The sequence below is a fragment of the Martes martes genome, assembly GCF_963455335.1.
Source record: "Martes martes genome assembly, chromosome: 13".
Taxonomy (NCBI): domain Eukaryota; kingdom Metazoa; phylum Chordata; class Mammalia; order Carnivora; family Mustelidae; genus Martes; species Martes martes.
This window is the reverse complement of record NC_137901.1, coordinates 60,574,266-60,646,354: the sequence shown is the minus strand read 5'-3', so window position 1 is coordinate 60,646,354 and position 72,089 is coordinate 60,574,266. Positions and strand designations below refer to the sequence as shown.

The 72,089-nt window shown below is 37.4% G+C and overlaps 2 protein-coding genes across 4 annotated transcripts; one reads left to right on the top strand and one right to left on the bottom strand.

Moving 5' to 3' along the window:
• Window positions 1–14,786: 14,786 nt before the first annotated feature.
• On the bottom strand, window positions 14,787–36,270 carry PSMG2 (proteasome assembly chaperone 2). 2 transcript variants are annotated; one of them, XM_080821229.1, is made up of 7 exons: window positions 36,104–36,270; window positions 32,023–32,194; window positions 28,442–28,500; window positions 24,679–24,797; window positions 23,655–23,828; window positions 15,936–16,056; window positions 14,787–15,100 (listed from the first exon to the last, which is right to left on the bottom strand). In XM_080821229.1, exons 1-7 carry the CDS (start codon window positions 36,158–36,160, stop codon window positions 15,008–15,010), a joined length of 795 nt encoding a protein of 264 aa, XP_080677355.1. In that variant the 5' UTR covers window positions 36,161–36,270; the 3' UTR covers window positions 14,787–15,007. The 2 variants fall into 2 exon arrangements, with proteins under 2 accessions (XP_080677355.1, XP_080677354.1); XM_080821228.1 differs by lacking the exons at window positions 14,787–15,100; window positions 15,936–16,056 and adding an exon at window positions 22,251–22,565.
• A 111-nt stretch (window positions 36,271–36,381) lies between these two features.
• CEP76 (centrosomal protein 76) lies at window positions 36,382–71,499 on the top strand. Of its 2 annotated transcripts, XM_080822213.1 has the most exons (13): window positions 36,542–36,810; window positions 37,870–38,025; window positions 39,071–39,152; window positions 39,784–40,008; window positions 41,167–41,352; window positions 43,326–43,423; window positions 43,778–43,906; window positions 48,490–48,678; window positions 53,084–53,250; window positions 54,529–54,862; window positions 56,749–56,966; window positions 57,538–57,580; window positions 71,248–71,499. In XM_080822213.1, exons 1-13 carry the CDS (start codon window positions 36,748–36,750, stop codon window positions 71,386–71,388), a joined length of 2,031 nt encoding a protein of 676 aa, XP_080678339.1. In that variant the 5' UTR covers window positions 36,542–36,747; the 3' UTR covers window positions 71,389–71,499. The 2 variants fall into 2 exon arrangements, with proteins under 2 accessions (XP_080678340.1, XP_080678339.1); XM_080822214.1 differs by lacking the exon at window positions 71,248–71,499 and having other exon boundaries at window positions 36,382–36,810; window positions 57,538–59,152.
• Window positions 71,500–72,089: the final 590 nt, after the last annotated feature.

The following is a 72,089-nucleotide window of genomic DNA, read 5'->3' as shown; positions in this document are numbered from 1 at the left end:
CTTAAATGGAATTACTGCCACGTTAAACAAAAGTTTCATCTGCACCTCTTTTTGTATCGTATCTGATTTATCTTCTCAAAGGAAAAGAAAACAACCATATTTCTGCCAACAGAAAGGATTTTCCCCCCATAAATATACCCAGTAGAAGTATCCTTTAAAAATCATATAAATTTGGGTTGCCTGGGTGGCTCGGTCGTTAAGTGTCTGCCTTTGGCTCAGGTCATGATCTCAGGGTCCTGGGATGGAGCCCCACATCGGGCTCCCTGCTCGGCGGGAAGCCTGCTTCTCCCTCTCCCACTGCCCCAGCTTGTGCTCCTGCTCTGGCTGTCAAATAAATAAATAAAATCTTTTTTAAAAAATCACATAATTTCAAGGTCAAAGGAAACAAAAACCAGCCAACCGACAAGAAAGTTGAAGGGGGGATATAAGATTTAAGATTTTTATTTAGGTTAGAAACTAATCAGTAGAAATAATAGATTTCTAAATTGATATACCATTCTGCATTGTGTAAATGACATCTTTTTTTTTTTTTTAAAGATTTATTTATTTATTTATTTGACAGAGAGAGATCACAAGTAGGCAGATAGGCAGGCAAAGAGAGAGAGAGAGGGAAGCAGGCTCCCTGCTGAGCAGAGAGCCCGATGTGGGACTCGATCCCAGGACCCTGAGATCATGACCTGAGCCGAAGGCAGCGGCTTAACCCACTGAGCCACCCAGGCGCCCCTGTAAATGACATCTTAAGATGCTTAGATTTTTGTAAATCAAAATGAGGTATAATTTACATATTAAAGAAGAAAACAGTCTAACAGTTCCCTCTACTGGATATTTTAATAGAAAGCTAGACATAGTAAATTCCTGCATAATGGTAATGCACAGGAAAGTCTGAGAGGGTACTGGACAAACTTGCATGGTGGTCTCTCTGGGGAGAAGGAGGCATGGGGGAAAAGGACGAGCTGAGGAAGCATTTTATGTCTGTATCCTTTAAATTTTTTTGGTGACAGTATATTCATCACTTATATAATTAGAGAATTTTTTTAAAAATATAAAATTCTATATACAATATGATGTCAATTTTGTTTTAAAAATGTATATATATGTATATATGTGCACATATGTATATGTATATATATACACATACACACACACATATATTTTTTTAAATAAATATTTGGGTAGAATTACACCACAAGGTCAATGGTTTTTAATTTTGGCTGTAAGGATTATTGTCTTCTTTCTGCTCTTTTGTATTTTCTAAATGTTTTATAATAAGCAGGCACTGGTTTTATAATTAGGAAACTATTCCATTTATCAATGAAAAGTTTTAAAACCCTAGTAAATATTAGGTACATAAAAATGTTTTCTATCAATGAAAAAGATGTTGTTTCAACTCTTGTCATGTTACTCCATCTCTGCCTTTCACAGTTATTTAAGTAAGTGTTTATTTCTTTTTTTTTTTAATTTATTTATTTGTTAGAGAGAGAGCTAGCAAGCACAGGCAGACAGAGTGGCAGGCAGAGGCAGAGGGAGAAGCAGGCTCCCCACCGAGCAAGGAGCCCGATGTGGGACTCGATCCCAGGACGCTGGGATCATGACCTGAGCCGAAGGCAGCCGCTTTACCAACTGAGCCACCCAGGCGTCCCAGTAAGTGTTTATTTCTTAAGAATAAATACATATTGCAAGATATGGAAATTTAATGCTCAAAATCTACCAAGTTGTATGACTGAGATAAGTCATGGAATCATATGCAGGTAGTTCCCAAATTGTTTATGGATTGTGCGTTTTTATCATGTGCTTGTTTAAAACTCCAAACACTTCACCATAGGAATAGTGCTCTAAAATGTACTTCTCAAGTTGGCCCACACAAGTCTACCTTACCCAAAGTATTGCTAACCTAGTGTGTTCATTGCAATAAAAGTAGTGAACAACATGTACAATGAAGAATAGTAAATAAGATGTCCTTATTAGTGGTACAACCCAAATGAGAGCGGGGACTCTTGGCCTGTAAGCTGATTTAAAGTTCCTCAAACCCCAGTACTGAGCTGTAAGGAAACACAAGTTTCTAGATTTCTGTGAATTCATAGGGACCTATTTTCTTATGGTGTAAAGATCAAAACAGTGCACTCATATTGCAATGTGGGTATGACTCAAGATTCTGTTAGGGGAGGGACACCTGAGTGGCTCAGTTAGTTAAATGGCAGACTTTCGGTTTTAGCTCAGGTCATGATCTCAGGGTCCTGGGATCGAGCCCTGGATCAGGCTCCCCTCTAAACAGGGTGTTGGCTTAAGGATTCTCTCTCCCTCTCCTGGTATGCCTCCCCCCCATCACAGGCTCTCTCACTCTCACTCTCTTGCTTTTTTTCTCTCTCTAACATAATACCCTTAAAAAAATATTCTGTAGGGGAGGAGAAGAGGGAAATTACATCACTCAATTTAAAGATTCATTTTATTTATTTTTTTAAAGCTTTTATGTATTTGAGAGAGAGAGCACGAGTGGGAGAGAGGCAGAAGTAGACTCCCCACTAAGCAGGGAGCCCAACACAGGGCTCGATCCCAGCACCCTGGGATCATGACCTGAGCCAAAGGCAGACACTCAACTGACTGAGCCACCCAGATGCCCCTAAAGATTCATTTTAGATGAAAAACTTAAGTGCATCAAAGGACTCTATCAAGAAAGTAAGAGACAACTCATAGAATGGGAGAAAATACTTGCAAATCAAATATCTCAAGAGGGTCTGTTATGCAGAATTTAAAAAAAATTTTTTAAGGTTTTATTTATTTATGTGTCAGAGAGAGAGAGTGACAGAGACAGCACAAGCAGGGGGAGCAGCAGGCAGAAGGAGAAGCAGACCTCCAACTGAGCAGGGAGCCCAATGTGGAACTTGATCCAGGACCCTGGGATCGTGACCTGAGCCGAAGGTAGACACTTAAACTGACTGAGCAACCCAGGCATCCCCAGAATTTTAAAATTTACCAATAAAAAGATAAATACCCAAATTAAAAATGGGCACAGGATCTGAATAGACATTCCTCCAAAGATATACAAACAGCTAATAAGCATATGCAAAGATGCTCAACATTATCAGTCGTTCGGGAAATGCAAATCCAGACCACAGGGAGGTACCAATTTCCACCCACTAGGATGGCTACAGCAAAGATGTGGAGAAACTGAAACCCTCACCCCTCACTGGAGATCATCTAAAATGGTACAGACCCTGTGGGAAACAGTTTGGCAGTTTTTCAAAAAAGTTAAAAGAGTTACCATATGATGCAACAATCCAACTCCTAGGTGTTTATCTGCAATGATTTATTTTATGTGTCAATTTGACTGGGCCCTGAGATGCCCAGATATTAGGTTTAACATCATTCTGGGTGTGTCTGTGAAGGTGTATATGGATGAGATTAACATATAAATTGATAGTCTGAGTAAAACAAATTGCCCTCCCCAATGGGGATGGGCCTCATCCAATCAGTTGAAGGTCTGAAGGGAACAGGAAGACTCAATTCACTATCTCTGCCTGACTGAACTGGGACATCAGCCTTCTCTTGCCTTCAGACTAGACTTGAACAGGAACATACACCCTTGGTATCCTGAGACTCCAGCTACAGACTGCAGATCTTGGGCTTCTCAGAGCCTCCATAATTATATGAGCCAATTCCTTACAGTAAATCAATTAGATATATATATATACACAAACACACACACAGAGACATATATATATCCGATAAACTGTTTTTCTAGAGAACTCAGACTAATAATATAGTATGTAAAACACATAAAAGCGGGGGCGCCTGGGTGGCTCAGTGGGTTAAAGCCTTTGCCTTCGGCTCAGGTCATGATCCCGGGGTCCTGGGATCGAGCCCCACATCGGGCTCTCTGCTCAGCAGGGAGCCTGCTTCCCTTCCTCTCTCTGCCTGCCTCTCTGCCTACTTGTGATCTCTGTCAAATAGATAAATAAAATCTTAAAAAAAAACCACATAAAAGCGTATGTTCATATAAGATTTTGTACATAGATGTTCAGAACAGCATTATTTATAACGGCAAAAAAATAGAACAACTCAAATGTCCATCAACTAATGAATGGATAAAGAAATCTTGGTACAATCAATAAATGGAATATTATTTGGCAATAAAAAAGAATGAAGTACTAATACATCGTAAAACATGGGTGAACCTTGAAAACATTACGCAAAGTGAAAGAAACCAGAAACAAAAGGCCAAATATTCTATGACTCCATTTATATGATGTGTTCAGAAGAGGCAAATCCATAGAAACAGAAAGTAGAGCAGTTGTCGCCAGGTGTTGGGGAAGTGAAGTGATGTGTTTTTTGTTTTTGTTTTTGTTTTTTTTTAAAGATTTTATCTATTTATTTGACAGACAGAGAGCACAAGTAAGCAGAGAGGCAGGCAGAAAGAGAGAAGGAAGCAGGCTCCCTGCCGAGCAGAGAGCCCAATGCGGGGCTCGATCCCAGGACCCTGGGACCACTACCCGAGCCGAAGGCAGAGGCTTTAACCCACTGAGCCACCCAGGCGCCCCCGAAGTGATGTTTTTTAACTGCTTGTAAAATTCATTAAGCATGAGTAAGGGGTTCCTTTGGGCGGTAAAAAAGATTCTGAAGTTGATGGTTACACAGCTTTATGACTATACTGGACAACACTGAACTATATATTTTAAATGGTAAATTTTATGATACATAAGTTACAAAATTAGAGAGACAGACTGGATAATTTGTAACTCCTGATCATCCCTTTTCTCTTTTGCGAGGAGTAGGAGGAAATTAATGGTGTTGGGTCCGTATAATAAAAGGCCCAATGGATGATCTATTTGATGAGTGAGCTATTTTGGTTAATGTTTGTAGCCTAAGCCTTATTCCTGAGATTGCTCTGGTTTTTAAGAACGTTCTAAAAGCATTCCTGCGTAATTAAACAGAACATACTGAATGTAATGCAATTTTGTTTTTAAGAATGCAGTGCTCTTGGGGGCGCTTGGGTGGCTCAGGGGATTAAGCCTCTGCATTTCGCTCAGGTCATGATCTCAGGGCCCTAGGATCGAGCCCCACATCCGGCTCTCTGCTCAGCAGGGAGCCTGCCCACCCCCCCCCCCCCGGCCCTGCCCCTCTGCCTGCCTCTCTGCCTAGTTGTGATTTCTGTCAAATAAATAAAATCTTAAAAGAAAAAAAAAAAGAATGCAGTGCACTCCTACGAGGGGGCCATCTGTCCAATCTTGGGTTCTCTTCCCAGAAACGAAGCAAATGTGGAAGGTCTGGACCCTGAGCCATTTCCATACAAACTCCAAAGCAGATCCTGGGCATTTTTGGTTAGCTAAATATCTGGTAGCTATGTGTTCTGTCTTTCTCCTAAAAGTGAAGTGTAGATATTCTATTCTGGTTATTTGAATCCAAGAGGTTTAGAAAACTGAGGTTTTGGGGGAGCCTGGGTGGCTCAGTCGGTTGGGCGTCTGCCTTCTGCTCTGGTCATGGTCCCGGGATGCTAGGATTGAGCCCCACGTTGTGCTCCCTGCTTGGCGGGGAGCCTGCTTCTCCCTCTCCCTCTGCCCTCTCCCCCCCCGAGGTTTGATGCGACAGTGACCTCTAATAAACAGCTCATGTCCTCTTTAAGCTCATCCTCGTGTCTACCCATTGGACGGCCAGGTGTTTTATTCTCTAATATACACACACAGGACACAACGGAAATGAATGTATTTTTAACAACCTGGACCACGGAGGATGGCTTAGATTTAGTTCTCCTTATTTCACTTCTCTCACGTCTGTTTTGGTGTGCGCAGAAGACCTCCCTTCAAGGCGGAGAGGCTCCGAGTGAATGTTTCCTCCCCCGCGTATCACGTGTGTGCGCCTGCGCAGAGCTGCATGGCGCACAGGGCGTGAAGGGGGGGCGGGGCGCTGGTGGCTGGCGCAGGTGGAGTGCGGTGCGTTCCAGACAAGCTGGGCAAATCGCTACAGCAGCTGAGTGCCTGTCCTGTGGCTGTCGCTACGGGACCAGCCATGACCCCAGAGTAGAAGTGGCCTGGGCAGCCCTGCTGGGGCCCCAATTCATTTCTAAAAGCATTATCGCTGCGCATTCATTCTTTGCTTCCAAAATCCTATGAAAATTACCAGGTCTAGGAAATTTGGTAGCATCAGTGCCAAATCTAGACTTTTCAGGAATATTTGGATTGTTTGAGAGTGAGAGGTCTGCATGCGTCAAGTGCAGCGCAGTTTGGAACTGGAAGACAAAAGACTACCCAGGTTCGTTAGCAGAGCCACACGGGCAGCCAGGGGAGAAGGGAATTAATGGAGGTACATGTCTACAAGGTATAAGCCTGGGGGAAAAAAGGTTCAATTTGATAATTCTGTCTTACCCTCTGTCTCAGCCCGTTCTCCCCTGCAGCACTAGCCACAAAGCTTCCCATCTGTCGCTCCCAGGTTCCTTCCCTCCTCCTTAGCGACCAGCTTCTCGTTTCTCCTCTGACACGTAGAGCAATTTAGCTGCTTTGATTTCTAACCCTAATACCACAGTATTAAAAGAGCACACACGTGTGATGATAACGAGTCCCCAGTACACCCAGTAAATTTTGCTCATTGTGAATTTTCACTGGGCTCTCGCATATTTAAAAAAAAAAAAAAAATCCTGCGTATACAATTGTTTATTCACTCCACAAACATTTCTGAGCAGATACTAGGTATCAGGTGCTGGCATGCAAAGATCCAGGGCAGGGTGGAGAGTAGGTGGTGAGAGACTCAGGCCACTAAAACTACCCCGATGTCTTTTCCCTGGCTGATTGCCTTTGTGCATGCTTCTCGCTGCCGGTGTGCCCCTCCCCCTCCCTCTAGCTGTATGATTAATTTCCACTCAACTCGGACATCACTTCCTCAGACCATCCCAACCAAGCTATTTACGGGTCATCTCCTCCCTGTTCCTATAATACATGCGTATTTTTATCTTTACATCTGCCACAGGGAACTGAAAAGAACTCCCAAAAGGGGGTTGGGGGAAGCTCAGAGTAGACCATATTATTTTTGGTATAGGCTTTGAGCTTCAAGGATTTGATTTTTCTAATTTAACTTCTAAAAAGGAACACAGATGAATTTTGGCATAAACACAGAACACTGATCATTAGATGAGACCTGGACTGGCTATGAAGGCCCCACCGCCTGCCAGTTAACCTGCCTCCCTGGGTCACCATTTGTACACTCATCATTGTAGGGTCAATGGCCTGTGGGGTGGCATGGGGGACAATGGCTTGGGAGAGGCTTCCGCCCTGGGCCAGAGTGGACAGAGGGAACCTGGCCAGAGCTGCTTCTTTTGGGGAGTCGGCATGTGGGTCACCAGAAGCAGAGAGGAATGTGAAGCAGAAACAGAGCCCAGAGCGAGGCAGGCAGTCCGCTGGAGGAGCAGAAAGAAGCAAGCAGGCTGAGCTCTGTCCTGCTGGCTGAATGTTACGTGTGGTTCAGGTGTCACTGGGACTAAGACCATGCAGATCTCAGCTTGCAGTCCCCAGGAAGCCCGGCAGCACATCGTCTGAACTTTCCTTTGCCCCTGGATATCTTTAGGGGGATCTCATCAAAACTCATCTTCCTTCTGACCTGTGTCAGAGAGATATTTAGATGACATCTCTGGTGGTAGGAAAATCAATACACTAGAAAGGAAAATCCTCAGGTTAAAAAAAAAAAAAAAAGAAGGTTTTTTTTTTTGAGAAAGAGAGAGAGTAAGTGAGCATGGGGGTGGGGAGTGGCAGAAGGAGAGAGAATCTTAAGCAGCTGCAGGCCCAGTGCAAAGCCTGACTTGGGGCTCAATCTCATTACCCTGAGATCATGATCTGAGCCAAAATCAAGAGTCTTAAGAGGCACTTAACCAACTGAGCTACCCAGGCACGCTCAGAAAGAGGCATTTTTTGAAAAAGATTTTTTATGTTTATTTGAGAGAGAGAGAGCAATTGAGAGAGCACAAGCAAGGGGAGGGGCAGAGGGAGAGGGAGAAGCAGGCTTTCCACGGAGCAGGGAGCCAGATGTGGGACCCTATCCCAGGATCCCAGGATCACGACCTGAGCCAAAGGCAGACACTTAACCTACTGAACCACCTAGCACCTAGTGCCCCCAAAAGAAGCCTTTTAATCAGAGTTGCAAAACTTCTGTGGTTCTCCACCTTTTTTTTTTTTTTTGTCTTCTTAAGATTTTATTTTAAAAAGTTGGGTGTCTATATATACATGTTATACTCTATACCGTTTTTGGTAATTATTACTTTTTTTTAAAGATTTTGTTTATTTATTTGACAGAGAGATCACAAGTAGGTAGAGAGGCAGGCAGAGAGAGAGGGGTGGGGAAGCAGGCTCCCTGCTGAGCAGAGAGCCTGATGCGGGTCTCGACCCCAGGACCCTTAGACCATGACCTGAGCCGAAGGCAAAGGCTTAACCCACTGAGCCACCCAGGCACCTGACAATTATTACTTTTAATTTTCCCTAAAAACTTTATTCCCCCTATAAACTTTATTTTATTGTGGCAAAAGACATAATACTTGTTAATATCTGAGTAGTACAATCTTCTAACTAATACACATATTGTTGTAAACATAATACTTGTTAATATCTGAGTAGTATAATCTTCTTAACTAATACACATATTGTTGTAAACAGATTTCTAGAACTTTCTCATCTGGTGGGACCGAAACTCTGTCTCTAATGAACAAAAACTCCTTGATTGTTCCTTTCCCCAACCGGTGGCACTACTTTCTGTTTGTATTTCTGTTGTATTCTGTTCTACTTTCTGCTTGTATGAGTTTGATTACTTTAGATGCCTTCATATAAGTGGAATTGTGCAGTATTTGTCTTTTTGTGACTGGCCTATTTCACTTAGCATAATGCGTTCAAGGTTCATCCATGTTCTATCACATGAGAGGAGTCCCTTCTTTTTTTTTTTAATATTTTATTTATTTATTTGACAGAGATCACAAGTAGGTGGAGAGGCAGGCAGAGAGAGAGAGAGGAGGAAGCAGACTCCCTGCCGAGCAGAGAGCCTGATGTGGGGCTCGATCCCAGGACCCCGGGATCATGACCTGAGCCGAAGGCAAAGGCTTTAACCCACTGAGCCACCCAGGCGCCCCGAGTCCCTTCTTTTTTAAGTTTGAATAATATTCCATTGTATATATAGTCTACATTTGCTTTATCCATCCCTCTATCCATTTAGAACTATTTAGGTTGCTTCCACATCTTGGCCATTGCGAATAATGTTCCAGTGAAATATCTCTTTGAGATCCTGTTTTCAATTTTTTTATATATGTACCCAGAAGTAAGATTGCTGAATCATATGGTGGTTCTATTTTTTATATTTTTAGGAACTTCCATAATATTTCCCATAGTGGCTGCACCATTTTAGAATTCCATCAACCGTGCAAAAGGATTCTAATTTCTTTACATCCTCACCAAAACTTGTTATTTTCTGATGTGTGTGTGTTTAATTGTGGCCATCCTAATGGATGTGAGGTGATATCTCATTGTAGTTTTGATATGTATTTTCCTGATATTTAGAGACATTGAATTTGTTTTCATAAGCTTATTGGCTATTTGTATATCTTCTTTGGAGATGTGTATTCAAGTTCTTTGCTCATTTTTGAATTATTTAGGCCTTCTGGATATGGATTTATAGGAGTTCTTTATACATTCTGGATATTAATCTCTTATCTGATATAGTTTGCAAATATTTTCCACCTGTCCTATAGATTGCCTTTTTATTCTCTTTTGTTGCACAGTAGTTTTAAGTTTGATGTAGTCACATTTGTCTATTTTTGCCTTTGTTGCCTGTGACTTCTGTGTCATACCCAAGAAACTCTTTCTCATTACAATGTCATGAACATTTTCTCCAACATTTTTTCTAAGAATTTTGTACTTTCAGGTCTTGGGTTTAGTTCTTTAATCCATTTTGGGTTAATTTTTGTATATGGTACTAGGTAAGGGTCCATCCTTATTCTTTCGCATGTGGATTTCCAGTTTCCTGACACCATTTGTGGATGAGATGGTTCCTTCTCCATTGTGTACTCCTTGCACCCTCATTGAAGATCATTGGGTCATAAACCATATGTGCTTATTTCATAAGCACATATGTCATATGTTTATGTCATAAACATATGTGCTTATTTCCAGGCTCTCTGTTGTGTTCTATCGGTCTATATGTCTGTCTTTATGATAGTTCCATTCTCTTTTGATTGTTGTAGCTTTTTAATACAAATAATACAATACTTTGAAATCATGAAGTGTGAGATTGCCACTTTGTTCTTCTTTCTCAAGATTGTTTTGGCTATTTGAGGTCCTCTGAGATTTAATATGAATTCTGGGATTTTGGGCCCAAAAAATCCATTGGGATTTTGATAGGGATTGCATTGAATCTGAAGATTGGTTTGGGTAATATGGACATTGAATAATATTAAATATTTCAACCCATGAACACAGGATGCCTTTCCATTTATATATATCTTTTTCAATTTCTATCAGCAATATCTTATAGGTTTCATTTTATAGTCTTCACTTCCGTCTTTTGCCTCTTTGGTTAAGTTTATTAGTATTTTATTCTTTTTGATATTATTGGGATGTAAATGGGATTGTTTTCTTAATTTCCTTTTCAGATTGTTGTTAGTATGTAGTAATCCAGCTGATTTTTGAGTGTTGGTTTTGTAACCTGCAACTTTGCTGAATTCATTTAACAGTTCTAGCACTTTTTGTGTGGAATCTCTTGGGTTTCCTACATGTAAGAACATGTCATCTGCTAACAGATACCTTTTTCTCCCTCCCTCGGTCTCTCCCTTCCTTCATCTGCCAATTGCTCTGGCTAAGACTTCCAGGACTATGTTGAATATAAGTGTCAAGAGTGGGTATCCTTGCCTTGTTTCTGATCTTAGAGGAAAATATTTCAGTTTTCCACCATTGAGTATGATATTAGCTGTGGGCTTTTCACATATGACCTTTATTATGTTTAGGTACTTTCATTTTATTCCTAGTTTTTTGAGTGTTTTTTTTATGAAAGAATGTTAAATTTGTCAAGAGCTTTTTCTTTATCAGTTAAGATAATCATGTAATTTTGGTCCTTTCTGTTAATGCTACATTACTTTCTTTTGTTGAATTGTCCCTGAATTCCAGGGATAAATCTTACTTGTTCATGGTGTATAGTCCTTTTAAAGTGCTATTGGTTTGGATTACTAGTATTTTGTTGAAGTTTTGCATTGACATTAATCAGGGATATCGATCTGCATTTTGTGTTTTGGTATCAGAGTAATGCTGGACTCATAAAATGTGTTAGGATGTATTCCCTCCTCTTCAACTTTTGGGAAAAGGGTTGGGTTTTTTTGTTTTTGTTTTTTTTTTTAAGATATTATTTATTTATTTGAGAGAGAGAGAAAGAAGAGGAGGATCAGAGAGAGGGACAAGCAGAGTCCACACCAAGCGTGGAGACCAATGCGGGCCTGATCCCATGACCCTGAGATCACAACCCTAGCTGAAATCAAGAGTCAGCCACCTAACCAACTGAGCCACCCGGGTGCCCCAATTTTTGGGAAGACTTTGAGAAGGATTGGGGTTAATTCCTTAAATATTTGGTAAAATACTCCAATGAAGCCATCTGGTACTGGTACTTTTCTTTGTTGGGAACTTTTTGAATTAGCAAGTGACTATTGATTAGTAATTGATCATTAATTCAACCTCCTTACTAGTTATAGGTCTGTTTGGATTTTCTATTTCCTCATTATTGAGTCTTACTAGATTGTGTGTTTCTAGGTATTTATCCATTTCTTTTAGGTTATCCAATTTGTTGGCATACAATTTTTCATAAGTCTCCTATAATCTATTGTATTTCTATGGCATCAGTTGTAATTGCTCTTTCATCTTTGATTTTAGTTGAGTCTTTTTTTTTTTTTGTCTAAGGGTTTTGGGGGTTAGAATTTCAACATACAAATTTTGGGGTAAACATTCAGAACATCCATAGCACTTACTATTGCCGTTTTGTTTTTTCTTTTCTTGCCCCTTTTCCTTTTGTTGACTTTGTGTTCCATTGATGTTTTTGTGTTGACATGCTTTGATTCCCACCTGCCCCCCTCCCCAATTTTCTTTTGTGTATCTTCTATGGGTGTTTTTGTAACAGCACTCCAGTTAGTCTTAAAGGTTAACTTGCTTCAAGTTAACACACTCCTTACTTGCTGACATAAGACCCTTGTTCTGTAACAGAACTAATTTACTTTGAGATTTGCAGACCATTGGCCTCGAGGAGTGAAGAACCAGAACTTTCCCAGGCCACAGAGGCCAGTAAGTCTGTTTGAAGCCACCTCAGCTTTCTGATTGGCCCAGCAATTTTTTTTTAGCAAAATGTTGTTTTTTTTTTTCTTTTAGGTTACACAAATGATTTTACTGACCTCCCTTGGTGTATCTGTAGACCCTGCCCTCCTTTGCAGGAAGAACAGAGCATTCCTACACAACACAAAACAAAGAACTGCAACCCCCTTGCACAACTCCAGGGCATTGAGATGTTTATAGGTGGAAACATCAGGTTTACACATAATCAAGAAATGTTGCAGGCTGCTGCACTCTCTTTACTGATTAACTACCCTAAACCCGTTTAAAACTCCCACGCCAGAAAGAAACCTGGCTTGGCTTTTGGATAAGAGTCTGCCTTCTTCCCAGGTGGCTGACCTCCTGAATAAAGCTCAAATTCCTTTCCTATCAAAACTTTTCTCATGTATGTGCTATGGTGAGAGCTGTGAAGTGTGTAAACCTGGCGATTCACAGACCTGTACCCCTGGGGATAAAAATACATTACATGTTTATAAAAAAAATTAAAAAAAAAAACTTTTCTCATGAGTGATGATCTTTCAGGCAACAGGCAGCTGAAATTGGGTTTAGTAACATTTTCTTTGTTGTTACTGCAGGAGTTACATAAGACATCTTATTGATAGAACAATTTATTTTAATGCTGATTACAACCTAATCTCAGTCATATACAAAAATTCTATTCCTTTTTGGGGGAAGATTTTATTTATTTGAGAGAGAGCATGATTGAGGGGAGGGATAGAGGGGGAAAGAGAAGAAAGGAGGAAAGAATCAAGCAGACTGCTAAGCACGGAGCCTGACATGGGGTCCATGACATCCTGACCTGAGTCAAAACCAGGGGTCAGGCACTTAACCGAGCAACCCTGGTACCCCACAAAAACTCTATTCTTTTACAATCTCCCCACCCACTACCACTTTTTGATTCACAAGTTATGCCTTTAGATATTATCTATTAATATAGTTTTATAGTAATTTTTAATGCTTGTCTTCTAATGCCTATAGCAGAAGTAAAAGTACTTATCATACCACCATTACACTGATAAAGGACCCTGCATTTGCCTATTTACTTTTACCACAGAGTTTTAGACTTTTGTATGCTTTCATATTGCTAACATCTTTTTTCAATGGGTGGGACTCCCTCTAGCATTTCTTATAAGGCACATCCAGTGATGATGAACTCCTTCAGCTTTTGTTAATCTGGAAAAGTCTCTCTTCATTTATTTATTTATTTATTTTCTCTCTTCATTTATGAAGAATACTTTTGCTGGATAGTATTCTTGATTGGCCAGTTTTTTGTTTCAGCATTTTGAATATAATTTTCTACTTCCTTCTGGGGTCTGAGCTTTCTGAGATATCCACTAATTATCTTGTGGAGGCTCACTTGAATATGATAAGTCATTTTTCCTGTTGCTTTTCAAGATTCTCTGTCCTCTATTTTTGAGGTTTTTTGTTTTTGTTTTGTTTGTTTACTATAGTCTTGGGTGTGGGGCTGTTTGGGTTCATTGTTTGGAATCCTTTGAGCGTCTCAAAATTTGGATGCCCATTTCCTTCCTCAGATTAAGGAAATTTTCAGCCCTTCTTCAAATATGTTTTGTCTCATTCTCACTCTTTTCTCCTTCTGGGACTCTCATAATGCATATATTGGTCCACTTTGTGCTATTTTATAGGTTCCTTAGGCTTGCTCCATGTTCCTTCATTATTTTTTCTTTTTATTCCTTTGACAATTTCAATGATCAGAATTGCTGATTCTTTCTTCTGCTCCATCAAATCTGCTGTTGAACCCCTCTAGTAAAATTTTTAGAATTCTATATGGTTCTGTTTTAGTGTCTCTTCATTGATACTCTCATTTTGTTCACTCACTGTTGTCTTGATCATTGTGCTTCCTTAAGAAATTTTCAACTGTCATATAATTAATAGATCTCCATTTCCTTGGTATTGGTTTCTAGAGATTTTATTTTAGCCCAGTGGATTATCTGAAGCCATTCATCAAGATACTCAAGACCAGGGGCACTTGGGTGGCCCAGTTGGTTAAACTGCCAGCTCTTGATTTTGGCTCAGGTCATGATCTCATGATATTGGGATTAAGCCCTGCATCAGGCTCCACACTGAGAAGGGAGTCTGCTTGGGGATTCTCTCTTTCCCTCACCTTTTGTCCCTCCCCTCACACACACACTCTCTCTCTCTAAAAATTTTAAACAAGTAAATCTTTAAAAAAAAAAAAAAAAGATTCTCAACAAGACCTAATGCATTTGGGATATTGTCTCATCTGAAACAAATTTCAGTAGAACCACTACTGGGATTTCTTTAGAACAGCTACAACAGATACAGAGAATTATTAAGTATTCTTCTATTTTTGGACTTCTGACTACCAGAACTGCAGTATAATAAACTGTGTTGTTCTAAATCACTAAGTTTGTGGTAATTTATTAAAGCAGAAACAGAAAACTAATATAAAAGTCTGAGTTTAAAAAAAAAAAAGACGTATTTCAGACAAATTACTTAGGAAATATTTTATTGTACAAAATTTACATTTGCTGTATATAGTGAAAAGCATGGCAAAACAACTTTTTGTTAATCCATTTTCTTTGAGTTTTTTTGTGAAAAGATTTATTTTCTAATACAGTCTTACATAATGTAACTTTCTATATAGTTAATAGTTGTGTTGGTAATAAGTATCTTGGCATGTAAGGTATAAAACTGAAAAAAGGTCAAAAAAGTGCGGGGGGAAGACCACTGCCAAAGAGTAATCTCCACGAACTCGGCATTTTCCACCGCAAGGCAGATGCTGTGGGGTCATCACACTGTAAATGAAGAACAAAATACTTTGATCCTTCAATTTTACCACCAAATTCCCTTTTAGCAGTTAAGTAGCATAAAACTCTCCCTTCTCTAGTTTTTTTTTTTAGTTTTTATTCTTTTTGGTTTTGGCATTTTTAGCTGAGTTTTACTGTAAGGAAAAACAAAGCAATATATTTCTATTTTTTTATGTTAACTGAAGATAAATTTCCTTAAGTTCCAAATCATAAAGATATGCCAGAAAGGCTATGGAGTCCATCAAGTAAAATCATATTTGAAAGGAATAGGGGTTGAATAATAATAAAAAAAAATCAGTGCTCTGTGATTTATATCAATTTGTTCCTAGCAAAAGCACGAATAAAAAAGTATCTATCATATCATTATGGTACTTCTATTATGCCTAAAAGCTAACTGATTTCCCTGGGTGTAATGCTTTTACATCATAATATAGAACAGTATTTTAATTATAATGCATATTCAATAGTTATAGTATTGCTCACATAAACAGGTTTCACTTTCCTTAAAAAAAAAAAAAAGTCCTGAATTCTAAAGACATTTGTTTATTCTTCTAAGAATGTGCCTGGTATAATTAATGTAACATGAACAATTAATACAATAAAGTACTTACGGTTTTCCTTTCTGGAAAATCAGTGTTAATGAAACTGTAGACAACTGGTTGGTTAAATGCGTTCTTCTCTTTTCAAAAGTTCAACTAAACTAAATTTTATATAAAGATGTATCTATACTTAACAAATTCTCACTTATTTGGTCTACTTATATAGAATAAAAATTTTATAAATATATAGAGAAATCAGAAGCTTAAGGTGTAGTAAAACTTACACATGGTTTGAGTATCTGAAGCCATTCGTTAAGATACTCAACAAGACCTAATGCATCTGGGATATTGTCTCCTTCTGAAACAAATTTCAGCAGAATGACCATTGCGATTTCTTTAGAACAGCTGCAACAAATACAGAGGATAATTAAGTATTCTTCTATGGATACAAGATGCTGATTCTATCTGCGTCTATTTTTATAGGCAAGGAGAAGATTTTTGGAAGACTTCTAATAAGGTCACTTATTTATTCCCCTTTGCTCCAGATATATGCTATTTGTGGGACAGGACTAGAAGCCATTTAATGCCCACATTGGGCATATGCAAGCTTGTGTCTCACACAAGGCTGCATGAAAAATCATCCCCACCGAAATATGTTCTACTTCCTAAATCTGCTGTAGAAGATAGTGATTTTCAGAAGCACCACTGCAGGGAGATTGAAAGAATAACACCCTTGTTACTAATAACCTAAAGCAGTGAGAGAAAACTGTGGAACTGAATAAAGGGAAAAAATTAACTATTACTTTTTAAAAAAAAAACATATTTATTTATTTGAGAGAGAGAAAGAGATAGCAAGAGGGAATATGAGGGGTGGTGCAGGAGAGGGAGGAGGCCCCCCACTGATCAGGGAGCCCAAGACGGGGCTAGATCCCAGGACCCCAGGATCAAGACCTGAGCTGAAGGCAGATGCTTAACCAACAGAGCCACCCAGGTGCCCCTTTACTATTACTTCTTACAGATTCCATCTACTGAGTGATTATTAAGTGCTAAGCACTAACTGCACATTTTATAGTTCTATCCCTACAACAATTCTTGAGGAAGTTATAATTATCTCCATTTTATAACTGAATCAGTTTGGGATAATGGGAACATGGACAGAATGCCTGGATTCAAATTCTAGCTCTGTCACTTACCAGACGTGTTGGACAAGTTACTTAATCAGAGCTTCAGTGTGTATCATTTGTAAAAGAGGGAACACAACAGAACTTCCCTCACAGGTTGTTGTGAGGTATAAAGGAGGCAGTAGAGGCAGTGCCCAATACATAGTCAGTACCATGTATGTGCTAGCTATTATAATGAAGTAACTGAAGTTTAAAGGGTCTGAAATGTAGTTAACATACTCAAAGTTCTGTATCTATGCAGTGGCAGAGGTGGGACTTGAACCCAGGTTTTTCGGAAGGTCTTTTGGTCTCTTAACTGTAGCTATAGATGCCTTAAGCTAGTGATGAGATGGAGATAAGTAAATGCAAAAAGTTTCCTGTTTGCCAACAAAAGCAAAAATTATTTCTAATACTCTAAAACCAAGGACTATGAGGAAAATGTGTTCTCACTGACAGCTACAGAGATAAAGGTGAGTTGGATTTCTAAGCAGGGGATTTCAGATGTGGAGAAGACTCTGAGAGGTAGGTTCAGAAGTTTCAGATGTACCCGGAGAGCCTACCACAGCATCTCAGTCTCTAAATATCAGAAATTGGCCAGGGTGCTTTGGTGGCTCACTCGGTTAAGTGTCCAACTCTTGATTTCAGTCCAGGTCAGGATCTCAGGGTCGTGAGATTAAGCTTCACACCGGACTCCACACTGAGGGTGGAGTCTGGTTGGGATTCTCTCTCTCCCTTTTCCTCTGCCCCTCACCCCCGCTTGCATGCTCCCTCCCCCTCTAAAATAAATAAATATAGGAAATTGGAAGTTGTTAGCACTAGTTACATCATCTCACTTTGTAATCCTCAAATACCTTAGGGGCTCTTGAGCTTTGTATGGTAGCACTGTGAGCCATGATGACTCAGAAGATTCTAGTTCCTAAACATTCATGCTATGGTAGCCTTAGAAATGGCTCCTGCATAGAGAGAGGCTAGCTTCCCTGGCTGTGCCTTCATTTTCAAGCCTCTAGGTTAAAAAATGCAGGGGTATGTCTTGAATGTACAATGCTTCCATACTAGTTTGTAACAAGAAGAGTAGCATGAGAGTTTTAATACCATCCTCCGGTGCTCTCTGTAAAAATGGAAAGTGGAGAGTGGCTAATTTTATTATTCTCTGTGACATTAAAATCTAGCACATGAAATACATCCACTATCAAATTATAAATGTACTTTGATTCCAATTAAATATGAGAGATTTCAGGTCAGCCACACCACTGCTACCACCTATCATTAGGGTAACTAATATTATCTTTTCCAGAGATCAGAATATATATTTATTCTCTTAATGGGAAGGCAAATATATATGTTACAAATAATTTATCAAAAATAGTTTTCTCAATTTCAAAAATTCTTTATTGCAGTGAATGTATAATTGCACTGAACATTAAACATGGGTTTGATTATAAATGAGAGATTTGCATTAGAAAATTAAAACTGATTTTGTGAGAAACATTTTTAAATGGGATGAGCTCAAGTTTAAGTTACTTATCTTGCAGGTACACCCATTCAATTCAAGTATATTTTTTTTATTTTTTTTATTGATTTTATTTATTTATTTGACAGACAGAGATCACAAGTAGACAGAGAGGCAGGCAGAGAGTGAGAGAGAGGAGGAAGCAGGCTCCCTGCCGAGCAGAGAGCCGGATGCGGGACTCGATCCCAGGACCCTGGGATCATGACCCGAGCCGAAAGCAGAGGCTTTAACCCACTGAGCCACCCAGGTTCCCTCAATTCAAGTATATTTTAAAGGAGTTGGGAATAGAACAAGTGAAAAATTAGTAGTGGTAGTTACTTTTGGGTGATAGAGCTATGTATCATAAATATTATTTCTTTGGACTATTCTACATTTTCCAAATGTTCTATGATGAGTATGTCTAACTTCTTTTTTTTTTTAAAGATTTTATTTATTTGACAGAGAGAAATCAGAGCTAGGCAGAGAGGCAGAGAGAGGGGGGGGGAAGCAGGCTCCCGCCGAGCAGAGAGCCTGATGCGGGGCTCGATCCCAGGACCCTGAGATCATGACCTGAGCCGAAGGCAGAGGCTTAAACCACTGAGCCACCCAGGCGCCCCAGTATGTCCAACTTTTATAATATTTTGCTATCATCACTAACTTTGTGAGCAAGTTTACACCTACCCAGAAGTTATTCTTTGGTCTCATGGAGTTTTACCCTAGACATGTGGCTCAGAGTTCTGACAAAGACTCAGGGAGACCCCTAAAGCTCTTCTTGAATAGCCCTTCTCTGGTTCTCTGCCTCGTTCATTCTAGGTGTCCCAGCATTCCCCAATCATGATATCTGTCTTCTCAACTCAGCAAGACCACTCTGCTCAGGTTCCCTCCCTTTCTTTGTGTTGTAGTCCACAAAGTATCTGCAAGGAGAAAGCAGGGGCGACTGTAGGACTTATTTGCCTTCTCTCAGGGATCACAACTGTGTGCTGTTTGCTATCCAATGTCTGAAAAAGTTGTTTCATTAATTTTGTCCAATTTCTAGTTGTTGATGGCAAGATGGCAAATCTGATACCATTACTTTTGCAAAGCAAAAGCCGACTGATTTGTAAAGAACTAACAAGTCAGTGTGAAGGAGCAGAGAGTTGTGGGAATACAAAGAGAGTAGTAAATTCCTTGTGCAGAAGGGAGAAGCAAGGGAGGACACAAGGAGGGCTCTGTGAGGTGACTCTTGGAAACGGGGTTAGTTTTTGCAAGGTAGATAAGAGAGAAAAGTACACCGGACAAGGGAAGGAAGAATGAGACAGCTTTTAGGAAACTGACTGCTAGTCATTTAGCTGGTGTCCAGGGCACCAAGGAATGAGCCAGGCAAGGAAATCCTGCAGGGCCTTGTATGGGCAGTATGAACCAGATTCTGCACACAGCAAGTAAAACTGCTGATGCACTTTACTTAGGGGATGTTGTGATCAGTCTTGAATTTTAATTCTAACAACACTCAAGATGGAACAGAGTGAGTGAGGAGGAAGCAGGGGGAATCGCTCAAAAGATCTTGATAGCAGCTGCTACAGACCAAACCCATGTCCCTCCAAAACTGAACCCCTAACCCCCAATGCGACTATATCTGGAGAAAGGATCTGTGCAGGTAATTAGGATTAAACAAGTCATAAGGTGAAGGCCCTAATCTGACAGTACTGTGGCCTTATAAGGAGGGAAGAAATAAGAGGTCTCTCTCTGCCATGTGAAGATATGGCCAGAAGGTAGCCCTCTGCAAGCCAGGAAGAGGGCCCTTACCAGAATCCAACCGTGCTGGCTCCCCGATCTCAGACTTCTAGCCTCCAGAACTGTGAGCAAATAAAACTTCCGTTGTTTAACTAAACCCGCTGACGGTATTTTGTTATGGCAGTCCAGTCAGACTAACAGCAGTCTAGGCTACTATGTGATGTGGCCTGAATGAAGCAAGAGGAGGACTGAAAGCTAGCTGGTGGTCTGTAGGGCAGGTGCAGAGGATGGTTAGGTAGCCAGGGCTTCCACCAAAAGAATACTTGAAGTGATATTTTATATTACGCAGAATAAGCTAGATAGGAAAAGAAGTAAAAACAGAAATGACAGACTAGGAAAAAGAAAAAGAAAAATGGGAAGAAATGATGGTTTTAATAGGAATAGAGTAGGTTTTCAGGGAAAAAGAGAAAGCTGAAATGGTACACAAGTATGGCCAGAGACAGACAAAACAAGCTGTACCGGGAAAACAAGCTGAAATGCCTGTATCCTTTCTGAGAAGTCTTAAATGTTTTGGAAAGGAGCCGTGGCAAAAGTAATTACAAATAACAAGGAACAGGATCACCTTTTAGACAAAGAATAAAGCTCACTGTGATCCTGAACCATGAATGCTAGGCTCTAGAATGAAGTGGTTAGAAGTGCAGGCTCTGGGGCCAGATGTCTAGGTTTGAATCCTGGCTCTGCCACAGATTACCCACATGGCTTTTAGCATGTGGGTTTTAGCAGTTATTTCATCTTGTTGCTCTTCAGTTTTCTTATTCATAACATGTAGTTAACAGCAATACATACCTATGAGCTTATTAGGAGAATTAAGTAATTTAATACACATAAAGTGCACAGAACAGTGCCAGGCCCTTAATTAGTTATTACCATGACTACTACTTATGTTACTATTATGACTTCTTCGGGTCATGCAGAAGTCACAATGTAGATTTTAGGACAAGCAAACCAGTCGTTCTATTTGGCAAGGCTAAGTTTACACTCCAGATATGTATTATGTTAAGTAAGGAGGCAGATTTATTGGTTGACTTTGAGCAATGATAGCGGGGACATATTTAAATTTCTTCTAGGTTAGCTCTCTAAAGCTACCTCTAAAGCTTCTCTAAAGCCACCACTGATGGCACAAGAAGATGCTCCTCATTCATCTCTCCTCATGGGAGAGCAAGGAGTAGACTATATGAGCTTGAGAAGCAGCAGAGACCACCCTCTAAATGCTGTCCTCCCCCTCTTCTTAACTGTTGGCTCTGCCATCCATGAACCCACCAGGCACATCAACTCCCAGCAAGGAAGAGTCAGAGGGAGTTGAAGCATACAGCATGGCCTTCTGGTTAGCCCCAAACTTAGCCTCGGGTCGTATGAGACAGAAAGCTAAGGGCAGGCAAAAATGGGGACAGTGTAAGTGTCTACAAATCTGATGGTGGCCTAGGCCAGCATGCAAGTCATATAAATCAATTTATGAAAAGGGGCTAAAAGAAAAAAAAGATCTCTTTCTAATTTCCACCTTTACTTCCACTTGCGTTCTAGAAGTTCATGATTCCCAAAGACTAACCAAGAGTGACTGTAGAATATTTAAAAGAAAAATGCACAAAAATAACTATAAATCTGTTATTGGGCACATAATATATAAAGACGTGATTTGTGACAACAGTATCACAATGGGTTGGGGGAGGCAGTGTGTATGGGAGTAGTTTTTGTGTGCTGTTGAAGTTAAATTGGTATCAACTCAAATTAGACTGTTACAACTTTAGAATGTTATATGCATTCACCATGGAAACCACAAAGCAAGTATCCATAGAATATACACAAAAGAAAATGTGAAGAGACTCAAAAGAGGTCACTATAAAAAATCAACTAAGCACAAAAGAAGGCTGTAAAGCAGCAAATGAAGAACAAAAAAAGCTATAAGATATATAGAAAACAAACAGCAAAATGACAAGTCCTTCATCACTAATTACCTTTAATGCAAATTGGATTAAATTCTCTAATCAAAAGACAGATTGGCAGAATGGATTAAAAAACATGATCCAACTATGTACTGTCTACAAGAGACTTACTTTGAATATAAGGACACACACAGTTTGAAAGTAAAGAGATGGAAAAAGATATTCCATATAAATAGTAACCAAGAGAGCAGCATGGCTATACAAGTATCAAAAAAAATAGACTTCAAGTCAAGAACTGTTATGAAAGACCAAGAAGGCCATTTTTATTGATAAAAGAGCCAATTCATCAAGAAGACATAATATAAAGACATATTCACAAAATAGGAGCCCCCAAATTATGAAGCAAACACTGAGAGAACTGAAGGGAGAACTACATACAGTGCTACAGTAATGACTGGAGACTTCAACAGCCTACATGCAGACTGAAAAGGAAAGAGAAGACTTACACAACACTGTGTAAGACCTAACAGATACATACAGAATACTCTACTCAACAAAAGCAGTGCACATGGAACGTTCTTCAGGACAGACCTTTGGTAGGGCACAAAAGAACACCTGATAAATGAAAAAGATTAAAATCACACAAAATGTCTTTTTTGATCATAACAGGATGATCTTAGAATCAATAACAGAAGAAAAACTGGAAAATTCACAAGTATGTGGAAATTAACACAATTTCAAACAACTAATTGGTCAAAGAAGAAATCACAAGGTAAATTAGAAAATTTAGGGGTGAATGAAAATGAAAACAACATGCTGAACTTAAGAGATGCAGTTAAGGCAGTTTAAGAGGGAAAGTAAGAGCTGCAAATGCACATTTTAAAAAAGAAGAAATTTCACAGATTAATAACCCAAGTTTACACTTAGGATCTACAAAAATAAAAGCAAACTAAATCTGGAGTTAGCAGAAGAAAGGAAATAATGAAGATTAGAGTGGAGATAAATAAAATAGAGAACAGAAAAATAAGAGAAAAATCAATAAAACCAAAAGTTGGTTATTTGAAAAGATCAAGAAAATTGAGAAGAAAAAAAGACTCAAATTACTAAAATCAGAAATGAAGGTGAGGACCTTAGTATGGATTTTGAACTAAATAGGAGTTGTTATTGGATAAATGTAGATGCTTTGTTTAGAACAATGACAAAGATCTGAAAGCAGATAGTTGGTGATTGGTATACAACACTGTGAATTCATTAATGGCAATTAACTGTACACTTAAAAACAGTTACATTAATGTTTTAATGTTTCATATATTTTACCATAATTAAAAAAAGATTGATTATAGAGGTTGCAGAGAGTAAGTTGCAGGATCCTTAACATGCTGCACATTATAAAACATTAAATTTGGTATTTTAGGAACCAATTTTCCTAAGACTAAATTTCAATCTTTCCCCTGAATGTAAGAGTACCTATTTTATAAATGTATTTTCAAAGTTCCAATAAGAATCCAATACACTCTCCCACTTATCTTAATTTCACTTTTTATTTTTATTTTTTTTAAGTAGGCTCCATGCCCAATGTGGGTATTTAAACTCATTACCCTGAGATCAAGAGTCACATGCTCTTCTGACTGAGCCAGTCAGGTACCTCTCTTACTTTTATTTTTAAATAAGGTGGGGAACAAATGAACAAACAAACAAACTCACCCTTCATCATAGAGTGTTTTTGTGATACCTCCTCCAGGAATACGAATACAAAACTCAGAATCATCTATTTCAGGAATGCATGGGCTTTTTTCCATTTCTTCCCAATTAAGGCTCATTATTTTAGTTTGAACACTTTTTTGCACACAAGGTGTAAGTAGGTACCTGAAGGGAGTACTAGAAGCAATCATATAATTAACTTTCTAAAAACCCACAAAATATATGAACATTAAGGCAAGTTTTTTAAGCAAATGTTTGTTCTCTCTATATTCTGTCGCTAAAGCAAAGCACAAGTTTCAGCAGTCTACAGAAGAATAACATGTAAAAATATTGCTCTGGCTTGCTATTTGCATACTTAGGAGAGAGTATAAAGACACAGGCCAATTTTAACTAAGGCAAGGCCATCATGAAGATAACCTATTTCCCACAGCTCTGCTCCCTTCTGGCCATGAAGCTTTTTGTGAGATTCTTAGACGTGTTATATCTATCATGAGATTACTAAAAATTAGCTCCAATTTTGAAAGGTTAGTCTTGGCTAATGTTTCCTTCATCATGATTTTTTGGTGCATAAATGAAAATGAAATAAATCTATTTCTTGGATGTTTTGCCTTCTATTTAGGAGTTCAGTCTGACATGCCTGGAAGTTAAAGGCAACTGGATTTCTGTGATGGCAAAATAAATAGAAATGTGAATCCAGCCTTCCAAAAAATTATCATCCAGTAAATCTTAGGTACCCTTTCTCTTTTTTTCTTCATCAGCTGAGCTCTGTGATGTCGCCACACACAATACCAAACAATCGAAGCACAGTTCCAGAACCATATCTATCTTTACACCAAAGCCTTCCTTGGGTCCCAACCACAGGACTACCTAACCATACTCTCTCCTGTCTCTTGACTTTCTTCTATTCAAATTCCAGAGAGGGGAGGTAAAGATATACATGGCTTTTAAAACTTATTTTAGCTTTTCAAGAGACACCATAATAATACTGTGTATAACGTAACAAAATTTTTCAAAGGCAAAAACATACCTGCGAAGCTGTAGATCATTCCGGTGATATGAATGACTGCTTGAAAGAACAATGACTTTGGCACAGTTACTACTTTTCACCCAGGAAAGTAGTTTTTCACAGAATGGTTTTGATTTATACTTCATATACCATTGAAAGAATAAAAAGAAAGTCTAAAAGTTAGATCTTAGCATATAATAAGAGTATCCTTTAAAATATTTTATCAACCTTATGTGATGATAAATAATTCATATATATAAAATTGTAATTATTTTTAGATCACTTACTGTCCTTAAAGTGAAGATGAGGGATGCAGAGCAATGAATTTTTTATTGTATCTTTACAATTAAATAAATCGTGAGGAATCTAGATTTCAAAAAAATTCTATTCTGACTGGTAAAGGAAAATTTCTCAGTTCTCTACTTGAGTAATAATTACTTAAAAACTATCACATGGACATCTATGAGATGTTGTTTCTTAACGGAACGTAACTAGAAAATAATCAGGTGAACCTAGGATGCTGAATATCTGGCACTGATCCTCAAAGGAGTCAATATTATGAAGAACAGAAAAAGGAGGCCACTTCTACATCAACGGCTACCAACTAAAAAGACATTACAGCCGAATGTAACATGTGAAACTTGATTGGATCCAGAATTGAAGAATATTTTAGGGACAACTTGGGAAATTTGACTATGTCTTATGATACTACTGAATAATTCATTAAATGCTGATTTTCTTAGATAATGCTGCTGTGATTGTGAAAGAGAATGTCCTTATTCTTTTTTTTTTTTTTTTAAGATTTTATTTATTTGACAGAGAGAGATCACAAGTAAGCAGAGAGGCAAGCAGAGAGAGGAGGGAAGCAGGCTCCCTGCTAAGCAGACAGCCCGATGTGGGGCTCAATCCCAGGACCCTGAGACCACGACCTGAGCTGAAGGCAGAGGCTTAACCCGATGAGACAATCAGGCACCCGAGAATGTCCTTATTCTTGAAAGACGCATGCTGAAGTATTTATGGGTAAAATATGATGACATCAGTAGCCTACTTTTGGATTCTTTGGCAGAAGGAAACTGTGTGCATGCACATGGAAAGAGAGTAGAAAAAGCAGGTGTGGCAAGATGTTAACAGCTGGTTAATCTGGAAAGAGGGTTATGAAATTTTGGGGAGAAAAACTCACTTTATGGAAACTCTTCACAGACTGTTAATAAAATATCGACAGAATTTAAAATGCAGATAAGAAATAGCTAGCTTTTAAAATAGGAAGGTGGTACAGTATGATTAAGAGAAGCAGGCTTTGGAGTTGAGCTGCCTGGTCTAGAGTGCTGGCTTTACCTCCTACACAGACCATGTGTCTCAGGGAAAATGCTTAAACTTCCTATGTTTCAGTGTTTTCCTCATTTATAAAATGAGGATGTTAGTACCTACCTTCATCATGTATGTGTGTGTGTGTGTGTGTGTGTATGACATATATACGTATGTATATATATACACACATGCATATATACACATGTATATTTATATATGTATACATTTATGTTCATATGCGTGTGTATATATATTACTTATAGCTATATTGGTGCAAAAAAATCCATGTTCAATAAATATTTGGTATTTTGAAATCACTATTTCCACCTACCAAAAATTTCACTTAGAAATTTTTGTCTAGGGCGCCTGGGTGGCTCAGTTGGTTGAGCGACTGCCTTCAGCTCAGGTCATGATCCCGGACTTCCAGGATCGAGTCCCGCATCGGGCTCCCAGCTCCTTGGGGAGTCTGCTTCTCCCTCTGACCTTCTCCTCTCTCATGCTCTCTCTCATTCATTCTCTCTCAAATAAATAAATAAAATCTTAAAAAAAAAAAAAAAAAGAAAATTTTGTCTATCTTAATTGTTTGTCTATCCTAATTCCTTTTTTTTTTTTTTTTTTTTAAAGATTTTATTTATTTATTTGACAGACAGATCACAAGTAGGCAGAGAGGCAGGCAGAGAGAGAAGGGAGGACGCAGGCTCCCTGCTGAGCAGAGAGCCCGATGCGGGGCTCGATCCCAGGACGCTGGGATCCTGACCTGAGCCGAAGGCAGCGGCTTTAACCCACTGAGCCACCCAGGCGCCCCTATCCTAATTCCTTTTTTTCCCCATCTTAATTCTTGAACTTACCCAAGTATTGAGAACAGAAAAAGCCACATGCATGGCATAATATAGAAATAATAGCAACTCTCACTGCAAAATTTTGAGTATGTTATTAACCAAAAAAAGTAAAGAGTGATTCTAATGTAAATATTAAAATAATCATAGCATTATTCACAGTCATCTCAAACTGGAAAAAATCTAATGTTCCATTAATAGTAGAATGGATAAATCATGGTTTATTTATACAACAGAATCCCACAGAAATGAGAATGAACTACCTCTCCTTAGAAAAACATGGATAGACCTCACGAATAGAATGTTGAGTAAAGGAAGCCAGACATAAAGTACATACCATAAGATTCCATTTACAAAATAATATAATAACTAGGATGGGGCATGGGGGAGAGCCTCTGGAATGCTGACATATTTCTGACCTCCCAAAAGATGGTATTTAATCCACTTAACCAATATTGACAAAGTGCTTCTCTACATGCTAGGCACTATTCTAGAAGCTGGGGATATAAGAGTGAATGACACATGTCACTTTGCTCAGAATACTCACTTTATACTAGTTGTAAATGATAAATATATGATATGCCAAGTAGTGAGGAGCTGTGAAGAAAACCACCCCAGGATAAGACAACAGAAAGGGTGGTCAGGGAAGGCATTTCTGATGAGGTAACATTTAAGCAAGGACTGAAGGAAGTGAGCCATTTAGGTATCTAGGGGAAAAGTATTCCAGGCAGGGAAAACAATGTAAAGACTCTGGGACAGGAGTGAGCTTAATCTGTCTGAACAACAGAGAGGCTAGTATGGCTAAAGCAGGGTGAGTGAAAGAGGGAAACAGGCAATGAGCTCTAAGTTAGATCAGGTTGAGCAGCTGTCCAGGAGAACGCTCTGTAATAACGGAAGAACTCTTTATGGCAGCTGCTTGCCACACGTTACTATGGAAACTTCAAATGTGACTAGTGTAAAGGAGAAACTAATTTTTAATTTTATTTACTTTTAGCTTATGAATCAAAATTTAAATAGCTACATGTGGCTAGTGGATACCACACCAGGACAGAGGTAGAACCAGGATAAGCCAAGGTAAGGGCTGTGAGTTCACTGGGAGTCAAACAGGAAGCCACCAGAGGGTTTGAAGAGAGAAGTGATGTGTTTGATTAAGGTTTAAAGGATCATTGGTGGTGCTATTTACAAACAGAATATTAGGTATTTGTGGGAATGGGTAGACAAGAACAAAATCAGGAGTGTGAGAGAAGGCAGTGGTTTGAGCAATAGTGGTAGCAGTGGAAGAGGAAAGAAGATTCAGAATTTATTCTGACACATACGTACTTTAAAGGTATATGCCACTGGTTGAAATGCAACACAAATGGAGTAAACTGAAAATATTCCTATGCTTAAATGTTTTCACCGATGCTACCTGAAGAGAATACGTAAGACCTACCCTGTATGTTCCAAGTCCTTTCAATATAATCATAAAACAATGGTAACACCTCTGAAATTTTGTACGATTCTCTACAGAACCACACTTTTCTTAATTGTACATACAGTAAAAAGAGCATAACTGAGTTTTGAATCTTCATTCTCAATAATACTTAGTATTTTCTCATTATATTTTACTTTGATCACCTTAAAATGACAAATATACTAACCTTAATAAAAATGGATCTTAACTGAAGAGCCACCAGCTTCTTCGAAGGCAATGCATATACTACAAAGACAAAAAAATGAAATAAGATACTTAAAATGATGGAGTCATACAAGTAAAATTACTAACATAAAAACTAAAATTGAACTGTAAGAACTTTTATACCTAACATTTTCAATAATTAAATATAAAACATATGAACTATATCATTCAGTTAAAATAAAACATTTTAATAGTACCTTAAAATGCATCTGTGACCTTTATTCTATGGAACAGATTCATTTCTGTCGAGTTAATGGTTTATGTATTTTATTTTTATTTTTTTAGAGGTTGGGGCCACAGAGAGAGAACAAATCTTGAGCAAGCTCCATGCCCAGTACAGAATCCAGTGTGGGGCTTGATCTCACAACCCTGAGATCACGATCTGAGCTGAAATCAAGAGTTGGACGTTTAATGGACTGAGCCACACAGGCGTGCCTGACAAGATAACTTTAAGAAAATATCAAAAATTATTCTTCTTCTCTGACTGCAAAACCAGAGAAGTATTCCTCTGGAAACTTCTGGCATTATGACAAATAAAATCATTCTTAAGAATGTTTTTAGTTTCCGATATTCTCCCCTCTTCTGTTAGAGAACAGCAAAACTCACTGGGATTAAGAGAAAAATAAAATGCAGGAGAATGTTAGCCATATGATAAAATCTCTGAAATAGGCACATTTGTGTTCTTTAGGAGTTTCTGAAAGAGAACATGCAAAATACATGTAAAATTTTCTGTGAGTCAATGTGTGTGCTCTTCTTCCGGGAAAAGGATCCATAACCTTCAGCACATTCTACAAAGGGCTTACTTTGCTGATGTTTAACATATCCCTGCCTAAGAACAAGAAGCTCTGAGATGAACCAAGGACGAAATATGGAGTCTCTTGGAGGCATGATTAGGCCCCTGTGCTGAAGAGTAAGCTCTTAGTTACAGTAAATAACCCAGACTTCAGCAAATCCTTTGGTAGTTCATGTCCTTCCAGTTATAGGTCTTTTGGGGAGTATCTTGTTGGACCTGTATGGTGTGACTAGGTGCTATGGTGTATCAGCAAGTCTAGTGACTACCAGTTATGTTCAGGACAAAGGAGGCAAGAGAAGAAAGTTTGGAACTAGGGAAAAGAGTACAAATTTAGGGGAAAGGGACTAAGATGTGGGCCATTCAGGCCTGTAATCTATCTCTGACATACATATCCACTGCAATTCAAGTAGGAAGAGATGTATCTGTAGGGAATGGGCAAAATGTTAAGATACACCATCTCCTATAATATCAACACTCATGTTCTCCATCAGTGCATCATGCATATCTTTTTGTTAAGATCCTGCTTCCCATTACTTTGCTGAAGTGATAAAATATGAAATCAACATCACCTTTCATGTATTCTGGTGCAAAATATTTAGCTTTTATCTAATGAAGCCTTTAGACCTAAGTACTGTTACAGAAAATACAGAGACTAGAGGAACAGATAATGCAGGTACAAGTCAAATGACAAGTCAAAGGACAAATAATCAAATGTAGCAAGTGAGATGTCCTATAAGACAATGGGTCCAGTTTTTTCCTCAATAAGTCAGTTTCATGAAGAAGGGGAAAAGAAAAGAAGAGACTGCTCTAGAGTAAAAGAAATTTCAGAGGCACAATAATCAGATGACTACTATGGGTCTTTGCTTAGACAAACTAACTTTAAAGGACATTTTGGGGGGCACCTGGGTGGATAAGTGGGTTAAAGCCTCTGCCTTCAGCTCAGGTCATGATCTCAGGGTCCTGGGATCGAGCCCCACATCAGGCTCTCTGCTGAGCAGGGAGCCTGCTTCCTGCCTGCCTCTCTGCCTACTTGTGATCTCTCTCTCTGCCAAATAAGAAAATAAAATATTTTTTTAAAAAAAGGACATTTTGGGGTACACTGGAACAATGGGAATATGATAGTGTATATGAAGACACTAAGAAATTGCTAATTTTGTTAAAAGTGATGGTATTTTAGCTATACAAGAAAATGTTCTTAAAAGACGCATACCTGCATATCTGAAGATAGAATGTCATGATATTTATAGTTTATTTTAAAATACCTCATCTTAATAATCAATAAAGTGGATTAAAGGACTTTACCCAACTGACTTGCTGCAAGTTTATGTCAGAGAAAACCCAGTGGGTGTTCTACTAGAGTGAAAGTGTATTAGCAGAGTGGTGTGGTGCTTAAGGGGGCCAGAGCCTTGCTTAGAAGCTCAGTTATACCAATTATTAATCATGCAACCTTAACTTCTCTGTGCAATGGTTTCCTCATCAATAAAACTACCCAAAGAGTATCTGTGAGGATTAAATGAATTAATATATTTAAACACACAGTGTTCAGCTCATAGGAAATACTCAATAAAATGACAGTTGTTATCATTAGTGGAAGTATATAAATTCTAGTTCTACCATTTACACTCCTTTATCCTTTAAGGCAGTAACTGAAATTCAGTCTTGTGTTAACAGAGCCATCTTTCCTGCAGGAATTTTAATATTAAGGACTTCTTTTTTTAAAATAGTTTATTTATTTGTGTGAGAGAGAGAGGACACAAGCAGGGAAAGCAGCAGGCAGAGGGAGAAGTAGGCTCCCTGCTGAGCAGGGTGCCCAACATGGGACTCAATCCCAGGACCCTGAGATCATAACCTGAGCTGAAGGCAGCCACTTAACTGACTGAGCCACCCAGGTGCCCCTTAGGGTTATTTTTTGTAAGTTTATTTCCTTATTGCAAGCTAATAGCACCATTAATAAGATGGACCAAAAAAAAAAAAAAAAAAAAAAAAGAAGGTTCTTCATTTGTCTTTTAGCCCATCAATGGTCTTTCATACTACTCTAGCACCTGTGGCTTTCACCTTAAAATTGTAAACAGAAAACTGAGCAGCCAAAAGAGCAGCTTGCCGTCAAAGCAAGTGGATACTCCTGTGCTTCATGATGAATGGCTTTCCCCTCCTAGCTAAGAGTAGTACCACATTACAAACACAGTGGTCAGTGCAATGTCAACTGTGTTGCCCAATTAATCAAGCTTGATAGTCCAATGAGGAACTGTGTGATTTATGGCATAGGAAAAGCCTACACCTACTAGTAGTATTAGGCAACTCAATCTCTCTGAGCCTGATTGATATTACATTATTATGGATTCTGTAATAATATGAAAGGATGACTACGAGGCTAAAGTAAGGTAGCACATGTTAAACATATAAACTGAACCTGGTGGAATTCTTTTCCCCTTTCCTTGGTATTAGTGGTGCTTATACTTGCCAGAAAGACAGAAATTAAAACTGAGGATAAAAGAAGGAAAAAAAAATGCCAAAAAAAACCCCAACAACAACCTCAAATTCTAGTTAAAGAAGTACGGTCATCATAGGAGTTGCCATTTCGAAAAGGCTAAGAATCAGATGTGAGAGAACAGGATGTGACCAGGTCATAAATTCTGCACAAAGCCGGCACTGAGTACACGTTTGCTATAAAACAGTATCTGTAGAATCTATCTCTAATTTAAAACCACTCTCCCTTAGAACAGAATAAAACAGGCTTCAGTCTTACATACTTTCAGCATTTATACTGAGTTCTGTTGAATTTTCTTCTGCAGTTGCATATGGATTGTTTCCAACCATCGGCACAAGACAATCGGTATAGAAGTAACCGATCTTACACATATTTAGTGTAGAAATAATCAAATCCATTGCAAGCTGGCCAACATTTCCAACAGATACTGCTGGCTGAAATAATAAAAACACAAAAATGTTCATTAAGTCATCAAATTACCAGCATTTTTAAAAGTTTACACAGAAGACACTAATCACAGGACTACCTTTCGATGGTTATGCTCAGGTCATCGTAGCCGTGTAGAGACTCATTAGCTGCCACTGAGGTGTCAGCGGAGCTTCCTTTACTTTTGAGACTACTGATCTAACATTTGTGGAACACTTTACATGTCTATCATTGCTCTAGGCACTAGGAACGCAGTAAAACAAACTGACAAAAGTTCCTGCCCTCGTAGAGCTTCCATTCAAGTGACGGAGTGGTTTAATGTAATAAAATAGTGAAATACAGGCAGGCTTCACTTTATTGAACTTCACAGATAATGTGTTTTTTACAAATTGAAGGTTTGTGGCAACCCTGGTTCAAGGAAGTCTATTAGCACCATTTTCCCAACAGCATTTGCTCACTTTGTGTCTGTTACATTTTGGTAAATCTCTCAACACTTCAAACTTTTTCACTATTATATTTGTTATTATTTGATCTGCAATCATTGACTGTGACTCACTGAAAGCTCACATGATGGTCAGCATTCTGCAGCAATAAAGTATCTTAAAATTAAGGAATGCACATTGTCTTTTTAGGCAGAATACTATTGCAAGCTTAAAAGACTACAGTATAAAGATAATTTTCATATGTACTGGGAAACCAAAAAATTCATTAGACTTGCTTTATTGCGGTATTCCACTGTACTGCTGTGGTTTGAAACCAAACCCCCAATATCTCTGAGGTATGTCTCTATACAGTGGTAACAGCTATGGAGAAAAAGTAAGTGAGAGTGTCTGTATGTATGTGGTTGGTTGCAATTTTAAATAGGGTGATCAAGAAAATAATTACTTTAGCTGACCAGTTAATTATGGACCTGAAAGACGTAAGGAAGACAGCCACACAGAGACCAGGGAAAAGAACACGTCAAGCAGTGGGAAGGCAAGTGTAAAGTCCTCTTGGGTCATCCTTCCGTCTGCTTTGTTAGTGCCTAAAGGTTGGAGTCAGCTTCTTTTCACATTAAACACACATGCATATTTATCCTCATGACTTCAAAGAGTCCAACTGTCAAATCTCTATCTATAGCCCAAAATATTTATCCAAACTTCAGATCCTAATGGGTATTTTCACATGGTTATCTCATAGGCAATGCATATTCAACATGTACAAAACTAAACTTCTGCCTAAACTTGTCCTCACATTTTGTATTTTTGAAAAGAGCAACAATTACTCATTTAATTACCTAACTCAAGAAACTTTTTCCTTTTCTCTTACCAACCACATCTAATACTCATCTGATTTTCATTGATTCTATTTCCAAAGTATCTCTTAAATGTAGCTCTTCTTTTGCATTCTTCTATCAATTGCTTTTTTTCCCCTCTATCTCATTTTTCTGGTCCCTCAGGGTGGTCTCCCACTTCTCACTGTTCTCATCTATTAATCTCCTGGTTTTCTCTTGTAACTCCCTTTCCTCTTCTCAAGGATTTTGCTACTTTAGTTAGACCCTCACTCTCCTGTATCATCCACCTTTTCCTCACTATTGGATTCTTCCCATCAGCATATACACATGTTGTAATCTTTCCTTCTAAAATACCCTCCCTTGATCCCACATATTCCCCTAGCCACCACCTCACCTCTTGGTGTCTATTCAAACTCAAAATTCCTCAGCTGTCCACTAAAACATAAGCAGGAACTTTCTTTCTAAGATTTTATTTATTTATCTGAAAGAGACTGAGTAAGAGAGAGCGAGAGCACGAGAGAAGAGAAGGTCAGAGGGAGAAGCAGACTCTCTGCAGAGCTGGGAGCCCGATGTAGGACTCAATCCCAGGACTCTGGGATCATGACCTGAGCTGAAGGCAGCTGCTTAACCAACTGAGCCACCCAGGCATCTGGGAACTTTATTTCTGAAATGATCAACAAATATGTACATATACAAGTCTCCATCACTTCTTCCACTTACTCAAATCACTCCAATATGGCTTCTCTCCCTTCACCACTCTACTGGTAACTGTCAAGGTTACCAACAATAATCCTTGGACATTACTTTCCCTATGAATCTTACTCTTCATTTTCTTCTACCAGGTATCTTACTAGCAGTCTCTGCAGAAGTCTGGACTCAAGGTCCACTGATATGGTTGTAGCCTATGAACAAGCAAGACCCTGAATTCCTCACCTGAGAGAACGAGCCTAAGACCCCATCCAGGTTGTATCAGTTCTCAGAGCATGCCCACACCCCCTTCCAGTTGTCCTAAGATAACTTCCTGACATCAGGGACTCAATTTTGCCTCACTCTGATGTCAAGTCTCAACCCCAAAGTAAATGTGGGAATATATGGTACACATATGTTTCATCTCCTGCAAGGATACCTTTCCCTTTTGTGATTAATAAATATTTTTCAGGGAGATACTTTGAAATTACATAAAATTTCCCTCTTCAGTACATTATCATACACTAATTTTAACATTCATTCATATTTCTTGTATGCACCATTAAGGTGAAAATTGCCCAAAATTACCATCACTTAAAAAACTGAGATATAGGGGTGCCTGGGTGGTTCAGTGGGTTAAGCCTCTGCCTTCGGCTCAGGTCATGATCTCAGGGTCCTGGGATCGAGCCCCACATCAGGCTCTCTGCTCAGCGGGGAGCCTACCTCTCTGCCTACTTGTGGTCTCTGTCTGTCAAATAAACAAAATCTTAAAAAAAAAAACACAAACTGAGATATGACTGACATTACATTTTGTCAGTCTTAGGTATACAACACCATTTGATATATGTATATATTGTGAACAGATTACCACAATAAGTTTACTTAACATTATTCAACCAGTTACAAATTTTTCTTGTAGTGAGAACTTTTAAGGTCTACTCTGTTAGCAAGTTTCAAATACACACAATATATATTGTTTATTATAGACACCACGGCCTACAATACATACCCAAGACTTATTTATAACTGGGGATTTGTACCTTTTCCGTGTCTTTATTTCATTTCAAGCGGCCCTCATCCTCACCCGCCTCTGGCAACCATCAATTTGTTCCCTGTGTCAATGAGGTTCCCCCTCTCGCCCCGCCCCCGGATTCCACACAAAAAGCTTTTAACAGGTCCTTGTGTCCCTTCCCCTCCCAATAAGTCCTAGGGTTCTTCTGTACCCTTTTCAAAGTATTATCCTAGCATTTATTGCCCTTACTGGCTTACCTGCGTTTCCAACTAGACTGCACACCTCCTGAGGACAAGGACCTAGTCTTATTTAATATTTTTACATTACACAATCTTTATTGAAACAGTGACTGAATATGGACAATTTTAGGAGCAGTAAAACCGTTATGTTATCTACTGACGAAGATAACTTTTATCACCTTACCTGTAGTTTCCTAGTTAATGAGCAAGTGTTGCGAGCTTACGACTGGCTCTGCTACTACCTATGCACAACGTTACCTGGAACAACCAAACACTTTACGTTTTTTTTTTTTTTTTTTTAAGATTTTATTTATTTATTTGACAGACAGATCACAAGTAGGCAGAGAGGCAGGCAGAGGAGAAGGGAGGAAGCAGGCTCCCCGCTGAGCAGAGAGCCCGATGCGGGGCTCGATCCCAGGACGCTGGGATCATGACCTGAGCCGAAGGCAGCGGCTTTAACCCACTGAGCCACCCAGGCAGTCAACGAAGACTACAAGCCCTAGTCTCAGAAACGTCTGGTGATAGCGCCGCATCCAGCGACCACCCGTCTTCGGTGCAGGCTGAAAACCTGAGACAGAAGCAAGGACGGCCCTCTGCCCCAGGGCCGGTGAAACACCTTGACTCGCGGTGGCGGGGCACCCCAGAAACCTCCCGAGAGGAAGCGCCCCAAGCCCGGCACGCGGTGTTCGCGAAAACGGGGACTCACCATTAGGAAGGTGTAGCCCGCGAGGTCGGGGACCGATTCTCCGCAGGGAACGAACATGGTCGCACAGATGTGGGAGAACCAGGTGAGCTCTGCGCTGGCAGAAACGAAGGCCCCGCAAAGGCGAAACCGCGAACGCCGCGCCGCGCGGGTGCTTCGGAGTCCCCAGAGCCCCTAGCGACGGGGGCGGGGCGGGGCGGGGCGGGGCGGGGTCCGTCGAGGCGCTCGGCGTGGGGTCCTAAAGGGTCCGTCCAGCTCTCTGCCGGTCCGCAAGGCGCAAAGGGCCCGCGACTGGGGGGAAGATGGGGGCGGGCAGTGCCTGCGGAGACGCTGGCAGGGCAGGACGGCGGGGAGCGCTGAACTCGCGGGATGCGGACCCCCAGGGAAGGAAGCGGCAGGCGGAGGCGATCAGGCAGCCAGGGGGGCAGCCCGAGCCCTGGTAGTCCTCGCCGTTTGAAAGCAACAGTTGAGTGCCGCCGCTGCCTCGGCTCCCGCCCAGCCCCGGTCCTGACGCGGCGTCGCGCCCCCCCGGGAGCTGCGTGAGGCCAAGCGGGCGCGCCGGCTCTCCTCAGCCGCGACTGGCATTCCGGGGCTGGCCGGGGCGCGCCCGAAGCGGGGAGAAGCGCGGTGAGGCGCCGGCCCCAAAGATGTCGCTGCCTCCGGAGAAAGCCTCGGAGCTGAAGCAGCTCATCCACCAGCAGCTGAGCAAGGTGAGGGCCGCGGGCGCCGGGCCACCGGGGGCCTCTCTGGCCGCCTTTGGTTCTGAGCTCCCACCCTGGCGTCCCGAGACCCGGTCGACTGCGGCGGCTGTGCGGGGGACTCGAGCGCAGGCTCTGGCGTACAGAGCGCGGGCTGGGCGGGCTCCGGGGCCGCAGCCCGGGGCTGCCTTCTAGCCTCCGTGAAAGAGAACAATGCCGGCAGGTGCTGCTGAGAGCTTGAGGTGACGGAACGCGGCAGAGAGAGAGCACAGCTGTGAAGCTGAAGCGTTCATCCTGCGGTTACTGGGTATCTGATCCAGTACAAGTTGTGTTTGGAGCAGGTGGATATTCAGAAGTCAGGAATTAGAATTACTTTAAGGGTGAAACTTGTGTCTTTGAAGTTGAACTAAATCAGCAGTTCTTAAAGAAGTCACGAAAGGGAAGTTACTAAAGGTCTTGTAATGAAAGTGTTTGTGATACTGGGGAGTTCAAGGACATTGTTCAGGTGCTTGAATGAATGCAGTAAGCTGAACTAGTAAAAGCTACCGTTCATTGTGCACCTGTATGTAAGGCTTTGTGGTAAGTGTTTAGCATCTTTTATCTAAGCCTCACAGTAATCTGGGTAGGGCACTATTTTTTCCAGATTCATAAAGGGTAAAAAAAAGTTGACTCAGGGTCACCTCTAATGAGTTCAAGGCTGAAATTCATACTCTGATTTCCTACTCCAAGTCTGTGTTGTCGTCATTATACTACCCTCTTTCAAAAGGTCTTTGTTCAGTGTTATTTGTGGGGAAAGGGTAACAAAGGTGGTACGTAGATAACCAGTAGAAATTATTTCTAGAATTTGTAATAAATTCATCTTAAAATTTTCTTTTAAAAAATCTTGCCTTTATTCTTACTGAATTCTAGTGACAATGTTACGTTTACTATTAGCTTGAGAAGCCTTCCTGAATTTTGTCTATCAACTTTCCCATTATTTTTTTTCCTTTGGGTGTTTTAGAAAGAAATTAGTTAATTGGCAATGTTTGATGGCTTCATGAATGTAAATTGTAATGCACGTTTTCCACATAGATGGATGTCCATGGCAGAATAAGGGAAATCCTCGCTGAGACAATAAGGGAAGAATTGGCACCAGATCAACAACAGTTATCAACAGAAGATTTGATCAAAGCCCTTAGACGTCGGGGAATCATTGATGATGTGATGAAAGAACTTAATTTTGTTACTGTGAGTAATCTTTTAAGGGAAAAATTTTGAGAGTTTGTTCCCGTGCTTAATGCTGCTTATAGGGTCCATATTTGGGGCTTCTTTTTAGTCAAATCACTTTAAAAAAGACCATTTTTGTCTAGTAATGTCCTTCAAGTATAAGCTAACTCTACCCTTGATTGTAGCAAGTAGGATTATTTATCAAAGAGATTGGAGTTACATACTATATTTTTCTCTCTAAAATGACAGAATTTTCTGTTGTTATTCTCTAGGTCTGTAGTTGTAAGTGTACGTATTTCAATTGAATTAGTTCACCATAACCTAGTTCTTTTTCACTAGTATTCTATAATTTTATTTTTAGATTAGGCATATTTTTAAATTAAACACATTCTTTTGGAAGTCCATTCTCTATGATTAACAAATTACCCATTTCTTTAAGAAAATAATTGTGTAAGAACCTTCAAATCTCTTTATACAAATAGGTCAGTAGTGAGATGATAGCCTCAGTGCACAAATTAGTAAGTAGGCCTTCTTTTGAAAATGAGGCAATAATGAGAAACTGTGACCTAATAATGCCCGGGTAATATAATGTAAAAATTGGGTGGACTACGTAATACATTGGGGAATAAGTATTTTAATACAGCCTCCTTTTTTGGTTTTTGAGGTTTATAAACCCATTTGTTTAAAAATTGACCCAATAACAGCTTCTGCTGTGTGAATGTCATTCCCTTATTAGAATCAGTTCATAGTAGAATCATAAGCCAAATGTCATACTAGGCTTAGAAAAAGTTTAACCTTGTTTAAGATGTTAAGGATTTGTTTTTTGCGTTCTGTGGACATTGAAGAAAGTTAAATTCCTTATTAGATTTTAGGTGTGACCAGTCACATCATCTTTTTTTTGCAGGCTTTTCATTATTTTAATTATGCTGAGAAAATAAGAGTTTCCTTGAGGGGGCTTTATCCTATCTGTTTTTATTTACTTCTTAGTCCCATTGTTGACATTTCCTTGCTTAGCTATAATTTTTGTTTTCTAATTTGTTTTCAATTTTTTTTCCTGCCTTTTTAGGACAGTGTTGATCAAGAACTACCTTCCTCTCCAAAACAACCTGTTTGTTTTACTGATAGACAATCAACGTTGTTAAAAAAAAGTATGTATATTTCTTTTTAACATTGATTTTGTTTTGCACAGTATTACATATTGATGTGCTGTAGTGTTTGGTATTTGATAGAAAACATTACTTCTTTCCCGAATGAAATACTTAACATTTTTGTGGTTAATTACCAAAAAAACCTTTGATTCTATTTTGCATAAAGTATGTATGTCAGAAGATTTAATGTATCATAGAATGGAAGCAAAAACAGCATCATTTGTTTCTCATGTTTTAATAATTTATTTTACAAACATCATACAGCCTTGCTTTTTTTAATGCTAGTTACCTAACAAGTACACTTGCTGAGTTTATACTTGTCTGAGTTCATTTGTGGAGGTAAAGGAGGGTTGGATAAGCAACTAAAAAGTAAAGGTTTCTTAAGCCTTGGTTCTGACTCCTTTCTAGCTAGGAAAAAGTAGCCAGGGTTTATATACACTCAGATAAAGATATCATATTATGTTTGTTTTCTTCCCTGGTTGTAAATGGTCCTGGTATAGAGTAAATTTGTTACTCTTTTTCTTTATTTAGTCTTTGGTTTTATTTCTGTTAAGTTATTATTTCCTATTGTCTTGATCACATTCCTTAAGTTGTTTGGCAGTTTCCTCATATATATTGCTACACTTTACAGCTAATATTGATCCAACACGGAGGTATCTTTACCTTCAGGTTTTGGGTGGAAAAGCTTTCTTGGAACATCTACAAGAACCTGAGCCTTTACCAGGACAAGTTTGTTCAACCTTTACTTTATGTTTACATTTTCGAAACCAACGTTTTCGTTCTAAACCTGTTCCATGTGCCTGTGAACCAGATTTTCATGATGGCTTTTTACTTGAAGTACACCGAGAAAGCTTAGGTAAGGAGTGATGATAAATTGTCACTTAACTGAATAAATCTTTGTTTGGTTTTATTGTAGAACAACCATAACAACTTTTGCTCTAAGGAGAGGTTTATAATGAATGGATCTTCCTACTTTGCTTTTATTTTCTCCACTGCTCTTTTTTATATGAATTACTTCCACCCACCTTCTTTATTTTCTGCTAATTAATTTTCCCTAAAGATTATTTTCTTACTGTTTCAATGGTTGCTTCGTTAGTAGTAAACATTTAAATGCCTATTGAGAGTGGCCTGGGTGGCACGGTTGGTTAAGTATCCGACTCTTGATTTTGGCTCAGATCGTGATCTAAGCATTGTGCGCTCGAGCCCCATATTGGGCTCTGCATTCAGCAGAGTCTGTTTGATATTCTCTCTCCCTTTCCCCCTGCCACTTGTGCGTCCACGCTCTCTGTCTCTAAAATCAGTGAATCAGTAAATGCCTGTTAGGTGTATTATCCTGTGCTAGGCAAGTACTCAGGATATAATGGAGAATGAGACATAATCCTTATATGTGAAAGATAGCTAGATTTATAACTTTCAAAAATACAAGTTTGGATGGGAATCTGTAACTCTCATTTATAGAACTTTTTAAATTATATACTTGATTCTTATAATTGTTTTACATTATTTCTATAAATGTATTTTATAGGTTATTTCAACACAGAAATCTTTACATTTGTAAACTTAGCAAAGTTACAGAGTTATACCTTCAGAATTTTAGATTGCTAAGATAGTTAATACAAAAATTTTTTTTGCCCCCAGTGAAAAAGGCTTGGGTTTTTAAGTAATTAATTAACTGATTAATTAATTAATTAGAGCATAGGCAAGCACAAGCTGGGTGGGGCGGGCAGAGGGAGAAGCAGATACCCCGCTGAACAGGGAGCCTGATGAGGGGCTCAATCCCAGGACCCTGAGATCATGACCTGAGCCAAGGGGAGAGGCTTAACTAGCAGAGCCACCCAGGCACCCTAGGATTATATTTTTTTTATAAAGTAATCTGTTGCATGCTTTCTGAGGCATAACAAAATAATTTTATTTGGTTTTATGTAAGTTTATTATTAGTATCCTTTGTAATGAAAGTATTCTATGTTATCATAACAGAATATGTAATGTGCATTTGTTTGGTTTATGTTGCCAGGTGATGGAACTAGAATGGCCGACTCAACAACAATGTTATCAATAAGTGATCCAGTTCATATGGTGCTAATCAAAACAGACATATTTGGTGAGACTACTTTGGTAGCATCCTATTTTCTTGAATGGCGATCAGTTTTGGGCTCAGAAAATGGAATGACCAGTCTTACTGTGGAACTTATGGGTGTAGGTATGATGATTAATCACTGTTCCCTTTTTATAGCCACAGCTTATTCTTTGATACATTTTATGTTTTCTGAATACCTTTGTAAACCAAGAAGGAAACATGTAAAAAGAATTTTATTAGGGGATCCCTGGGTGGCATAGTTGGTTAAGTGCCCAACTCTTGGTTTCCTCTCAGGTATTGATCTCAGAGTCATGAGATACAAGTCCCGCATTAGGCTCTGCACTCAGCAGGGAATCTGCTTAAGACTCACTCTTCCTCTGCCCTTCCCTTCTGTGCTTGTGTGTGTTCTCCTTCTCTCTCTCTAAAATAAATAAATCTTTTAAAATTTATTTTTATTAATATATAATGTATTATTTGCCCCAGGAGTACAGGTCTGTGAATCATCAGGCTTACACATTTCACAGCACTCACCATAGCACATACCCTCCCCAATGTCCATAACCCAACCACCATATCCCTAATAAATAAAATCTTTTTAAAAAATACTTTAAAAATAGAATTTCATTAGAATTGCAATTGGATTCTAGTATTGTAGTCTTGGGAAATGTCATGAAGCATGTTATGAGTATAGAACTTCACAGTGTATCTGACTTGTCTTAAGGAAGAAAAACTTTATGGGGCTGGCTTGCTTGCTTTTTTCAAATTTATTTGATTGTATATAAGACTGTAAAGAAAATTAAGAGTCTTCACACACATGCATATGTAAAAACCCTCTACTCCAGCACACTCTAGTGTACAGTGAGTGCATCCCCATTAGTACCAGTGTCTTCCTGCAACAGTGGTTCTTACAGGTTATGGGTTTGATGATATTCTTCCAGCCTTTAACATGTGGGAATGTGGGACTCAAAGAGATACTAACTTGCTCATTGATGGGATCTATGAATCCTGTCTTTTTGAGGACCGAGATGGTGCCTATCTTATTCACCATTATCTCCTTGGACTCTTCTGTACTATCTGATATATAAAAGATATTTGCTAATAAAATAAGGCCTACCAATATTTTATGCATAACATGTAAAGGAGTTGCTTTAGTATTGAAACTAAGTCACAGAGTCTAACCTGGCCAGTGGACAGTATAGCTTTAGTACTTTAGATTCTGATAAGTCAGACCCAGAGTGTGTTTTTCCTTAAATAGAAAATAGGGGGAAAAAGTTTTATGTGTGATACTTATTTTCAAAAGATACCTGTTATTTGTCTTCTGATACAGGCCTAACATGATAATCATACTAGTGACCCAAGAAATAAGTATATTCTGATCCACCAGAGAAATAGTTAATAGTTCTGGTAAAAAGTGTATTTATTTTCTAATTCTTTAAATCCAGGAATGGATTGAAAATTTGTACTCATGGGACACCTGGGTGGCTCAGTCAGTTAAGCATCTGCCTTTAGCTCAGGTCATGATCCCAGGATCCTGGGATTGAGTCCCACATTGGGCTCCCTGCTCAGTGGGGAGCCTGCTTCTCCCTCTGCCTGCTATTCCCCCCTGCTTGTGCTCTCTCTGGCTGTCTCTTTCTCTCTCTCTCTCTCTGACAAAAAAAATCTTTAAAAAAAAAAAAATTTGTACTCGCATGTGATGTGAAAAATGGGAAGGGGTTTAAAAAATATGTATAGGAAGGGATACGTAGGAATTACTATATGTGACAAAGTATAAATATTTTCTGAGAATGAGATGTTAACTGTTGCTTTACTTCGTTTTTGATGTAAATCTGGTTGGCATACGTTAAATGAAGATAAAAATTAAGAATACCAAATCCTGTAGACCCAAATAGCCCCTTAAAAAGTGATAAGCAAACTCAGAAAATAGGTCTTTGTGCAAAATACAAACTAATTTGATTTGGTTCATTTTTAATATGAATAGTAAAGATTTCATGTAAGTGGTAAATCACAAACTCTAATTATTTTGGATAGACTTTGATTGACTAAATGTACGTAGTTTGGAAACGTCTGAAGTTCTAAATATTTATTTATATTCATAGGCACAGAATCAAAAGTTTCTGTGGGAATTTTAAATATAAAACTTGAGATGTACCCACCACTCAGTCAAACATTATCTCAAGAAGTAGTGAACACACAGGTAAATAATCCTGAATTTCTCTTCTTTGTGTATTTGTTTTCGTAGTAATATATTTACCTGTTGATCCTAGAGAGTACTTTCTTTTTAGAAAATTATCACTTATTAGTTTTAAGCAAGAGAATGATGGTGTGATTTATTTAAAAATGTTTGTCTTGGGAGAAAAGATCACTAACCATTACATGGAGATGAGATTATGGGGGTGGTGTAGACAGGGAAGTCAGTCAGGAGGCTCTTACAGGTGGTGGAGATTGTAGCTTATGTTAGGGTGGTGGTAGAGATAGAGAAAAGTATGTAGAATTGTTACATATTTAAGAAAATATAGAAATTGAAGAAAATGTTTTTTAAAATTTTAAGCTTGCTTTGGAACGTCAGAAAACTGCAGAGAAAGAGCGATTATTTCTTGTATATGCAAAGCAGTGGTGGAGAGAATATTTGCAAATTCGACCCTCGCACAACTCAAGGCTGGTTAAGATTTTTGCACAGGTTTGTAAATTCGATTAAAGAAGGTTCACACCTGTATTTGAGATTTATTGTTGTACATGTAAATTTCATTTACCGTGAATTTGTAAAATTTTTTTTAGACAAATGAAACTTTATTTGTAAAAATCAAATATGATTTTGTAATACTCTTTCACTGAGTAAGTGATATACATATCTTTGTTTTATTTTGCTTTTCATTTTCAATTTTTTTTAAAACCCTTTCTGAATATATTTGATTTAAAATAGATGAAGATGTACTTTGTTTAACTTGGAGTATGATATTTCGTACTAAATGATTAAATACTAGGATACTTTGCAGTTGGTAATGTAAATTCAGCTTTCACGTGCAGAATTGGGGCTCTGGGCATAGATGTTTAGATATATATACACATTGTTGGGCTATTTTCTTTTCTTTTTTTTTTTTTAAAGATTTTATTTATTTATTTGACAGATAGAGATCACAAGTTGGCGGAGAGGCAGAGAGAGAGAGAGAGGAGGAAGCAGGCTCCCCGCTGAGCAGAGAGCCCCACATGGGGCTTGATCCCAGGACCCTGGAATCATGACCCGAGTGTTAGGCTATTTTCTTAAAGACATTATTCCATGTAATAATTCTATATAGCCAAAATCTCCAAGCCAGGGACAGTAATATTTAACTGGAGCATTTCAGTTCTATGTATCTATTTCTATTTTTCCTGTATCCTAAGCCTATTTTCTCTCATTAACAAATCAGAATAAAATATATAATCAGATCCATATTTTATATTTATTCAGCTTTACATAGATGCTTTTATAAGAGTTACAGTGTGGTGGTATTTTGAATAATGTATCTCAGATCCTATGCATTCATCTAGTTTTACCCTACTTAGTAGGATGGGCTAAGAGTAGTTGAGTTTCTAGATGAGGAGCTTAGAAGTGGGAGAGCCTAGTTGACCAGTGGAAGTGAGGAAAACAGCTTCTCACTTTCCAGTAGCATTGTCTATGCATTGTTTGACTGGGCAGACAAGGTATTAATGAATGTCAGAATGGAGAAAAGAGAAACCAGTGAAAATATAACTGGCTCTCTGCTGTCTATTTTATGTATTACCATATGGAATCTGGGACCAGAGAAGAATGGGTGAGTGAGGGAGTGGATCAGAGAAATGGCAAATGAAAGGAGGAGGAAAAGGATGAGATATGCAGTACACACAAATCAGGGAACGGGGATTTTTTTAAGGAAATATTACTTAAGTTCCCATCTCTTAGAATTCCTTGTAAGATTTGAACCACATAAGGTCACTTAGTCTCATGGTAACTATATGAGATTGTCAATTGGCCAGGCATTGCCACTTTTTATAAAAAATAAACAGTATAAAAGAGCAGAGAATATCAAACTTAGTCGTGGAGACTCCGTTAAGTTTGTAGGTTTGACTGGATCACATCTGGACATATAGAGAGAGTAAATGTTTATCTTATTTCAGTTCCCCGGAACGGTCTTTTGCTGCCGCATTCTATATTTGACTAGATACAAAGTTAAGGAACAATAACATTTATTTAAGGCAGTCAACCTAATCACAAAAACTGTAGTTTTTTTTTTAAGATGTATCTTTTTAAAAAAAAAAGATTTTATTTATTTATTTGACAGAGAGAGAGAGCGATCACAAATAGGCAGAGAGGCAGGGAGGCAGAGAGGAAACAAGCTCCCTGCTAAGCAGGGAATCCCAATGAGGGACTCGATCCCAGGACCCTGAGATCATGACCTGAGCCAAAGGCAGAGGCTTAACCCACTGAGCCACCCAGGTGTCCCACAAAAATTGTAGTTTTGAGCCAAAAAATTATTATACATGGTCTGAAAATGAATTTCCAGTGCTTCTAGGCATAAGAGAAAACAGTTTATAGCAGCACTGTCTTTCTGCAGTGATGGAAATGTTCTCTGTGCTGTCCAGTATGATAGCCATTGAGCTATTAAGCATGTAAAATGTGGCAATAAAGAACTGAATTTTAAATTTTATTTGATTTTAATTAAAATGTAAAAGGCCACATAGGATTAGTGGTGTCCTTAATGGACAGTGCAGGTTTAGAAGCCAAGATACTGAAATTTTCAAGACATTTCATTTATGGGGATATATTATAGATAATATGAGAAGTATTGCTGTAATGAAACATCTAATGTATCTTATATTCTAAGATTCTACTACTGATGATTGATTTAGGGCAAATACATCCACTTTCCTCATTCCTTTTCTCTCTGTTAGTGGAGTGGTAAGAATAGGACTAAATGCCCCACTCAGGAACTCAGTTAATTACCTTTATCCTAACCAAACATCTGTAGAATCCTCAGAGTTGTTATACCTAATAATCTGTTGTACTTTTTCTTCCTCCCTTGCTTATTTTTCTATAGTACAATAGTAATTCACTTAATGATAGCTTTTAAATTTTCTAGTATAAGAAATTTTCAAATAAATTACAGAAATTGATCTTTAAGGCTATTAAATTTTAAGAAAATGTTATCAATCACTTGAGGATTGAGGCTGTCCTTTTAATGTTCCGATTTTGATTTTAAGACTTAATATTCTCAAATTATAGTAGATTAACAATACTGAGTTAATATAAAGAAATCCAAATAATTTTCTACTTCCCTCCAAAATCAGAATCATGATTTTCTGTTTTCAAAATGAGTGCCTTGAAACCCCCTTTACTTAAAATTTCCTCTCTTCCTATCTGTTCCTTAATTGTCTTTGGTTCTTCATTCTATTTGAGCTTTTTCCTAGCTGGTCCCTTTGTTCTATCTCTATTGCTGACTGCCAAGATAGCTTGGGGGAGATGGAGAGTAAGAGACCACCAAGGATGTGTTTGAGCCAGGGAGATAACAGTGGGGTGGGAGAGGACAGGGAAAAAAATCAGTGCCTTTTAGAGTTGAGAACCATAGTAACTATTCAGATTGTAATAATACTTTGCTCTACATCAAAAAATTCATCATCTTTCTCACTATAATTAAATGTAAATAATAGGGTGGGTTTGTTTTTCTTACTAAGGTATGAAGATTATAGTGGAGAGGTGATTTTTTTTTTTTTTTATATAGAAAGACATCAGTGGTTCTAATAATCGAAGCAATTATTTTTCTGTTGACTGAGTTAGGCCTTGTTTCTGAGGAGCCTTGCTATGATAGATTGTTAAATTATCTTTGAATTTTGAATAGAAAGTAGTCCTTTGACTTTGTCATCTCAGTAATCATGAAGTTAAGGGAAATGTGGGCTTTGGTAATATTAACTCTAAAAGCACATTGGTGGACAGTCATCAGAGACTTTTTTTTTGTATGCCCTATAGTTATTCAGCTCAAACGCTAGGATACATCTTATATTTAAAATGTAAGATGTTTTCCTTAAATGATTTTTAAAAGTCTGCTTTCAGTTTGCTTGGTTAACAAATCCTTGTTTCCTGTAGATCTCCAAGTGTAATGGAAACAAACTAAAAATGAGCTCTGGTAATTTGTCGGATCAGTAAATCAGAAAAGTTATTCTGTTTGGGTATACAGTATTAAGTTCTGTTTGAAAATAATGAAAGAATACTTTGGCTTAGTTCCCCTCTCCATCCCCCAACTACCTGCCTATTCTATTTTCAGAGGAGTTCTTTTTTCCCCCCCTAATTTTATTGAGGAGTAATTGACAAATATAGTTGTATATATTTAAAGTGTACAACATAATGATTTGATATACGTATACTTTGTGGAATGACTACCAAGATCAAGATAATGAACACATCCATCACCTCACATAGTTACCTCTTAGGTGGTGAGGATGCTTAAGGTCTATTCTCCGTAACTTTCAAGTTTACTGTATTTACTAGTCACCATGCTGTATATTAGATCCTCAGAATTTACTCTTCTTATACCCTCTGACCTATATCTTCCCTGTACCTCCTTCTCCCTGACCCCTGGCAGCCACCATTCTTTTCTGTATTTCTATGAAATCAGCCTTTTTTTTTTTTTTTAAAGATTCCACATGTAAGTAACACCATACAGGATTTGTCTTTGTCTGGCTTATTTCACTTGACATAATACCCTTCAGATTTATCCATGTGGTCACAAATGGCAGGATCTCCTGTTTTATAGCTAAATAATATTCTATTGTATATGTAATACTATATTTTCTGTACTCATTCATCCATTAAAGGACATTTTACTTGTTTCCATATCTTGACTGTTGTGAGTAATGCTGTAGGGAACATGGTTGTGCAGATGTCTCTTTGAGATACTGATTGCAGTTGCTTCAGATATATATCCAGGAGTGAAACTGCTGAATCATGGTTGTTGAAGTTCTTACTGTCACAAGTTTTGGGGACAGCTGAGGGTTTGAATCCCAGCTCTATTGCATAATACCTGTAGCTTCAGTTTCTTCATTTATGAAATGAAAACAGTAAGAGATGTTAAGAGGATTAAAAGAGGAATTGTATGTGTAGCACTTAGCTGTCTAGTGTTAGACGTAGGGTAAGCACTCAATAAGTGGTATCCAGAATTATTTCGTCCCACATTAATATATTCTAAGAATAAGTGTTAAATTGGGAATAATTAATCTATCCTTACAGTTAATGTTTTTTCCCTCTTCCCCTAGGATGAAAATGGGGTAAATAGACCAGTTTGTTCCTATATTAAACCACTTCGAGCTGGGAGGCTTTTGGATACTCCAAGACAAGCAGCAAGATTTGTTAATGTCCTTGGTTATGAAAGAGCCCCTGTTATTGGAGGAGGAGGTAAACAGGAACAGTGGTGCACTCTGCTGGCCTTTCTCTGTAGAAACAAGGTATTCTACACATGTAATAGAATTAAAAAGCAGTACATCATAGTTAATGGGAATTGATTGCATTTGAAAATAGCAAAGTGGGTAAATTATCAATCTGAACTAGTCAGAATCTTTTTAATACATAAAAAACAGCATCTTTATTTTCTTGTGTAGTTTTTTATTTAGCATAATATGATTTTTGTGACGTGGAGCTAAGTATCGTAGTGTCAGAAATTAAGATATAGAGGTAAATTAAACAGTGAATTGGAGACGATGCTTATACCAATTGGAGATGATGCTAGTACTATTCATGTTTTAAAATCTATTTAGATGATACATTTTTTTTAAAAGAGAAAATGGCAGTACAAGGTGGATATGGAAGAAAATCTTGGATTGCATGTTATTTTGTTCAGTTTCAAGTGTATATATTTAAGAATTTGTGTACATTTTTTATGTTAACTCACTTCAGTAAATGAATTTTATAGATTATATGATATTTTCAATCATCTGTGTTCTAAAAATGTTGATAGTATAAAAACAAGACTGGGGTGCCTGGGTGGCTCAGTTGTTAAGCATCTGCCTTCAGCTCAGGTCATGATCCCAGGGTCTGGGATCGATCCCCTTGTTGGGCTCCCTGCTCGTCAGGAAGCCTGCTTTTCCCTCTCCCACTCCCCCTACTTGTGTTCCCTCTCTCTCATTTTGTCTATCAAATAAATAAAATAAAATATTTAAAATATAAATATATATAAACAAGACTATCTTTAGCATTTCAGTTCTGAAATAGAAAAAAGTAATTTTTTAAATTTGTTTTGAAATAATTTTGTTTGGTCTGAGGTTGTATAAGTAGTATGAGTATTCATTCACGAGGCAAAGCTTATACAGAAGAGCCTATTCAGCTTAGAGATTGATTTGTTAGGAAGATTTTATTTTAAAAACAATTGAAGGAGAGGTGCCTGGGTAGCTCAGTTGTTTAAGTGTCTGCCTTCAGCTCAGGTCATGATCCTGGGGACCTGGGATCCAAGCCCATGTTGGGCTCCATGCTCAGTGGGAAATCTGTTTCTCCCTATGCTGCTCATGCTTGCTCGCTCTCTGTCTCTCTCTCTCTCCCTCACTTTGTCTTTCAAATAAATAAATAATCTTAAAAGAAAAAAAAATGAAGGGGCTCCTAGGTGGCTTAGTCATTTGGGTATCTGCCTTTGGCTCAGGTCATGATCCTGAGGTCTTGGGGTCAAGCCCTGCATCCGGCTCCCTGCTCAGTGGGGAGTCTCCTTTTCCCTCTCCCCCTCCTCCTGCTTGTGTTCTCTCTCAAATAAGTAAATAAAATCTTAAAAAAAAAAAAAAATTGAAAACAGGGACATCTGGGTAGCTCAGTCAAACATCTGACTCTTGATTTTGGCCCAGGTCATGATCTCAGGATCATGGAGTTGAGCCCCAAGTCAGGCTCTGCACTTAAACATCTGACTCTTGATTTTGGCCCAAGTCATGATCTCAGGATCATGGAGTTAACTGAGCCCCAAGTCAGGCTCCGCACTCAGCATGGAGTCTGCTTAAGATTCTCTTCCCCTCCCTCTGCTTCTCTCCACCTCCCCACACTCTCTGTTTAAAAAAAAAAAAGAAAAGAAAACAGTTAAACATTATCAAAAAATTATTTTGATTTATTCTAAGCTGTGGTTCCCAAAAGTTGTATGTATGGATTTAGGCTTTTTTATTTCAGATATAGCAGGAATGGTACATATTTAAAATTATTATGTAAATAATTCTTTCCTAAAGCAAATAATCACCCTTTGGTTCATTGTTTTTTTAACCTGAGGTAGTTTAAAGAGAAAGCACATCTTAAGCTAGAAATTTGAATTATTAATTTTTAAAAAATTAAAAAAAATTATTCAGAGAGAAAGGGAACGACTGAGAGCATGAGCATGGGGGAGGGTCAGAGGGAGAGGGAGAAGCACATTCCCCACTGAGCAGGGAGCCCAGTGTGGGCCTTGATCCCAGGATACCGGGATCACGACCTGAGCCAAATATCGCCGCTTCAACTGAGCTACCCAGGTGCCCCAGAGGTGTGAAATTATTGAAAAAGTTATTCTTGCACAAAACAAGAGCATTACAGCAGTAAAGGTGAAATTTCACCCATAATTCTATTGCCAGCTTTTCATCTCTCTTTATATTTTTGTGTTTTTTCTCCTGTGTATTTATCATTTTTCAATAATTATAATTGAGATATAAATAATATTTTGTGTTTTTTATAATTTAACATTATGCTATGAATGTTTTCCCTTGCATTGCTACAATTTTTATGATCTCCATCTTTTTTTTTTTTTTTAAAGATTTTATTTATTTATTTGTCAGAGAGAGTGAGCACAGGCAGACAGAGAGGCAGGCAGAGGCAGAGGGAGAAGCAGGCTCCCCGCTGAGCAAGGAGCCCGATGTGGGACTCGATCCCAGGACGCTGGGATCATGACCTGAGCCGAAGGCAGCCGCTTAACCAACTGAGCCACCCAGGCGTCCCTCCATCTTTTTTTTTAAGATTTTATTTATTTATTTGACAGAGAGAGAGGCAGAGATATCACAAGTAGGCAGAGAGGCAGAAAGAGAGAGAGGGGGAAGCAGACTCCCTGCTGAGCAGAGAGCCTGATATGGGGCCCTATCCCAGGACCCTGAAATCATGACCCAAGCCGAAGGCAGAGGCTTAACCCACTGAGCCACCCAGGCACCCCTGTGATCTCCATCTTTTAATGGTGTGTAAATATGAAGTTTTCTTTAGTTGATATATAAAATCTACTTGACATTGTAGGAAGTGTTTCTTTTGGATACAGTAGCTTGCTTCTAATTTGTTGATATCTTAGTGAGTGAACTTTTTCATTGAATATCTTTGGGAGTATTTTGGGAGTATTATATTTCTTTTGAAATCTCAGTATAGAAATTACTAGGTCTAAAAGGTTGGATATTATATTTTTCAAAAGTCAAATTTGACTTTTTAAAATGCTGTCGTTCTAGTATGGTTAAAAAAACAGCAGTATAGAGCCACTGATACAAAATTTGGGGGAAAGAAATTGCCCCTTATACTACCACTGAACCTAATAGTTACTTTTGCTTTTGTATGTTACTTGTATCCTTCACTTAAATATGTATCTTCATGTAATTGTAGCCTTACAGTTAAGTATTTTGATTTTTTATAGATTATCAGATATTTTCTGTTTTTGTAGCTTTCATAATATTTTTAAGTTGTGCAAGTAATATAATATTGTCAAAGGAAATTTAGAAAATTAGAAAATAGAAGGGAAAATGATACATAACCTCCCATAATTACAGCCATTGTTGACATTTAGTTCTTTCAGTCATTTTTCCTGGTATGTATTGCCTAAAAATGATCACATACAGATACTTTAACTCATTGTTTTGAGTTTTTTCCCATGTATTTGCATTTTTCTTTTTTTTATTTTTCTTTTTTTAATTATTATTTTTTAAATATTTTATTTATTTATTTGACAAAGAGAGAGACAGCACAAGCATGGGAAGCAGCAGGCAGAGGGAGAAGGAGAAGCAGGCTCTCTGCAAAGTAGGAAGCTGGATGCAGGACTCCATCCCAGGACCCTGGGATCATGACCTGAGCCAAAGGCAGAGGCTTAACCATCTGAGCCACCCAGGCGTCCCTGTATTTGCATTTCTTGATACATCATTTGTCATCTTGATATTTGCATTTCTTGGTATATCATTTGTCATCTTGTCTGTTCCTGTCCTTTAGCTCTTTAGCTATTCGTATTTAAAATCTTGCTACTTTGCTTTCTATGTTATATAGGTTTTTTATAAACTTTTGAATCTGAATGTCTTCTTTTAAAGTATATATGTTATATATACTTTTGTATATATACAAAAGTTTGTGTACAAAAGGTTTGTGAGCACTGACTTTGCAAAATAATTAGGTTCTTCTAAAGTTAGCATATTCTTACCCCTGCCCCCAGTTGTTTCAGCTTAACACTAGACTGATGATTAAAAGTGAAAAAATTAGGGGCACCTGAATGGCTCAGTCAGTTAAGCACCTGTCTTCAGCTCAGGTCATGATCTTAGGGTTCTGGGATTAAGCCCCAAGTTAGGCTTCCTGCTGGGCAGGGAGTCTGCTTCTCCCTCTCTCTCTTTGCTCTTTCTCTCTCTCTCTCTCTCTCTTGCTCTCTCTTAAATAAATAAAATCTTTTAAAGAAAGAAAGGAAAAAAACTAGGGGTGCCTAGCTGGCTCAGTCAGTGAAGCATGTGACTCCGTCTCAGGGTTGTGAGTTTGAGTCCCATGTTGGGTTTAGAGATTACTTAAAAATTTAAAAAAACTTTAAAAAATGAAAAAATTAATACTGTTTTTTAATTATAATTTTGTATTTTGGGGTATTTAGTGAAGAAACTGTGAAGGAATAAATATTTAATTCATTTCATTTTCTAGGGTGACTGTGAAGATCATGCTAACCTTCTGTGCAGCCTTCTTCTTGGATATGGATTAGAAGCCTTTGTCTGTGTTGGGACTAAGGCAAAAGGAGTACCTCATGCATGGGTTATGACCTGTGGAACTGATGGAACTATCACTTTTTGGGAGAGTTTAACAGGACACAGGTTTGTCAACTATGTTACAAGGATATTAAAATGAAGATGTATGGGCGCCTGGGTGGCTCAGTGGGTTAAGCCTCTGCTTCAGCTCAGGTCATGATCCTAGGGTCCTGGGATCGAGTCCCGCATCGGGCTCTCTGCTCGGCCGGGAGCCTGCTTCCTCCTCTCTCTCTGCCTGCCTCTCTGCCTACTTGTGATCTCTCTCCGTCAAATAAGTAAATAAAAAAATCTTAAAAAAAAAAAATGAAGATGTAAATGTTTTAAGTTATAGGCTCTTTGTTTATATTGATGGTACTTAAAGGCTTTTTGATAACTATGTAAAAGATTACTTCAATTAAAATAGCTATTAAATTTGAAGAAAATTTGTACACCTAAAATATTCTTCCAACATAATATTGGTAAAAAAAGAAACGATTTATTTTTAATTTCGTGTAATTGGCATATGCTTTTTCTAATGTTTTTCCCCAAACCTAAAAATCAGTTCAGGTTGTAAATCATGATTTCTTTTGAAAATTTGATGTCACTAACCCCACATCGGTAAATTCACTGTATACTTTTCTTAGTTCTTTTGACTGCCGTCAGATTTGGAAAGAATTCAGTGCTCCTCCCTCTTTTCTGGGACCCCCTCTTTCTTTAGCTTCTTGAGAGCACTTTCCGTTTTAATTATTCCTATCTGGCTTGTCTCATTTCTTCTTCATCTTGTCTGTAAATGTTGGAGTTACTAAAGGCGCAGCCCTGGGCCATCCTCTCAGTTTTCTGAATTTTTCTCTGGTTGCTATTCATTTTAGTTAGTTGTACCTATTAATGTATAGCTAAATTATTTTAATTGTGTTATCTGAGATGAACAGTTTTTATCTTTTTTTTTAAGATTTTTTTTTTTAATTTGACAGAGAGACAGTGAGAGCAGGAACACAAGCAGGGGGAGTGCGAGAGGGAGAAGCAGGCATCCCGCTGAGCAAGGAGCACGATCCCAGGACGCTGGGATCATGACCTGAGCTGAAGGCAGATGCCCAATGACTGTGCCACCCGGGCACCCTAAACGGTTTTTATCTTAATGGTTATACATAGGATATATTTTCATGTTGAATAAAGTTGATTTTTATATCATAATATGTGCCATACAATTACTAAAGAGTAATCAAATTGTAGAAATATAAGAAGAAAAAGCAAATATTGAACTCTAGTCCCAGAAATATTTATAGCCTTAAATATCTTCTTCAATAAGGTGTTGACTTTTTAATTTTTAAGTTTTTATTATAGAAGGTTATGATTTACTTTTTTTAGGTACATCCACAAACCTGCCAATCCTGATGAATCTCCAGTTGCTGAACAGCCCAAACCATTGTACCCATATCGAACAATTGGTTGTGTTTTCAATCATCAGATGTTCCTGGGAAATTGTCAGCCCTCTGACTCAGTAGAAATCTGTGTATTTGATTTGAATGATGAATCCAAATGGAAACCCATGAGTGAAGAAGCAATCAAATCTGTGTGTGCTCCAGGAGCTACAACATCCCTTCCTCCCTTTCCCCCTCTATGTGCCTCCACAATTGATGCTTCAGTAACAAGTAATGAAATAGAAATGCAGCTAAGGCTGCTGGTGTCAGAACACAGGAAGGTAATTAACACTGAAATTTGTAGTTTTGTGCATTTTTTTTCATTTGTTTATATATTTAACAATTTGGGGAGGGGGCAGGTGGGATAGTGCCGTCACTGTTCTAGCCCTGAAGAAAGCAAAATTAGTTCCTACCCTTAAGGAGCTTGTAGTTTTGAAAGTCATGAGAGTTAGGTTCTAAGACTCAGAAATTTCTAAATTCACTTAATACTTTCAGAATTCATTACTTCCTTCTAGAAAAGAATGTTGAACTAGTTCAGAGTTTTGCTAAATACCACTAATTTGGATTTTTTTGTGAAGCACTTATTGATACTATTCTCTTCAAAAATGTTGGGTTATATTTTTTCATATTCTTTTTTTTCCAGGTTGGTTTTGTTTATTTCTTCCTGTTACACTTACTTAGCTGGATGTAAAAGTATATCCTCATTTTAGCTTTAATTTGCATTTCCCTGATTACTAATGAAATCAAACCTCTTATTTCTTAGCCCTTCAGATTTCTTTTGTACATTAAAGAAGATATTAAAAAAAATAAAAACATTAGTATATTTTAAGAATTTTTTTCATCAAAAGAAGCCAGGCAGGGAGTGAAAAGAGCACAATTGGAGTGGGAAAAGTTATTTGTAACACATGTAACTGTCAAAGGACTAGAATCCCAGAAGACTTATTTCTAATTCACCTTTTTGGATTCTCTGATAGACGCCCCATCTTCAGTGAATCCTGTTTTCTGTGTTCCTTGAGGCCATCAAAGGCAAACTTATTTATCAAATATGTTTGGTGGGTCCCCAATTATTATTAGTTTTGGCTTCTAAAATCTGCTGTACTCACTTGCCAACTCACCAAAGCATCTAAAAGTATATTTTGGAAAATATTTAATCTGGCATTTGTAGTTTGGTCTTAGCAATAGGTTGTTCAAGGACCTAGTTCACTATATCGCTGGGAATGAAAGCCCCTAATTACTGCCCCTTTCCCTCCATCACTTACACTGCCTTTTAATTTTCTTAGGTCTTGTTTACAAACAAGACCAGTATTTTATTACATTATAAGAACTTATATAGAAGAAAACTGAGCTAGATACTAGTGTTGATCACTAAGTTGATTGTGCCTGTAAGCCAGCAAGTGAGATTTACTTGTTGCCACAGTAAAAAGATAGATGATATAGACCTTTGGGGTTACTTGGAACCAGTTAAAACCTTGAACACAAAATGAGGATATGGTAGAGATTTATTATGATAATCAAAATATTTAGAATTTTGACAATATTTTGTTCATTTAATGTTTTTAAAATATCATGTCTAGATATCTATAGTTCATTTGATGTTATAGATGAAATCATAATTGCCTTTAACATTCCATAGAAACATGTTTTAAGCTCCCTGAAGGCCTATAGCATGTCTTTTTCACCTTTTTATCTCTTTACAGTATGAAAGTTAGTGTTTTTTTAAATAAATACTTGAGTTTACTTATACTTGCAATTCATTTGTTGACTTTTCTACTACTGTTGAATTTGTGTTAGAGCAATCAAATTAAGCAGATTCAATCTTACTAAACTCTAAAGTTAGGTAAAATATGATTTCAAATTTCAGTGGCACTGTGTTTTCCATAGTAGGACTCTTCCATATAATCTTTTCTAGTGGATATTAAGGAAGTATAGATTTTGGAGCCTTTAGTAACATCATTGTATTGAAAGCTTTATTTTTTTCTCTAAGAAGTAAAACCAGATATTTGTAGTTCCTTTATTTGCATGTGTCCTTACACTTATTAATAGAAAATTTAACAAGTTATGATGTTTTAAAAATCTCTTGGTATGCATTAAAATAGTCAATGCTTATAATTGGTTTTAAAAATATTAGTGTATTTCACCTTTTCTTTTTATCTTTTGATTGCTGTAGGATCTTGGTCTCACTACTGTTTGGGAAGACCAGCTTTCCTATCTCTTGTCACCAGCTTTGGCTTCTTATGAATTTGAGCGTACAACAAGTATATCTGCAGGCAATGAAGAATTTCAAGATGCCATAAGGAGGGCTGTCCCTGATGGTCACACATTCAAAGGGTTCCCAATACATTTTGTATATAGAAATGCAAGGCGTGCATTTGCCACATGTCTTCGGTAAGGTAGAATTCATGAGTTCATAAATGTTATTATTGGCTTGGGAATTTAAAGATACTTATTTATTTATTTGAGAGCATGAGATGGGGGCATAGTGAGGACAAGCAGACTCTGTGCTGAGCATGGAGTCCAATGTGGGGCTGGATCTCACGACTCTGAGATCATGACCTTAGCCGAAACCAGGAATAAGATGTGCAACCTATTGAGCCACCCAGGTGCCCCTCTTAAGCTAGGGATTTTAGCATTCTGTTAGTCTGGTTATTTGGGAATGATTTTAGAATCACATGGTGAACTTTTGTAATGATTTAATATTTTCCTTGCCGCAGATTGTGATTCATTAAATCTGAAATGTAGTTCTAGGGAGTTGGGATAATTTTCCCATTGATTTTGGTACAGTCTCAGTTGAGGATTTCTGATCTTGTCCAGGGTAATTTTTTAAATTTATAGACTGAGGAAATATTCTATAATTTGAATAGGTCAACCCAAATCAGAGGGCTATTGGTAGCAGAGACAGGATTTTTTAAAGTTATTTTAAATATTGACTTAGAAGTTCACTTTCTTTCTTATATAGATCTCCATTCTGTGAAGAGATAATCTGTTGCCGTGGAGACCAGGTGCGACTGGCAGTCCGTGTCCGAGTGTTTACTTACCCTGAATCTGCATGTGCTGTTTGGATCATGTTTGCTTGTAAATATCGCTCGGTATTATAGGACTAACATTTCTATAAGAATATACCTGTGTTTTATTGGAATTTTACACATTGTACATTACTAGCTGTTTAGAGGTTGTTATTTTAAGAATCACATTCTGGCTTGGATGTCATATTTCACTTTTGTATATACCAGACTGATAATGTTTGAAAAAAATCATGTGTGTATTTAAAAATTAAGGATAAAAAACTTGTGTAAATCTGAGTGAAATTTAGTATAAATTAAGTGTATACTTTATTTTAATAAATGCTACTTTGTTTACAGGTATTCAGTAGTTTAAATATGAATATAAAATTTACTCCATTTTCTTTACATTAACAGGTAATCAGAGAGATTTATTTGTCCAAGGGTTTGAGCCATAGTAAAAATCAATATCATTATTTTTCATAGATTAATGGGATTATTTTATATAATTAGAAATTAACCTCACAACAGATTTATTTATTAAATAAGTGAAAATACATTTTGATGAATCATCACTTCTGTGGTTTACCTGTGGCCATGGGGATATTTGTGACTTTCCAGGGATTTATTGAAAGACTTCGATGCAAGAGTAGGAAAAACAAATAGCAGAAAAGCGTAAAGATTAATAACAAAACAAACCTCACATAAAAGTACATAAATAATTTATAAATATGTTAGTTTGATCCATTATAAAATGAGTATTTTTTTATTTTTAAAATTTTTAAATCTTTATTTATTTGAGAGACAGAGAGCACACATAAGCAGGGGAATGGCAGAGGGAGAGGGGGAAGCAGGCAACCCGCTGAGCAGGGAGCCTGATGCAGGGCTCTATTCCAGGACTCTGGGATCATGACCTGAGCTGAAGACAGATGCTTAACTGACTGAGCCACCCAGGTGCCTCAAAAATGAGTATTTTAGAAAAAATTCATCATACCCTTTTGTTGTGACACTGATAAACTGGTTTCTGTGATTATTATTGGCAGTCTGTTGCTGATTTTCTGTAGTCAAAGAATTCATTACTATCCTCTTCATGGATTTCATCTTATAAAATCACATTTGTTTTTCTGTCTTGAAACTACATTTGTTTTTCTTTCTTCCTTTTTGTTTTCCATTGTGCTAAAATCATCAGTGTATATGTGACTACTCTAAATTGGAGAATCATTATGTGAGGCCACTGAAAAATGAGCATATATGAGGGACTCCATGCTGATATTTGCTTTAAAATTGAGCAAGATTTAAAAGTTGGTTTTAAAAGTGAGCAATAGTGACCATTAAAAAAAACTGTAGCAGTTTTTTAAGGAGCTGCATGACAATTGATTTAACTATCCATTTAGCATCTCTGCACAGATCTTGATTCAGTTGGTTCATCCATTGATCTTAAGAAAGCAACCGTGGGGGTGCCTGGGTGGCTCAGTTAGTTAAGTATCCCACTCCTGATCTCAGCTCAGGTCTTGATCTCAGGGTTGTGAGTTCAGCCCACACTGGGGTCCATGCTGGGCGTGGAACCTACTTAAAAAAAAAGTTTAAAAAAACCAGGATACCAGTTGGCTATACAGGTTACTCCTTTTCATCACTTCACTGCAAAGAAAATGATTTAATGTTTTTTAAAAAAAGTAAAACCTAGAGATACCCTAAAATTTACCTTTGCTTATTTTTATATATGATAAATATTTATGATTTAACTTGTTTAAAAAAATCTGAAAATATCCTTCCTAACTTTCACTGAAGATAATAATCAGGTGTTTCTTGTGAGACTGACCTGACTTTAGAGAATTAGCAAAATAAGAACTAAGACTTTTTCCCTCTGTTACCGGAATTACTCATAAAGCTATCAATAGGGAAAATTGCTTGTAATGTTCAACTTTTAGAATTAACTATTTATGGGGCACATATTAAGAGGCAGACTATGTTAAGATCAAGGTTATGTTATAACTGAGGCTGGGTAATATCTTCCTGACTTGTTGTACCAGAGTTACACATGTATTCATAATGCGTCTTTGGTATGAGTTCTAAAATAAATTTCCTTTTTATGCACTTTAATAGAGTCTGATGTGAATAATTTCCTGTAAAGGTGGTTTATTCCAAAAGATTCTTTCAGTGCATTTATCACTAGAATTCTCTTACTACCAGTAATTTTTCTTTTTAAAAATTAAATTTACCTTGTCTATTTAACTGTCATAAAAGTTGTTTTCGTATTAAAAATGTAAAATTTTTTATATAATGTCTTTAATGTGTTCTTTTTGACAATATGTACACTAATACAGTCCTCTACACATATATATGTGTGTGCATAATATATAGGTGTATTTGTTTAGTAGAAGAATATCAGAAACCTAGAAACTTTATTACTCAAGCATGAGCCTGTTGAATAAAACATTAAATTTAGTTCAAACTAAGTGAACACTCCAGATACCTTTACATTTTTTTCTGTTATTGAGGTATACATTTTTTTATATGATCTGCAAAAATACATCTATAACTTGGCCATTCTGGAAAGTACACATATTTGAAACCCACTTTTCTACTTCTTAACAAGGATAACATTTGAACCAAATGAAGAGTAGGCTTTATATCTGAAGACTATTGCTGTTAATGTAGTATTCTGTGCCATGTAACTGACCATCAGAAGGCATTAGTTATAAATCATTGATTGCTTAAACTAGCCCATTCGTACTTTTGATTTCATGCTGTACTAAACAAGAACATATTTTAGGTTAGACTACAGTTGGCAATTTTTACAGGGTTGGTTTTTTTTTTTTTTTGGTGGTTTTTTTTTTTGGACTCTTAGATAACAGTTTTGTCCTTTCTACTTAAGAATATAAGTACAGGAATTAGATGATCTGATTTTTAACATGCTCTTAACTTTTAAAACCAGTGAAAAGGCAGCATTGCTTTCTAGCTGTTGGTAGTTCAGAAATAATTTAAGGTTAGCCAAAGCATGTACAAAATAGCTAAACATACAATAGAAGCCATCTCATTTTGAAAACCTAAATTGTTTATAGCATACGCTATATTTAAAGCACAAGTTGAGTTATAATCATTAATGCATGTAAATGTGGGTATTAAATGTTTAATTTTTCTTCTGAGATGTGGTTGGCATATCATTGTAATTCCATTTGACTTGTGTTTGGTTTGTGAGTTAACTACATGATTCCAGTATTGAAGTAGTTATGGATATTAGAAGGGAAGTAGAGGAGTTTATTAGCTGGTCATTAAACATATATTCTCTATTTTTTAAAGATTTATTTGTTTTAGAGAGCGATCAAGTGGTGAGGAGGGCAAAGGGAAAGGGAGACAGAGAATCCTCAAGCAGACTCTCTTCTGAGCACAGAGCCTAATGTGGGGCTTGATCTTGGGACTCTGAGTTCATGACCTGAACTAAAATGAATGACTGAGCCACCCAGGCACCCCAGTTCACATACATTCTTATGAAAGATTCCTTCTCTGAGTCTACTGAATTTAGACTTGTACTAATACTCCAAAACAGTTGTTCACCAGTGTTTTTGAAGGTAACTGGTTCTGTTTTGTTTTGTTTTTGTAATTTTTCTGTAATTATTATTGGTAGTCTCTTTTAACTGCCAATAGAGTTTTAACTGTCTAAAACTAGAGTTTTAACTGTCTTTATGCATTTTAATATGTCATGGCCTGAAATTATAGGATTTGGGGCTTGTAAGTCTTCTGGTCCACGTAATTTATATAGTAACGAAAATCCTGAGACATGAAGTTCCCTGTCTAAAGATACATATCTCTAATAGCAGACCTGTTCTAGAATCAAATTCTGACTTCGAGTTTACTGCTTTTTGCTGTGTCTGCACAATGTGAGTTTTTCTCTCTGTGGGCATGGCATTATTAGGTATTAGGTATGACCAAGTAACAATCCAATATAGTATGGAAAATTTTCATTTTACTTGTTCTACCCAAGACATAGGGATATGGAAGGTACCTTTTATGGTACCCATCACATAACCTGTCAAAAATTACAGTAATATTTGGGACATCAAGTCCCTGACGTGAGGCCAGAATTACCTTTTAGGGAGGATGGCCTAGAGAAGCCGAAGCCTTTGAGGGGCAATGAGCTGCTTGAGATTCATTGTGGTGTAGAATTCAACTATTTGTATACTCAAAAGAGATTCAGTAAACTGAGGTAGAGGGATAGTGCCTACTAACATGCATCTAGAAAATATTTCAGTCATATTGTCTGTATTTTGAGAGAATTAATTCCAAAGTCCATTTATTTATAAGTTGATTACACCTGGCCAGTTGTTACTGAATTTTTACAAAATCGTTTCCTTGTACATAATGTACAGTAAAGGAATAGGAGGAATGGTAGTATAAAACTGGAAGATGATTGTCAGAAGTTAGAAAATCTATTTGATTTGAACACAAGCAAACATTTTATCACCAATTCAGCTTTATTGACATAATTTGCCTACCTTCTTTTCTTCCAAGTTTTAATTTAAATTCAAGTTAGTTAACATAATGTAGTATTGGTTTTAGTAATAGAATTTAGTGATTCATCATTTATATATAATAATTAATTGTGGTTCATATTATATTTAGAGATACATACAACCATCTTGAATCAGTATTAGAACATTTCATCACCTCAAAAAGAAACCCTTTACCCTTTAGCTATTACTTTCCCATCTCCCTATTCTCTACCTTCCTTTCTCCCTAGCCCAAAGCAACCACTAATCTACTTTCTATGTAGATTTCCCTATTCTGGATTTTCATATGAATGGAATCACATATGGTCCTCTGTGACAGGCTTCTTTCACTTAGCATAATGTCTTAGATTTATCCATGTTCTTGCATGTATCATGTCATTTTTTTATGGGCAAATAATACTCCATTACATGGATATGTTATTTGTTTACGCTTTTGACAATCAATAGACATTTTGGTTGTGTTCACTTTTTGGCTATTATAAATAGTGCTGCTATATTATTTATGTGGTTTTATGTGGGCATGTATCTTCATTTCTCTTGAATGTATATCTAGAAGAGGAATTGCTAGGTCATATGATAATCAACATTTTAGTGAAATGCCAAATAGATTTCCAAAGCAGCCGCACCACTTTTTTTTTTTTAAGATTTTATTTATTTATCTGACAGAGAGAGAGGGGGATCACAACTAGGTAAAGAGGCAGGCAGAGAGAGGGAAGCAGGCTCCCCGCTGAGCAGAGGGCCAGATGTGGAGCTTGATCCCAGGACCCTGAGATCATGACCTGAGCCGAAGGCAGAGGCTTAACCCACTGAGCTACCCAGGTGCCCAACACTTTCTAATCCCACTAGCAGTGGATGAGTTTTCTGATTTCTCTGCAATCTTGCCAACCTTGTTACTATCTGACTTTATTCTGATTCTAGTCATCCTGTTGGGTATGAAGTGGTATCTCTTTGTGGTTTTTATTTGCATTTCCCTAATGGCTCATGACATTGAGCATTCTTTCATGTGCTTATTGGCCATTTGTATATCTTCCTTGAAGAAATGTCTATTTGGATCTATCACCGTTTTTAAATTGGGTTGTCTTTTTGTTATGAGTTGTCAGAGTCCTTTATATATTTTAAATACAAGTCTCCTATCAGACATATGATTTGTAGATATTTTATAATGGTCTTTTTTTTTTTTAAAGATTTTATTTATTTATTTAACAGACAGAGATCACAAGTAGGCAGAGAGGCAGGCAGAGAGAGGAGGAAGCAGGCTCCCCGCCGAGCAGAGAGCCCGATGTGGGGCTCAATCCCAGGACCCTGAGATCATGACCTGAGCCGAAGGCAGACACTTAACTGGCTGAGCCACCCAGGCGCCCCTGATTTGTAGATATTTTTTCCTAGTCTGTGGGTTGTTTTCATTTTCATGATTGTATCCTTGTAGTACTAAAGTTGTTGGGGTTTTTTTTGAAGTACTGAAGTTTTTAATTTTGACAAAGGTCAATGTATCTGTTTTGTTGTTGCTGTTGGTTTTGTTGTCATATTTAAGAATCCATTGCCAAATCTAAGGTCATGAAGATTTACCACTAAGTTTTCTTCTAAGAGTATTATAGTGTTAGCTCTTAGGCCTTTGGTCTTTTTTCAGTTAAGTTTTGTGTATGTTGTCAGTAAGGGGCCAACTTATTCAGGTGTTTAATCACCATTTGTTGAAAAGACTATTCTATCCCCATTGAATGATCTTGACAGCCTTGTTAGTTGATTATAAATGTAGGAATAGAGTCATGACTTTGTATTCCTATTGTGCCAGTCTGGTTTTTTATTCCCCGTACCACACATTTTCCTTATCTATCATTGCTTTTCTGTACATTTTGAAATTGGGAAGTGTGACAGTCCTACAACTGTGTTCTTTTTCAAAATTGTTTTGGCTATCCTGGGTCTTTTGCAATTCCATATGAATTTTAGGATCAGCCTGCTGATTTCTATAAAACACCAGGATTCTAAGGATTGCCTTGAAATTGTAGAGTATTTGTGGAGTATTGTCATCTTAACATTGTTAAGATGAAGACATTACATCATTTTTCTTCATGAATATGGTTTTTTTGCCATTTATTTTAAATCTTTTTTTTTCCCTCAACATTTTATAGTTTTCAGAGTATAAGTTTTGTACTTCTGTTAATTTTTTCCTATTTTAGCTTTTTGATGCTATTATAAATGGAGTTGTTTTACTTAGTTTCATTTTTGGATTGTTTATTGCAAGTGTATAGACATATAATTGATTTTCGTATGTTGATCTTGTATCATGCAACCTTGCTGACCTCATTTAGTGGTTCTAATAGTTTTTTTTTAGTGGATTCCTTAGGATTTTCTTTTCTTTTTTTTTTTAAAGATTTATTTAATTATTTATTTATTTATTTATTTGACAGACCGAGATCACAAGTAGGCAGAGAGGCAGGCAGAGAGAGAGAGGAGGAAGCAGGCTCCCTGCTGAGCAGAGAGCCCGCTGCGGGGCTTGATCCCAGAACGCTGGGATCATGACCTGAGCCGAAGGCAGAAGTTTTAACCCACTGAGCCACCCAGGCGCCCTGGATTCCTTAGGATTTTCTTTAGGCACAATCATGATATCTATAAATAGAAGTACTTTTACTTCTTCATTTCTAATCTAGATATCTCCCATTCATTCATTCATTCATCATTCATTCCTTTATCTGCCTAATTGCCCTGGCTAATACCTCCAGGACAATGTTGAAGGGAAGTGGTAAGAGCAAATATTCTTGTCTTATTCATGCTGTTGGAGAGAAATCATTCTTTCACCATTAAGTCTGATGTTAACTAGTTTTCTCATAGATGCCCTTTATCAGGTTGAGGAAGTTCCTGTCTAGCTACTAGTTGTTTTTATTTTTATCACGAAAGGGTGTTGGATTTTTGTCAAATGCTCTTTTTGCATCTATTGAGATAATCATGATTTTTTGATATAATGTGTTACATAAATTGATTTTCAAGTGTTAAACCAATCTTGAATTTCTGGAATAAATTGTATTTGGTCATGGTGTGTAATTCTTTTATATAGGCAGCTGTATTCAGTTTGCTAGTATTTTGTTGAGGATTTTTCTGTCTGTATTCATAAGAGATACTGGTTTGTAGTTTACTTTTCTTGTGATGTCTTTGATTTGGTATCAGGGTAATGCTGGTCTCAAAATGAATTGGAAAGTGTTCCTTGCTGCTGTTTTTTGGGGAGTTGGTGAAAAGTTGATTCTTTTTTTTTTTTTTTCTTTTTTCTGAGAGAGGGAAGAAGGGAGAGAGAGTGAGTTCACATGAGTTGTGGGAGGGGGTGGGGGGGCAGGAAGTGAGGGAGATAAAGAATCTTAAGCAGGTTCCACAACCAGTATGGAGTCCAGTGCAGGGCTTGATTTCACAACCCTGAGATCATTACCTGAGCCAAAATCAAGAGTTGGATACTTAACCAATGGAGCCACGCATGTGCCCCAAGTTGATTCAGTTTTCACTTTGGTAGAATTCAGAGACCATCTTCTGGGCTGGGCTTTACTTTATAGGTAGTTTTTAAATTACTAGTTCAGTTTTTTCACTTATTATAGGTCTATCCAGATTGTCTATTTCTTCTAGAGGCAGTTTTGATATTTTGTGTCTTTCTAGGAATTTATCCACTTCATCCAAGTTATCTAATTTTGCTGTACATAGTATACATACTGTTCATAGTATTTCTTCATAAAGTCAGTAGTAATAACTCCTCTTTCATTTCTGATTCTAGTAATGGGAGACTTCTCTCTCTTTCTTTTTTCCCCCCAATTTGTTGATCTTTCCAAAGAACTAGGGTTTGGTTTCATTGACTTTTCTTTGTTGTTTTTCTATTCCTTTTTCATTCATTTCTACCCTGTTCTTTATTATTTCTGTCCTTCTTGCTTTAGGTTTAGTTGTACTTCTTTTTCCAGTATCTTAAGGTGGAAGGTTAACTTACTGATTTCGATCTTTCTTCTTAATATAGTCATTTACAGCTATAAATTTTCCTCTAAGCACTCCTTTGGATGCATCCCATAGATTTCGGTATGTTTTTCTTCATTTTCATCCATTTCATAGTATTTTCTGATGTCCCTTTTGACTTCTTCTTTGACCCATTAGCTATTTAGGAGTGTGTTAGTGTGTTAATTTCAATGTGTTTGTGAATTACCCAATTTTTCCCCCTGCTATTGATTTATTTATTGGTGTTTGTTTTAGGAATTAACATAGTTTGTCCTGGAGAATGTTCACATGTGCACTTCAGAGAAAAGTATATTCTGTTGTTGAGTGGAATGTTCTGTAGTTATATGCTGGGTCTAATGGTTTATAGTGTTCAAATATTGTATTTTATCAATCCATTAATGGTTCTATTCTAATTGTTCAATTGTTAATGAAAGTAGAGTAGTAAAGTTCTCCAACTATTGCTTTTGAATTATTTCTCCCTTCCTTCCTATCAGTTTTTTTTTTTCATGTATTTTGGTGCTCTGTTATATGTTTGTAATTGTTACATGTATATATCCTTTTATCATAAAAAGCCCTCTTTATCTCTAATAATATTTTTGTTGTAAAGTCTGCTTTTTCTGATGTTAGTATAGTTTTCTTGTGGTTGCCATCTGCATGATTATATCTTTTTCCATCCTTTAACTTTTAATCAATTCTTATCTTTCAATACAAAGAGTGTCTCCTGTGGATGGTGTAAAGTCAAATCTTTTTTACCCTCTCCATCTGACAGTCTCTGTCTTTTGTCTGTGTTGTTATATCCATTCACATTTTATGTTCTTATTTATATACCTGGGTTTATGTTTACCATTTAACTTTTTGTTTTCTTTGTGTTTCATACTCTTTTTTCTCTATTTCCCCTTTACCACTTTCATTTGCATTAAGTAAATATTTTCTAATGTATCATTTAAATGTCTTTAATAATTTTGTCACTATATTTTCAAGTTTATTTATTTTTTGATGGTTGCTCTCGAGTTTCTCATGTACATCTTAACAAGAATCAGGGCACCTGGGTGGCTCAGTTGGTTAAGCCACTGCCTTGGGCTCAAGTCATGATCCCAGAGTCCTGGGATTGAATCCCACATCGGGCTCCCAACTCTGCAGGGCGTCTGCTTTCCCCTCTGACCTTCTCCCCCCTCATGCTCTCTCTCTCTCTCAAATAAATAAATAAAATCTTTAAAAAAAAAACTTACAAGAATCAGCTTGAGATTTATACTAGCTTGTTTCCCGTGATACGGAATTTTAATTTTTTAAGCTGAAGTTATAAATAATGTTTCAAAAAACTTGATTACTTTTTATCTGATAATACATCACTAAAACTAATGTTTTTAGATTAGTTCAAAGATGTCAAATTGGAATCTTCAGTTTTTAACATACCTGATTGTAAAAGTCAGTTAACTTGTATTACAAGTACAGGTTGTTTTAAATATCATAGAAAAAGTTAATTCAAAAGTTACCTCTTTGTAAAATTCCATGGCAATATTAGGTTCTTTTTCAAAATCTTTTTGAAATATATCTTTACATGGTATGTTTTTCTTCTAAAATACATGTAATAGAGATTCTAATCATTTGGTACTCAATCACTGAAAAATGCTACTTTTTGTGTTGTGAACTGCATAGGTAAAAGTTAATGGCAGGATACTGTTGTAATTCTACCTGACTTGCTAACTAAGACTGCATGCAGCAGGCTGCTATCTTAGTTTATTTCAGGTGCTTTGAAGGAATTTTAAATTTTAATGCATTAATTTACTTCACAATAAGACAAATTTAAGGTGTTAACACTATGCTATTGGGCTTTTAAAAAACTATGTCATATTCACTCTCTTGCACAATGGCAAGTTTTCCTGAGTGGGAGAGAAGTAAGTGGAGAGGTATAAATATAGCTGGATGAAAATTTCAAATATCTCTAGATATGCTTGTAGGAATGTTACATAAATGAATGTCTTCTATTTTGTGTGTTTGATGAAGTAAACATCATAAAGAGTTGGCCTAACTTATCTTTTTAAAAAATATTTTATTTATTTACTTGACAGAGATCACAAGTAGGCAGACAGGCAGGCAGAGACAGAGGGAGGGGGAAGCAGGCTCCCTGCTGAGTGGAGAGCCCCATGCAGGGCTCGATCCCAGGACCCTGGGATCATGACCTGAGCCAAAGGCAGAGGCTTTAACCCACTGAGCCACCCAGGTGCCCCTGGCCCAACTTATCTTGATTGGTTGCTTTAGCTGAGGAAAGTTGGCCCAATATTTAAAATCCTACAAAATCAATAAAATTAAAAAATTGCTTCTGCTACAGATAAAAATAATGAACGCTATATAATTCAGTTAAAACTGAAAATGTCAATGACATTAGGACAATATTGCAGTTGAGGAATGATAATTACCAAATTTGCAAGGGAATAATTTTCTTTAAAGATTTTTTATTTAGGGGTTCCTGGGTGGCTCAGTCGGTTGAAGTCTGCCTTTCGCTAGGGTCATGATCTCAGGGTCCTGGAATTGAGCCCCATGTCGGGCTCTCTGCTCAGCAGGGAGTCTGCTTCTCCCTCTCCCTCTCTGCCTGCCATTCCCCAACCCCTGCACTGTCTGTCAAATAAATAAAATCTTAAAAAGATTTTATTTATTTGAGATAGAGAGAGAGAAGAGCACAAGCAGGGAGAACAGCAGAGGGAGAAGGGAGAAGCAAGCTCCCCGCTGAGCAGAGAGCCTGATTCAGGACTGGGATCCCTTGGGATTACGACCTAAGCTGAAGGCAGACGCTTAACCGACTGAGCCACCCAGGTGCTCAGTGAATAATTTTATGCCCTTAAAAGAATTGCTTAGGAGGTGTGTTTAAAATGTCATAGCTTTAGGTTGATCTAGGAGTCACATCTTTGTGAATTTTAATGTCAATGATTTTTTTCTAACATCCCTTAACAATGATTATGAGGTAGAAAATAGGAGCAAGGATTATGCTTGCTGTTCCCAAGAGAAATGAACATGCATAGCAAATAAGAGAAAGAAAGATATTGTACTCCATTAATGACTATCGAGAAAAGATCAAAAGGACACAGGAATTCAGGTTAAGAAAATATTTCAGGGGAAAAAACTGAGGGCAAAGCACTACTAAAATATAAGTACAGCCCAACCTATACACCCTTCCACAAAAAGTACCAAAGCAAGGCTTAAATTCATTGCTTATTTAATCGAATTAAAGTAACCCATATTTTGTGTTAGTTACATATTGACCTTGGAAGAGAAATGAGCCTTTTACAGAATTACAGTAAAATAGTAGAGCCAGAGAAGCTCCAGACTTCTACTGGCACATTAGGTTAAAAAAAAATTTTTTTTTTGAACAATAAGAAAAGGGCCATCTTTTTTGTATAAAGCAAAGGAAAAATTAATAGTGGAGGTTTGAAAAATATTTTAGATCGTCTCATCAACAAAGTATTACTTCAGTCTGAAAATGCATTCTGTTTAACTTATACAACCTAAAATTCTGGTTTCTTAAAAGTCTTATTGAGAATTCTACATTTTCAAGCAACTATCGTCAAACATCAAAATTTTGCTATCAAATAAAGATATTTTCATGCCTTGTATTGTTTTCTATTTTCCATTAGAATTAAGAAATAAGCTACTGCTTATCCTAACTTGAAATTTGATGAGAAGTAGGTAATATGGCTAAAAAACAGGATCTGGAAAGCTTATGTTAAAGGAAGTATATTTGAAGTACTTTTGGCAAATGTCAGTAATTTGGGGTAAGTTATTTAACCTCTGCAGACTCAAATTTTTATTAAGTGTAAAATAGTGGACGGCCTCAAATTTAGATCTATGAGGTCTTTTCCAAATCGAATCTTTTTTTTACTAATTGAAGCTAACAATTCCACATATTCAGAATCAGAAGACCATCTCTCCTTGTTGGTTTAAAAATAATTTTTTCAAAGGAGAATCACATTAATAAAGTGAAACATGACAGTGAAACATGACTATTGTTTGACCTAGTATTTTCCAGTATGTTCCTTCCGGTATGTTCCAGTATGTTCCTTCATGAACATACTGATATGCTACTGTTAGATATTTTGCCTTGTTCCTCTACTTTTCCTCAGTTTTTATCAGTGGTTATGTAACTTGATCTCATCAAGGTAGGATAGGTAAATTTTAAATATGTTAGATGCTACAGAATGAATATGTTGTGGAAAACACTGGTTTGGGGTACCACTTAGAAAAAGGCATTCATGAGTATCTTCTAAATGTTTCTCAATATCTCCGCCATTGGATAGAAAACTTAATTCTTTCACAAGTTTACAGATCAGAGGGATCCAATTTTGTTGTGTTCTTATCTGGTCTATATAGTTCTGATTCTATGTATGAGGTCATATGCTAATTTCCATGACTAATTTTAAAGATTTTGGGCTAATATTTACTTTGATTATCAAAATTACAAGAGATGAGTTTCAAACTGCATTTAGGGTTGTTGATGGAATTAGCCTCCTTAGGGGAGTGATAATTTGGAATTCTTTGATGGGGATGGAGTTATTACAGATCACTTTGAAGGTAATTACTATGGGGAGATCACCGCTATGGTGAAACTCAATGCCAGTGAACTCACAAAGACCAATGGAGGGAGACGGGGCATTGCATCATTCAAATCTTTTTTAAAATATCAAAATATTTTGATATTAAAATATCAAAATATCAAAATTTAAAATATTATTATTATATTTAAATATAAATATATATTATATATTTATATATAATATCATTATATTTAAAATATTAAAATTTTGATATTAATATATCAAAAGTTTGGTTGATTGTGGTGGTATGTACAAATTTAAAGCATCTGCTTTTTATTTACTACTCTTGCTTGCTGGAGTGAGGAATGAAGTGTGAGGACTTTTTTCTTGCTCTGTGCAAATGTGGAGAGATTTAAGTAGCAGAAAGAGCTGAGCTGGTCAGGAGTCCTGGATTCCAGTCCTACCTCATTCATTTACTAGTTCTGTATTTTGTCATTTGTAAGATAGGGATAGTAATATCTGACCTTGAGTTGTATAACTGAAGAAAGCACTTTGAAAGTATAAAATTATCACTTTAAAATTATAAAGTATTATAATTGTGGGCAATGAAAATTTAGGTTATGCCACTGAAAAAAATATGCTGTTCTATTTTTTCCTTTTTGGTGCACTTTTCTAGGTGAATGTGCCTCTTAGGAGCAATTGTCTGGGAGTGACTGGATTAAGCTTGGGCTGCACAGGCAGATTGTGCTCCCTGAAGGCCTTGCTCCCTGAAAGACTCAGAGCAGCTCAGCCAGCACGTCCAAAGTATGAAGCATGAAGTACATTTATTCTGCAAAAATGATAAGTAAATATAAGATAAAAATTTCAAGGATTCCATTTTTAATAAATGCAGCAACAAAATCAATGAAAATTAAAATCATATTCAGAGTAACATGTGCCACTATTTTTCACAGATCTTATAGCACTTTGAAAAAGATATTTACATGTTGATTTGACTTATTCCTTTTAAATATATAGAGCAATTTTTTTAAAGTGGTGAAGCCAAGAATAAAAAAAAATAAAATCAGTGACAGAAAATGGGACAAAATATACTGTCTCAAGGCATTAGAAACTTTGAACTTGAACTGAAAATGAAAAGGTTATTCCAAGTTATTCCACAGTCCTGATTGAGTCCTGGGTATATATGGACCTCTGATAGTCTTGTCAACAGTCACTTTCTCAGAGTCTTATGATGATGGACATGGGCTTTATCAAAATTTCAAAGGGTTCTGAAAAATTACATAAAAATTATACTGTCTTTGTGCAAAAATGAATCAGGTGTTCAGGTTATATAATAAATAGATTTATAGTAGAAGATAGCTAGGATTTTTAAGATTTATCTTTTACGTTTTCTGCATATATCAACATTCTGCTTGTCATCTTGCCTCAACTTAATTCCATATAAGCTCTCAAAGGCAAGAAATTTACTTTAAATACAGTATATCAGTCATGAGTTTGTATCTGGGGGGAAAAAAGCCC

Excerpts from the sequence above, each read along its gene's own strand:
- PSMG2 (XM_080821228.1), bottom strand. The coding sequence starts at position 36,160 with ATGTTCGTTCCCTGCGGAGAATCGGTCCCCGACCTCGCGGGCTACACC. Across the intron at positions 24,798-28,441 it reads TAAGATCCATTTTTATTAAG|TATAAATCAAAACCATTCTG; the intron begins GTTAGTATATTT and ends TGGTATATGAAG. Across the intron at positions 22,566-23,654 it reads AAAACACTCTATGATGAAGG|GTGTTCTTTTGTGCCCTACC; the intron begins GTGAGTTTGTTT and ends TTCATTTATCAG.
- CEP76 (XM_080822213.1), top strand. The coding sequence starts at position 36,748 with ATGTCGCTGCCTCCGGAGAAAGCCTCGGAGCTGAAGCAGCTCATCCAC. Across the intron at positions 39,153-39,783 it reads ATCAACGTTGTTAAAAAAAA|CTAATATTGATCCAACACGG; the intron begins GTATGTATATTT and ends TACACTTTACAG. Across the intron at positions 43,424-43,777 it reads AAGAAGTAGTGAACACACAG|CTTGCTTTGGAACGTCAGAA; the intron begins GTAAATAATCCT and ends TAAAATTTTAAG.